Below are 71,073 nucleotides of genomic sequence, written 5' to 3'. Positions count from 1 at the left end.
CCTGCATGTGGAACTGACATTTTGATTCTACTCCTATAGAACAGAAAATCTTGGAGCTTCTTGCTCTGCTGTTACCTCAGTGTAAGCCCACAAGTATCAACGAAGTGAGCCGGCAAAGGGAGAAAAATGGCCAGTACATTGCTATTGTAGGTGCCAATATTTTTTAATTACGAAAAAGGCAGTGGAGAATGCTTCTAGAAATAAATTTCCATAATTCCCATAAATTAATTATCTGCTGTTTTGATGAACTTCCTCTAAAATAAAAAATGAAGTATATTAATTGGATAAAAACATTTACTACATGTTCAGAAGTCACAAACATTTAACTACTCCCATTTGACTTTCAGATACACAAATCTTCCAGTAATACATTTAAAAATGTATGTGAATAAAAGATCAAATCGTGTGAGCAATAGTGGCAAATCTATAAACCCCTAACTCAGTGAGCGCAAAGCCTGTGACATGTACCTTTAAGGTCATTAATGCATTCAACAACCAACCTGTTATAGGAGTAGGCAAACTATTACATTTCTGTTCTTTAAAAATGCAAAAGAATATTTTATATTTGTATATAGAAAAGTTTCTATTAATATTTAAACATACGTCAAAATTTTACATTTACAAGTTCAAATAATAAAAAATGCATTAGTAGCTTGAAAAATTTAGGATTATATGAATTATCTTTATATTTAAACTGGATTCTCATTCATTTTAACCTTTAGGCAACAACATATTATATTTGAAACCAACAATTGTGTTTAGAAATCTTATGAGAACATCTCTTTTTGCATTTACTTGCATCTTTTGCAGCTATTTCATATTAACACTTTAGCAACCTTAACAGCAAAGAGGAGAAATAAACAGCTATTTTATATTAAAACATGTCTGCTTTTGCAAAATATTTACAGAAAAGATGCTCAGTCCCGCCACCCTGCAGAGTCAGCAAGTCATCATCACATGCCATTTGCTGCAGCCAGACACATAAAACAAACTTCGTTCTTGCAAAAGAGCTTGTTCTTTCTGGGTTACAGCACTATAAATCTCCACCAGTTCTTACTGCCAAGCAGCCTCCTGACGGCCGCGGCAGCGCGGCTCCTCCCCGGGAGCGGTGGGAACGCGCTGCGGAGCGGTGGTCGGTGTGATCAGTGTGTGCCATGCCTCCCCAGGAGCACTTCAACTGCACAGGCTGAGGAGAAGTTACTGCAGCCAGCCCTCTCTGCACAGAGATGACCGAGCACTTCGCAATCCACCGCCAGCAGCCTTCAGAATCACCCTTGTGCTGTGCAGCCCTAGGAGAGTTCTTAGAGCCCAGGAAAACTGCGGAACCAGCCCACTGCTTTAAGTCATCCAATATTTAGCCAACTTGTTCTTTCTTTTCACCTATGCATCACATGCAGTGGTAGATAGTGTGCATTAAATACAGCTTGTCCACTGAGGCTCAGCCTTGGGCGAGCAAGTCTTCTTTCAATCCTCAGTACTGAGATGTGTGTACTACGATGTATTCTACACTCAAACTACCATTGCAGGATCAAAGCAACATAATTGCAATCTCAAAACTGCAGATAGCCCAATACTAGTTTAATAAAAAAAAAAAGATATTTCAAGTAAATTTATAAGAGAAGCAGGTCATTACAACACAAGTGCACAAGTGTACCAAGTTGTGGGGGAGGGAGGGGAGAACTTGCACATCACAGGTCACAAAACAGAAAGAATAATCTTAATTTTTTGAAGATTTTTTAAACATGTCCTTTCTATTTAGTATATTAATACATGCTGTCACACACCATGAAATGCATCTGAACACAGAAAATATCTTCATCACATTACAGCTGTAAATTGAAAAATCTGAATTACTAACAAATACTTTCTTAAATTAGCATACAATCAGGTCCTGATATCCATCACTGCCTGCAAAGGGTGATTGCACGGGACTAACAAAATGATCACTTGCTTTTAAATTTACAGGGGGCTCAAGGAAGTTTCACGTGCGTATTACCTCAGAAACAATGTGCTACTTATTCTTCCCAGCAGAGATATTTTACATGGCATTCTGGGATCAAAATGCAATTTCAACAATAATACATTTTCTGACATTCTCCAAGGAAAAATTACTAGTTTCTTCCCTCTAAAAGGATTTAGATGGAATAACATCTGTGTTGAGATTATTGTGAATATGTTAAACTGACAGCAAGTCTCTAAGGGGCACTGCTCATTAATGTTCTGTGCATAAAATTAAAACTTGAAATATATTTTTCAATCCATTTGAATCATTTAAGCAATTCTCATGCAAAGAAACTATTGAGCTGCAATAACATATTTGCAGAGCAGAATATGAAAGCTATTAAATTGTCCTAGACCCCCTGCCTTTCACACAAAAAGAAAAAAAGGCAATTCTTCTGACTTGAAACATGCACTGTACTGAGTCACACACAGAAAAAAAAAAGCATGAAGAATTTGGTTTCAGTTTGCATAATGCAACAAATTTAAAATTATGTTTTCTTGCTTCATCTTTAATTCATGTTATAGCTAGGTACTCCAAAATGCATCAAGGAGAGCGCTCTGGTAAGTGTTGCACTTAGGCATTTACAAGAATTCTTTTCCCATATATCTCATATAAAACTTCATTTTGAGCCCTAAGCAAGGAATCTTCTCAGGAAAAAAAATAAAAAAGAAAAAAGAAGAGAGAGAAAAAGTGTTATTGATAAGCACCCAAATTCATTTAAGATTGCTCAAGCCTTCGACGCACATAAATACAAACAAAGTTATAGCTGTAATCACCATTTTATGACAAGAAAACAGTGAATCACAGGGAGACAGAGCCCACCACACTCCCTGTTCCAAAGCCGTTGGATCACTACAGCCGCAGGAGGATCCTGACGCGCTGCTGTTCCACAGCTGTGCGAGGAGGACAGGGCGGCAGAAGCCTCTCCCAAGCACTTCCATGCTGCTACTCTGCGAGTTCTGCCAAAGTGAAACAGCCCCTCCACGACCAAGACCTTTCTTAAATCAAACAAGCAACTCGTTTGTCCTGCCAAATCACAGTATTATGTTCTGAGGTCCCCTAAAACACCTCTCTTTGCAGGCACTTACAGGAATAAAACATCAATCACTTTTTTTACCTCATGCAGTGCCTTTCAAGGAAGACTCTCAGCTCTCCTTTCTCTACACATTTCCAGCCTGAGTGACATAGACCTCTTAGTAAAGAGATTAAGCATACAGCTTTAGTTGCCATAACTTTATTTGCCATTTTATACTGAATGATTTAAAATAATAATTCATGTTTCTGGCCTAAGAACTAACAAAACATAAAAACCTCTCAAAAATCCTTTTACATCAGAAAAAATATTAATAGGTGTATTTTGTTGTTTTGTTTTTCTTTGTTTCTGATGGAAGGCATCCACAGGAAGACTCTTATTTCTCCTGGTAAGAGCAGTCAGTGCATTATTTTATCACCTCTGTGATAAAATTTTATCACCTCTGTGATAAAATAATGCTGGGATTACAGATATGATCCGGGTCTGACCTTGTAACTGAAGCTGAGATTACAAAATAGAGTACCATAAAATATAGAGTACTTTACATAGGTATCTTTAGTACGATTTATCTCAGAGATGCTGACCTAACTCTATTCAAGTATGTCTTCAATGATCTAGTATTTACTTCAACATTTTGTCATGTACTGACAAGTGTCGTGTGCAGCTACAATATAAATACCAGGCTTTTGTCCAAAGATCTTTGGATCCCAGTGTACCTGCGCTCCTAAACTGGCCAGCGGCTCTTTAATTTTTCTGTAAAATCCTTTCATGTCTTTTCTAATTCCAAAAGTGCTGTAACACTGTCCTGTACTCATAAAGACCTAGTAAGAGGGAAAATTAAGTATTCATTTACTACATCCTCTCACCTGAAATATAATTCAATTAAATGCCAAGAGTGAGTTCGTCTTGACAAACATTAATACAGCTTGAATCCTAGCACACTGTAAACTGTGAGTTTGATCATTTTCATTAACAAAAATTTTTTTGAAGAAAACATCAAAAGCTCTAATAAGAAAGCTTCTTATAAGATAAATAGGAGTAAGCAGCAAGACTTAATTAAATAAGACAGATGAGTAAGCATTTATGGGAGTGACTGGAGACTCAGCTGAATTAATTGGTAGCCTAATTATCAATTAGGCTTAGAGAATCAAGAAATGGCATGTAAGCAAATATTGTTATATTTGTTGGTAGTTTAATCATTTTAGAGACCCAGCAGAGCCATATTAATTGCTATTTTAGGTCCACAGAAGGATGTTTATATTTTCCTCTTATTCAAATAGAAGTTCTTTGTACTTTTAAAACAACTACTAAAGGTGTTTACAGTCTTCCCATGCTCGAATATTTAGGGTCTTTCAATCCTTTGTCCCAGAGAAAAAAAAAGTAAATAAAATAGTAGCAATTAAGCATTCAAACAGGTGGCCTATAATTGCTCGAGTCAGGTCAAAACCTTTCTGCATTTAATTTATAATATGGGTAATAATTGCCAAGTAGTGTGAAAGAGTCACATTAAATATTTACGGTGTGTTTGTACAAACCAGTTTCCAGACAAAAAGAAGGAAGCCAGGGAACTATTTAAATCCATAAATAGAAAGAGCCAGTTGGCTATGTTCGCTGTTGAAAAGTTTTTATAAGGCAACTGCAAGAAAGTAAGAGTACCAAAAATTGATAGAGAGCCACAAACATTAGTATATTGGAACACAGTGAATTTTATACAAGCTGTAAATATTTGGGGGAGGAGGGTGAATAATCTCACATATGACCCTTAAACGGTGCTCAAGGGTTACCATCTTAAAACTTCTGATATTAGCGTGTAGCTTGTGAAAAAATCACTTGTACTAGCAAAGGAGGTTGGAAAGACACCATTTTGTCACCAGATCTGCATATTTTCCTGTACAGTTACTGAAAGTCAGAGATTTTGGGTGTATATTTAAACGATCTAGGAATGGGAGGCAGCAAATTAAAAAACCAAAAATAAAACAAACATCTATCACAGCACACACCAATTGCTCCATTTCCTTAGCACTGAATTTAAAACCAAGATAGTTCTTATCAGGACCATCAACTTTCCTTCATCTTCATTAAAAAATAGAATTTAAAATACTCTGTTTTTCACCACCGACAAAATTCCTTGTCCAGGTGTAAAAGAGAGCGTTAGCAGCTGAGCGTCTGGAAAGGTCTCAGCAGCAGCTGCTTCCCTTGTAAAGAGTCCGAATAATCAATAAAATCTTGAGTTTAGAAAAGCACCACTTCCACTGAAAGGAAAGACTAATTCCCCAAGCAAGAGCTCAGCTTTCTACTAGGTTCATTCAAGCCTACTCGTCTACTAAATAGCTTTTGTTTATTAATTAAAAAAAAAAAAACTTTAAAATGCTTTGAAAACAACCAGAAAAAAAATGGGATCCTTTAGCTTTTCACCTGGGAAACACCGGCTATTACATGACTCCAGGCGGGTTTCTCCTCAGCGCTGGGAGGCGCAGGACGGCGGTGTGGAGGCTCCTGCGCCTCGAGCCTCTATTTTTTCTCCTTTTTTCTTTTTTCTCCCTCTTTTCTCCGCGCCGTGGGGGCGGGGGGCACGCGGCCGTTGCGCGCTCGCGCCGGCCCTTCCCGCCCTTTCTGCGGCGCCTGCGCGCGGCGCCTCCCGGCAGCGCCGCCATCCGCGGGGGCGGCCATGGCGCACGCGCGCGGCGGCGCCGCCCCGCCCTGCAACTTCGTGGCGCAGGACAACATCTGGTAACGGCGCGGGGCGAAGGGGCGCGCGTGGGGCCCGGGCTGCCCACGCAGCGCAGCCGCCTCCCAGGGGCGCCAGAGGGGCCTGTCAGTTTTAGCTGACACAATCCAGGAGCGGGCGAGGAGGGAGCTGGGGCTACCCAAGCACCTGACACTTGTCCCTACCCCAAACCCTGTGGGGAAGGGGGAAAGGGCAGGGACAAGGTCCCCTCATCAGACCCGAGACAGCCAGGGAAGAGGACGGGGGGTGCCAGCAGTTACAGGAAAACGCTGTGGGGCTTTTGCTGCCTGAATCTTCTAAAAGGTGGCATAGCAACCGCCAGATCCTCCACGCACCCTTTCCTAACATAAGCATAATCCGGGAGGAAGTTTGAAACCCACTGGAAATATTTTCTCCTTACCTCCACGTCAGCCACCACCTTGCTGGTTTGAGGTAGAGGTCTAAAGCTCCCTCCTCAAGGCCTTTGCTTTGTTGACAAGTGTTGCTGGGCTTCGTTTTAGAAAGCTTTGTTTACTTTCCTTTCAAACATATCTCTTCGCTTCAGGAAAAAATACATTGCACGGGAGCTAGAAGCTGCAAAGAGATGGTCTCAGAATTGGGGATTTTTATCAACACCTCTCGAAGAGGTAAAACAGATTAGCATAGAGCAACACCTGAAACTTACTTAGACGGTTTACCCCGAATAATTAAATATAACTTCTGATTAAGCTATGTTTTATATCCTCGTCTGTACGCAAAAAGCGTGAAAGCGTAGAGGAGTACTGAGCTTGCTTTAGTAAGTCAGGTTCCTACTTAACAAATGCAGGACTTTCATGATGGCCTCAAAGTTCTAGTTTTCCTCAGAAAAAAATATAGCAAGTAGTAATTTATATGCTGTGCATATTCTGATATATTTCTCTTGATAAACATGACTTCCACTACTGCTAACAAGAACTAGATGCACATTGACAGGAAAATATTTCCCCTTTGTCTATCCATATGGTAGTTTAAAAATGAAGGGGAAAAGGTTCCAGCTAATTAAATTTTCAGTGGGGAAACTTACAGCAAACTAAAATATTTGAAAAGAGATGTCTGTTCTCAGTGCTTAGATAGTAGAATATAGTAGCAAATAATACTACATTTGAAATAATGATTTTTTTGTTGGATCAGCAGAGTCCCGACATAAATTATAAATAAGGTCTTGATCTACTTTGGTAATTTTGAACCACTCCCCCAAGCATCCAAGTTAGTACCTTTCAATCCTTGTACCTTCTAGAATTTCCATTCCGTTGTTGATAACATGGTCAGTTAAGTATATCAGTCTTTGCACTGTGCAAATAGAGCTACAGTTGGAAAGTATGACAGATTCTAAGCAGTGATTATATAGGAGAATGTATTTAGCATGTATTAATCTTTGGTTTGGGGTCATATAAATATATTTACAATCCTTTATAGGATGGATGATCTAATTGAAAGAGGTGGAATCACACTTTTAGCCTTTCAGCTAAAATTCATAATCAAATAAATTTCTAAAATCCAGAAGTAAATTACCTTGATTTCCAAATCACTACAGTAAGTTATCCTATTCTATATGGTAAGAGCAGAGTGTTTATCAGATAAAGCAATGAAGGGAATGGTATAGATATCAGACATTCAGATATATTTTTAAGGACAAAGTGTTCATTTTTTAATGTAGATATTCTGGTTTTAGTTGATTGAAGATGAGAAGAAAGAAAAAACTAAGCCCAAGATAGAGCTTCCAGCACATCTGCAGATTCGACCCGTGACACCTGTGGAAAAATATATTAAGGTTATAAAATCAGATTTTAAAAAATGCAATACAGTGGAATCTCTTAAGCAACCACCCAAACTCTAAAAATCAGTTGTTAATTAGATGTGGGCCTTTGAAGCATTGCTTGGGTTTCAAATGCAATTTACTTTGACCTTTAGTTAAAGGGGTTCATTTAGACAAGAAATTGCCTTTTGGGTATGGTTTTTAGTTCACAGAGCTTCCACCATACACAATAGTCTTTCTGTAAAGCACTTCCTCTCTACACTCCTGTGACATCCACTAACACCAAGTCAGCTGTACAGCTTAGCATACAGGAGTGTTCACAGTGTATGACTGCTGACAATCCCTCCTTCAAATATGTGCAAACACATCTTGCTTCAAGGCCCAGAATAAACTGATCTAGCAAATAGTGCTTTTAAAAAAAAAACAAACCAACAACAACAAAAGATTTTTCTGGCTTTAAAGCAGTCATTTTTGTTGTAATTTAAGTCCTCTGTAGTGGCGCAAATTAGATAGGCCAGGAAAAACTGGTTCTAATGAGCTCATTTATAATGGTTTGATATTATGGCATGTGATTTATATTCATAGTCAAAAAGTTTTACACACACAACTGGAACGAGCATGAAATGTAACACATGGTTTGATTTTTTTAAGTGTCCACCCTCAGAATCACCACTGAATGGCCACTGTACAATAAAGGCAGTTAAATCACTGACATAAAGAGGAACCTATTCATAAAGGCAAAAGCAGGATGTGGTTGCTATCAGAAAGGAAGGTTAGCCCACTTTGAGATGACCCAGGAAACAAGAGAATGGAAATTCCTGTTCGGTGAACTTTCCTTCAAAGGATTTCAGGGGTGGGGAAATAAGATGAGGTAATAAAAGCTTTCACTGAGATTAAATTGAAACAAACACTAGAGTCTGTGACAAGCATAGGAGAAGAGTGAAATGGCAGCACTTCTCCCACTAACGCCACTTGCTCTTGAGTTCTGTCACAAGCCTCAAATTTTAGTCAGTCACGCTGACCTCTGTTTCGGCACAATCCGGTTCCAAAGGACACAGCCAAGCACCAGCTGCTACAGCAGCAGGGGCAGCCTGGAGCATCCTGGAACAGAGCTCCCAGTTTCCATTTGGCCTTAGAATCTTTTCTTTTCACCAAGGAGAACACTCCTTGGTGAAGGGTTACAGATTCAGATTGAAATTTCTTAAATCATTATTCTGAAGGTTGTGCCTTTATCTACATTTACCTTCATGGTAACCGTCATCATAATGTGTTCTTCTGTCTCTGTTAGATTTATAATTACTTCTTCGTTGTCCCTTCCGCCAGATTACAAATGGGATATGATTTCCTTCATTATTCTGCTCAGTGGGTGGCACTTTTGGCCATAAAAATTATCTTTTCAGAAGAACTGCTCCACCTAAATATCATAAACATTTTTTAATCTTGGCCAAAGAACAAAGCGCAGCAGCTCTGGCAGGAGAACTGAAACATTGTTCTCTTGCTGTGTATTTCTCTACTGAGCAAGTCCCCAGATGCTGAAGTGATACAACGTGCCCACTGGAGATGATCCCGCCAAAGCAAGCACAGCAGTCAGCACACACAGGCTGCTGGCTTCTGTTTTGTTTCTTTTTTAGCTAGATTAGTTGCAGATTAACTTTGTGCTTACCCATCTACTAAAGCAGAAAGAAAGTGGAATGGATACCTAGTCCTTGATGCAAAAGCCATCTTGGACTATAATATCTGCAGCATTTGGCCTCAGAACTATTATTCCGTAGCTGTGTTACTACCAAATACATTGCAGCAAGTAGAAAATGCTTTGGTTCAAAGAAGTTATTTAGAATAAAAAAAATTATTATTCTGTAAGGAAAGAAGTCAAAACTAAAGCTTAGATTCTTCTCCTAATAAAGCAGCTGAAGAAATGTATTAACAAAATTATAGATGAGCATCCATAACCCAGATGTATTGAACATCTTAGCAACCTGCAAAAATGCTAATTTCTCTCTTATTTTTCTTTGCAATAAGAAGCAAAACTAAATATACTAACTTATACTACCAAATAGTAACAGTTTGTGTTAAATTTAAAACCACTATATTTAACACTGGAGCCTGAAGGAGAGTGTTGCACGACAGAATTATCACCAGCAACTTCTTAATCACTAAATCCTACATATTACTTTTATTCTAGGTTCATCCATCTCCTCCAGTACCTAAAACGACGCAGGGGTTTATTGGCTGGAGATCAGCTGTTCCTGAACTGGAACTTGAACATGGATATCAAATCCAAAGCTGCAAGGGCCGCTTTTTCAAGGACCTGAAGTGGCCATGTGAGCCCTCTGATTAATTTTAAGAAATAACAATTAGACATATAGATACATTTGTGTTCCTAAATAAATTAGCATACTAGAGTGAACTGTTGAATGTAAACATTTATGCCTTAAACACAATTAATATAAAAATCTACAATCATTTTGGTGACGTGTGAGTATCTTAATGTTTCATTTTACTTATTACTGTTTAAATCAACAGTAGTCAAGGTGCAAATATTTCTTTGCATTTACTTAAATGTAAAAATGAATAAACTTATTTTAAAAAAATCAACAGAACAAATATTACACTTAGTAGCATTAGCAGGTGGATGATTTTGAAGTATTTAGTGAGAATATTTAAAAACATGTTTTACAATAAAAGCACATTTTTGTAATTATTTTTCCCATGCAAACTTCCACTAAGGCTCAGTTTCACATCAACTTACTTAAACCAACACACCGACTGCCATGTTCCTGATAATGGCACCTTGCTGCTAATTTCCACTTCAGCACTTACCAGCATGGACTATGTTTTGTAGAATTAGTTTTCAGTCGGATCAATAGTCTGAACATGTCACTGTCCATCTACTCAAGTGCCAGGGCCTGCAAAAGAGACAGAATGTACAAGCACGGGGAGGAGATGGAGAGGGACAGAGGAGGAAGAGTAGCAGAAATAACAAATTAGCTACCACGAAACTGCATCCTTACATTTCAAAATAAGCTTTTTGCATTAGAAAAAAATCAACAAAGAAGTTACCTATTTTCCCTACAGTCTATGCACAGCAATTTGAAAAAACACACAGGTTTTTTCACAACTCACTCACAAGATGAGTGATAATTATTAAATATATTGTCTTTTACATTGTGCGTGCTTTACAGGTACTTTATATAATTACACAGATGTGTAATGGGGTAGATCCCAATGGAGATGCTCGATCATTATAAATAAAGCACACATGCTGTTCAGCAAAATGCTGAGAAGTCACTTTCAAAATCAGCTTTGGTATCAGAACGTTTTTTTGATTGTTCAGTTAAGTCATCAGCATGCAAGGTTTAACGCATGTTTCTATATGAAAAAATATGATACAAGGGATTTAGATTGCTAGAAATATATCAGACATGTTTATACCCACCAGAAATAGTGAAATACTGGGAAAGAGGCTGTTGAAGTCCTTACAAGTGGATTGAAAAAAAAAAAAAAAAAAAAAAAACCAAAACCTTAAGTTCCCCTACTAAAGTATTTTCGTGCAACTTCTAAATCCGTCTTCCTTCATACATCATTTAATAAATATTTTACATAAATATAGAATGCATATTATCAAATCACTTCTAATGGCAAACTCATTTCACAAAAAAATGGGTAAAAATCAATAAAAGACACCAACAATGCCCATAGCTTGAGTAACCTTCCAAGAATCTTTCAGACTTATCAAGCTATCCACTTTTTGACTGAGGGATTTGTCACATGGCATTTGTATTTAGCAATTTGAGGAATCTCACCCTATTTATCAGACATATCATCACTGCATTACATAGCTTTCTGCAATAATGGAGAGGCTTAAAATTAAATATTTTTCATCACTCTAAAAATGAAGTCCCTAATAGCAGCTTTAATGTTGCTACAAGATCTTTGTCGTGTTCTGGAACTATCGGTATCTGCCTCCTGAGTCAGCAATAAATCCCTAGCTTTCATAGCAGTAGGTTGGCTGCTCGTGTTTGTTCTTTCTTTCTTCCCAAGAAATGACTCACAGTGATCAACATCCCACTTTTTTTAAAAAAAGAAAATCCAGTTCCAAAAGCCCACAAAATAATATTTTACTTTTTCCATATTCTTTACAAATAACAGAGAAGTGACTCATATCCTTTGGAAAGATTACTCAAGAATGAGAATACATAGCAGAAGTAATTTCAGACACATTACTGAAAAACAAAACAAAAGAAAAAACAGAATAAAGAATATCATGGAATCAGACTCTGGAAATTTAAACTCAATGACAATTTAGCTGCTAGCTAACTAGAACATGTTTAAACTGTTCATTCAACAAAGAAGATAATTGAAAGAACAGTATTTCAAATCAGGGTGTATTCTTGTTATTGCTGTGTTTATAGCTTGCTATTTTATCACAAGTTTGGACTTGTCTAAGCTGACTTGTTTCGACTCTTGTCCAATTTAAGCAGATACAGTAAAGACCTATCTGCAATTTAGTACCAACAAAATTACAAGAATCAAGAACTACTGTAGAAAGGTTAAATGAAAAGCAAAGCTTCAAAATCACTGGGTGTTTTTGTTCGTTTTGATTTATTGATTTTTAAAAGTGTTATACAACAGAACCAAAACTGGCACGTAATATCCAGGAGATATTTGTATGAAGTAAAATTCTAATCCTTCAGTCATGGTTTCATCTTGAAAAATCAAAACAATTTCTTTGTCTGCCACCTACAGTTAGACACTTCTGAAGCTTATGCCCAGCGTCTGGAAATTAATTTTGCATCAACAATAAAGGTTCTTCTTATTATTACTCTTTCCATCATATAAGATACATTTACTTCAACAGAAACTTTGATATAGCCTAATTTGGGATGTGGGAGGCATACCGTCCAAAACTTGAACTGCTTCCTCTAGCATAACTCCATTTATTGTTTGTTTTCAAGAACATGTGAAACTATAAACCTACTTTCTTTCCCCAAACTTTTTACCTTTTATATCTCAAAAATTTGTGTAGCTGGTGTGAATTTGCAACTGCCAGCCTGCCCAATCAACTGCCCCAACTGAATACAAAAGGAAAACGCAGAATTATTAAATTGCTTTGTACTGTTTCAAACTTGACATTTAATTTGTGGAAATTAACCTATTTATTGGAGCCAAGTTGGGCCCATAAATGTCACTGCACACTGCAAAATATCACACCGTCTCCACGGTCAGGACAGCGTTAGTGAACTCGGTGCCTTCCCCGGGGAAACGTATCCAAACAAAACAAAATCACCTCAGAAATGCAGTGAAAGTCAAGACAATTGAAATTCTATAGGCATCTATAGGCAGCCCTTATGCGTGTGAATCAGAACAGAACTAGATATTTTTAAACATAAAGCTATGCTGTTTCTTTTTAACCAAAATTTGAAAATAAGAGTGTATTTGTGTTCTGTGCTTCAATCTAATTTTTATTGGGTATGATTTTTCATAAAAGGTCTAAGGTCACATTAGACCATCCATCCACAGCTAAGGGTTTTTCTGATGACTGAAGTCATCCTGCCTTTCGACTGTTGTTTGCAGATAAACTAGTTCTTTGGTAACAGGCTCACCTTCCAACCTGAGCTATGGGTGAAGCTTCCACAATTTCTTAAGCAAAAATCTCCCTGTGTTTGATACACATTCTCCACAGCAAAACAGGAAAACGTATCAATCATCCATCTTTTGCCACAGGGGGTTTATGCCTTTATATACTTTTCTGGGAATGTGATGAAATAGTAGTAGAAGCTTAAATGACAATAGGGGTTATGTCGAACAACTAAGACATCAGATGTATCTTGCTCACAAGCACTTGCATGATTTATAAACAGCAGAATTAGGTGGCAAAAACCTGTTCTATTTTCCTTCACATTGTGTTCTTCCTGTGCTGTCAGAACTGACATAGAACTGGCACTTGCTATTTGTAATTTCGCTAATACAAGATGTTTTATAGGGGGCTCAGACTTGAAAGACTGTCATTTAAAACACATTTTGTGCCAGAAAATAAAGATTTTGGATTAGATCGTACTGAAATGGTGATTTTGACTAAGTAGCCCTATGAAAAGTGCAGTGACCACGTAAGTGTTGCACATTGAGAGAAGCAAAATGAAAAGCAACCACTGCATGTGCGTAGCAGATTGATTTAACTACTGTGAAAAGTGGCCACTTAGAGAACAAATCTCACCACTAATCTACAGGAGACATTTCTATGAAGTTACGCGTTGTGACCGTCCTGACAGATACCCACTGGAGTCCTAACAAATAGGGAAAAAAAAAAAAAAAAAACACCACCCTGTGCAAAAGTTCCTCTCTCCTCTTTCTGCTTTTGGCTGTTCTGCCTGGTCTGAAGCAACTTTCACACCGAGATCACTCGTCATGCAGGACACAGGAGATAAGTCACTAAAGGAAAAAACAATCCTACGGCTCCCCACTCATCCACATCATCCCCCTGGTTAGTGCAGGTTCCTATTTTTGTTTTTGTTTTCATCGATGTTCTACAAAGCACCAACGCAACAAACACCCATCTAACATAGTCACCAGCAACCCGACAACAAATCTGTACTCCTGGGTGACTCCATCCAAGCCATTTGCTGCGCTGGGTTCCTAGATGTGTTGTGTTTAGCTCCCCTTGAAACTGTAAGTGTCCGTGCACCAAGGCAGATAAGGGCCACTAACAGACTGTTACTGCCCTCCCAACTCCTATGGCTTTCACATCCCTCAAATTGTTATTTGACTAGTTGAAAGCACATCAAACCCTTTCACAGGACCACAGTGTGATAAACTGGACTTCACTAGAAAATGATCCTGTTGTGCTTTGAAATGGATCAGGTCACCGCTGAGCGGAACATCAGCCCGTCAGTCTTCTCCATTGTACCTGGGAAAGAGCAGCAGAAAAGCAGTATCACGAAATAAATTAAAACTAAACTGGAAAGCTCACTAAAACAATGCACATTGCTAAGATCTGATTCATGTTACACCAGTGAAACAGCACAGAAAAGGATCATTATTTCAGTCAAAAGAAATGGAAATAGTGTTGACCGTAAAGTTGCAATCTGCTCACACAGGGCACACACAGACTTGCTTGGTAAGAGAGCAAGAGAGATTAAAAGAATGTGTTTTTTTTTCCCCAGTGTCTCCATGGTGAATTTATTTCCATAAAGGTTTCCAACTGGAAATGCTCTGGTATAGCCTGAGCAGCACCACAGTGCAGCTTTGCCTATCAGTGCAGAAAGGCCGCAGTGCTGCCCTATATGAAGTGGGACACACTTAACACTCCGAGCGCTGGGTTTTACTGACTGGGACTGAGCATGAAAAGCCCGGAACAATCCCAAGATCACGGAAAGCCACTGGACACAGTCTTGCAGAGATGCCGGTAGAGGAATTTGCGACCTGTATTTTAAAATACCTGCCTTTTCCTCTGCACCATCCACAAACTGCCCTGGCTTACGGAGCGCCACCACGCAGCGCTGCAGCTTACGGCCAGCCACGCCAGCAGACAGGAGGCAGTTTACCAGATGTTCAGAAAAGGACAATCAGATGGGATCGGACATAAAAGTAAACACAGCAGGTTAATTTAAATTCCTAATCACTTAAACAAATGCAGCTGTATTTACCATAATGTGCAAACTCTGACTGGATATGTGGGGCAGCACATCCTTTAGAACACCCTCTTTTGAGAAGGATGCAAAAGCAGGTTGGCAAAAAGCCTTGCTATGTCTGATCCCAATGGAAGATTTTTCCAGACTTTGATTCCTTAATTATTCTTGAATTAGTACCTTGATCTCAAAAGTAACATTACAGAGTCCTATTGAGCCTCCTACAAGTACAAAAAATTCACTGTGTCTAGCAACAGCACAGTAAATTATAGCTCAAATGCTGGTTGTTACTTCTTGGTGCATTTTCTTTAGATCTGAAAAATCTGAACCTAGAATAAGCATACCCCCTACTCTGTGGAAATGCATAATAGAGGTGGTTCCGTTTTATGGAAAAGATGTCCCAGGTGCATTATAGAATAATGCATTAAAATACCTTTATTTTGGAGAGTATCTCCAAGGATAATTACCTGTCATACCTTTTAAGTTTGTTACCCTGACTTGTGTCAGTAACAAAAAAGCTCAAGATTCTAAGGATAGCAGAAAAAAAAAGATAATTAGATTTCACTCAAAAGTGGGCTTAACCTCCCCCCCTTCAGTCAATATTAGTATATTAAGTTCTCCATTTCTTGGTAACAAGCTCAGAAAATTAAGTCCAAGTTCTTGCATCATTTTCCCATGATTTAAACATGTTAAATTAACAACGAACAAAACATTTCAGCTCAAATCAACAGCAAGCAAAACATTTCAACACAGAAGAGTTTCACAAATGCCACTGTCACAATTCCATTCCAAATGGATGTGAAATTTAGAATGCTAGCTCTGTTTTAGAAAATAACATGAAACAGGTATAAGTTGATAGTGTCACAGACAGAAATTAAAAAATAATAATAATAATAATAAAATAAAATAAAATAAAAAATACTTGGTTACTTGGAGTTCCTTCCAGTCCAACCTTCCTATGGCTAATACAGAAAAGAGCACGCTGGGTTACCCCACATTTCCTACGCACTCTCAATACAGCAGCTACGAAGCAGAATCTGAAGCCATGGGGCCCAGCTCTTTGAATACCTGGACGCCAATTCAAACTTCAGGCCAGGCACAAGGAAGAATCAAGTCTAACCAGCGGAAGTTGCTAAACCTTGCTTTGAATTCCCTTCAACGCAAAGGGCCTTAAAAGTCTAAAACAAAGATTTTCTATAACTCTGTGGATGGAATTCAGTGACTAATGCTGAGCTGAGCTCAGTGGTCATTGCATGAATATTGTAAGAACGAAGAAAGATACAATTTTCCGGTTTGTATTTATTTTAACCATTTTGGAATAGAGAGAAGAAAGGGATCGCATCTGCGCCTCTAGAGTGCAGGGAATGAGGGTGCCTTGTCTTTTGGATTGCGAGCCACCTCACCAGACCTGTAGTCCCAGCTCCACCTTTTATTAATCATGGGATAACTTTGTGCAGCCTGTTTCAGGTCAGGTGCAACCACAGTTATAGCTGTCCTGATATCAGGCTGAAGTTTAGAGGTGATGAGTCAGTACAAGCTGTCGGCATTAATTTAAACCCTGCCTTTTGGTCCTACAATTTGTATGTTAGGCCAAGTCTGACTCATCTTTGAATTTGGCCCTTTTCTTCATATTTTTCCCTCACACTTCATCTACTTCAAGAAAGAAGCTGTGATTGAAATAGCAGAGATTCTTCAAAGCACAAAAATAGATACAACCATGAAAAAAAAACAGAACAGATAGAATTCCCCATCTTCCTCCCAATCCTATTCTGTTACATAGCATCACTGACACCAGCTTAACTGGATGGAATTAACTGGAGGATCAGGCCTTGCTGATACCGGGTTCAGACTAAACATATGTGAACAGGACTTTTATTAAGAAGCGCTTTCAACAGCTCATAAAAACAGCATTTGTTTAGAGCTGCGACGCAGCCAGCGCAGAGGCGAGCGCGCTCTCCTGGCCTCCCTGGTGCAGGCTCCTTGCTCAGCCCGTCGCCCTGGAGGTGCTGCCAGACCATGAGCAGCGGGGCCGCCCCGCGCAGGCCGCGGCCCCGGCCCCGCTCGCGCACTGCCGTCTCCCACCTCTCCCAACGTCTCCCACCTCTCCCAACGTCTCCCACCTCTCCCAACGTCTCCCACCTCTCCCAACGCCGCCTCCAGGCTGCCTGCGACACCCCGAGCCCCGGCGCGCGCCGCCCCGCTGCGGGCGCCCCCTCCTCCCTCAAGTGAGAGACGGGTAGTGCCGTTATTCCTCACAGCGAGCAGGATGAACCCGGCTGCGCTCCTGAGCCTGCTCCGCTTGCCGACACGCGTCAGACACAACATTCTCGTCTGAAAACTGGAGCAAAAACAAAACCAAAACAAGGACCCAAAAAAAAGGAAAACACCCCAGTGAGCTACAGCCCCTGTCTGGAGAAATCAGGCAGCGCCGATTCCGTGTTGCCAGAGCACAGCCTCGTCCTTCGTGTGAGGGAACGCCGCAGAGGTCGGCTCGCGCTCCCCTGCACGCGCCGGCTCCACTGAGCACACATCTGCTTCAGGAACAAAAGCCACGCGTTTACAGACTCTTAGGAGAAGCAAAGATATTGGCCACTCTTCACGTGGCAGCAGTGGCCTCCAGTGTTTTCCTTCCTGGCTGTAGCCGTGGACAGCACAGGGTGTTGGTTATCCACAGCAACACATCCTCAGGACAACAAAACACCTACTATTTTGGAGCACCGCGCAGAGGCAGAGGCGGCACTCGGGGAGCAGGCGGCTGCGCCCTTCACATCTCCGAGTCACTCCTACGTGGATGAGGAGCGACCCATTTCACCAGCTCCCGCCACAGCCCGCAGCAAAATAGGTTGCTTTCACTGAGTGCTTGTCCTCCTAGTTCCTGAAGGTTGGAGGCTGCTGAGCAAATAAGCATTATAATGGAATTGCCAGTAGAAATGGACAGTTCAAGATGAACTCCTTCACCTTGGGTCAGTCCTATTTAACTTGAACAAGAACCATCTTCTTCATCCTCAGATCACAATTCAAATGTCCCTTACATATTTCCTAACCAATTTGTGTGGTATTTTACATTTAAAGGATTCAAGGAGGAGAAAGAAGAGTTCCCTAAATCAGCTGTTCAATCTCCTTTCCTTTGCGTTCCTGGGTCACTGCTGATCAGTCACTAACTGTCAATAGTGATAAGCTGGCTCTGCTTCCTTCGTTGCCTGCTGGGGAGGCTGACTGTCTCTCCACGGGTGTCTATCGCCTCACTGCCTCTGCTGCGCTCAACAGTCTGCTGGGGCTTTGCTGAACACAAAAGGCACCAAATAATATAAGTATTACTTGGAGAGTATTTTATATTCATATGTATTCGGATGCATTTCTACAGTTGTTTTGCAGCCAGGCAACACATATGCAGAACTAATAGTCATGGATGTAATGCAAGCATCATATGAGAATCTTCAAACCTAGTCAGTCAAATCTCTTGCTATGTTAAGGGCTTATTAAAGATTGTCATTTTGTCATCTTCATTTTTTAAAAGGAAAAATTAGGTAAATATGCACTGTTGCTTCATATACCTACTGAGTAGCCCCAGACCACGTGACAAGCAGTTTACAGAGTCTGTCATATAGTTCAGGTTCAAAGAGGTTGTGCATCTGGTCTCATTAAAATCCAACAGCTTTTGGACACCTGACGTAAAATACATCAGACCTATTATCTGGCAGAGCTGAAATCGACTGTGAACTTCCCCCAGTCTTTCCTTCTAAGAAACAGTTCTGAATTTAGACTTCAACTGACCTGCAGATCTTCTAAGAGTTACCAGTTCAGGCAGGACCATGACTGTCCAAAAGTGGGAAGATTTACAGACAGGCGTAATCACAAATGCTCCTTAAATTAAGTCTAGATATCAGCTGGTCCAGAGTCTGCTAGTAAGAGAGTGCGGAGCAGATGATGGCAATTTAGAAAAGGCCTACTAACAAGCAAAATAAATAGTTAAAAAAGAAGTTCTAATTGGATGAGATGTCATAAAATATTAAAAGCTCATAAGGCTGTAATTCCATCTCAGGTCTCTTATGACACTAACAAAACAAGCAAGCTTCACTTTCTCTCCTGATGACAACTATGGTCTTCTCCAAATAATTACAGCTTTATTACACATAATTGGGCTGTATACAGTTTCATCAACTGCCTTCCATTGTCCTTTCTAATTATGCAGACACCTACCTGTCATATATTAGAATATATGTCATGCCCCAAAAACTGCACACCACACATATGCACATTTCCTAACCAAAGAGAATGAAAAATATCAGCATCTTTGAGAATTTACCTCCCCAAGTCCTACTCTGGATTTGTAGGTGTTTGCCTAAATTGAGAAACTATCTCCAAATTCTGTCTGAATTTCTCAGTTGCACAGGCACTAATTACCTGTAATCCTTAGATTATCAACACTTTTAAATGGTTTCAATTTCCTAAGGAAATGGGGCCAACTTCACCAAATTCTTCAGGGATTTAACATCCCATTGATGATGATGATAGCAGCATCACAGTAACTCGATTAGTTGCTTGATTCTGGCTTAGAGAGACTAAGGTCAGTGATGTTTGATAGTTACCCAGATTAATTTTAAATTTCTTTGGCCATGATTCAGGACTGCAGTCCAATTTAGGTCCTCTAAGTGATACCCTACAGGATCCTTGCTCAGGTTAAAGCTGCAGCAGGTGCTCAGGTAGTGACGTCTTATCCTCAGACTCTGAAGTCAGTTACCTGACACTAGTCAGTGTAGGTAAACCCTTCCTGGGAAGGCAGGAAGACAGCACATCCAAGCTGGGTCTCCTGAACCCACAGTTACTCTCACCCTGCCTCTCAGCAGCATCAGTGCAGAACAAAACCAGGCAAAAAACTCCAAATGCTTTCCTCAGCAAATCTCAATTTACCATGCAGCAGGATTTATTCTCACCTGCACATCAGATTTGCAAGGGGTCAAAATACCTCATGGTGCAAAGGGATTTACACGCAGCATAAAGAGAATGCGATGCCTGCAACTGTCTGACTCCTCTCAGACAGTGAAGAGACTTGACAGGCCGCTGTAAGGGATGGTTTGTTTGTGGCATTGATTTATTAATTTGTTACATACTAAGCACTAATCGGGCATGTGCAGGCAATACAGAAGGTCACACAAACAGCCACCTGGCTTATTAACCTGGTGTTATCACTTGCTATCACTTCTCCAGGGCTTAAAGAGAAGCTCCTGGTGTTTAAAACACCAAACGGCTAAAAGATGCCACCCCAGCTCAAGGAAGGAGATGCTTCACAAACTAAATGGCAACATCAGTTTGCAGTCCTTGGGTTGAGCCCAACCTTGAATACACCCTTAACTAGCTAAGGAAAAGCTTGGCACACGTACCTAGAGTCAGAATTTGGCTGATCAAACATGTGCAGAACACATTTGGCTCATTACACATGTGCATCTCAAATCTACATTGAGCACCAAGGGAATAGAAAGATAATCTGACAATAAAGACACTGGAATTGGACTTCAAAGGTCAGGATGCAATTCCAAAGACTCCCAGGGTGACTTTGGCCACAACAGTCAGCCTCTCCTGCCTTGGTTACCATCTGTAAAAAGCTAAATAACCACACCTCATTTTCTCTTTAATCTCTCTCTTTAATTTAGACTCAAGAGTTCTTTGTAGTAGCTTCTCTTCCTCAAAACGTGGCCAGCAGCCAGTACACAATGTCTTGCTAGGACATTTTGGTGCAAACTTATCAAAAAAAAAAAGTAACTTATAAAATATTCACTGCTGAGATAAGATGACCAGCACTTCACAGAGTGCCAAATAAACAGCTGCAATCTGTGGGAAGGTTATTTCTCTTTGCCATAAATGCCATCTCTTTTTCAAGAGACAAGGTGTTCTCTTTCACAGGACATGGAACTCCGTATCTGCAGACAAGCTGCCCTCAAAACAGTATATTTTTTATACTCCCAGTAGTTTGTGACACTTGATAGAAGTTGTCACATCTTAGTGACAAATATCAGTACTAGTCTGCTTGATTAACATAATTTGTTTCTTCATTGGATATATTATTCCAGATGAGCTGCTTTTCATCCCTATTTTCTGAGAGGAAAAATATGCATTCTGACATGCAATGCTAACGTGCCCTCTGCAATGGCCTCTCATCTCTAGAACTTCTCATTCTCACCGGCCGCTCTCCCACTGCAGGAAATGAGCTCCAGCAGTAGCCACTGGTCTCACACACTGGACACCCGCCAAGGCTTTTGGGGTGTTTAGCACGGACAAAAGGTCTATTCCTATGACACACACATTTAAATTTAGCACTAAACTGGTGGGAAAAAGAGAGAAAAATATGTAAAGTGTCACTTTCTGACAGGCAGAAAATTAGAATTCCTTCCCTTGAGAACTAAATGGACTTTTCTGCTTCCAGTCGCTAACTATGACAAGGTTAACATTTTTCAGTTTAATGACTAAGGACATTAAGTGTGCATGCGAATAAGGAATAAAATTACTAAAGGGTATTAACTAAGCATGTGACAACAGCCCAAACTGACAACAGAACTCCAAGGATGCTGAAAAGAAGAAAAGAAGCCCAGAAGAGAAAACAAGTACTTTCAAAACCACTGAGTGTGCTCCTTAGTCTGAAATAATAAAAGTCAACGTGCTGGACTACCAGGCAGCTCACCTGCAGTTCACGTTTCCTGTAACGTCAAACGTTAGATTCTTCTCTGTTCAAACAGCGAGCGGACACCCATCTCACAGGCCTTGAAGAATTTCCGCTCGGTCAAACCTGCATGAAAGGATCTCGTAGTGTTTTGACATGGGTCTACAAGGCCTGACTGTCCTTCTGACTCGCACTGAGGCTTCTCTGTTCCCTTCTTCTTCCCCTTTGTTTTACTTGGTTGGCTTCCAAAACGAGGTGCGACTGCCTTTGGAGACCCTCGTGGGGCATGATCGTATTGAAGCCGGTTTTCATTCCCCAGGCAATTCCCAGGTCAGCAATGCTGAGCAGAAGTGCGGCAGGAGAGCTGCCGTCCGCATCCCGCGCCGCCCCGGCGCTGCCGCCCGCATCCCGCGCCGCTCCCGCTCCGATGGGCCTCTCTGGTTGCTTTTGTTCCCTGACCTCATTAGCTCAACACTTCTCTATAATAAACCACATAAGCCACTTGGCAGCCTGCAATCGTGATACAGCCGAACCATTTTGAAGGAGTTTGTTTTGCTCCTCTGTCCCCTTCAGCTTGCGCAGCCTTTACGTTGTCAGCACATTTAAGTCACTCTGAAATCATCTCCTGCCCAAGGTCACTATGCTGAATTTCTATTTTTTTTTCCCCACGCAGTACAGCAATCCTTTAACTCCCATCTGATTTATTTATCCTGCTTATTATCAGAGACCAGTTCAGTCAATCCAGGCTGGTATTCAAACACACTCACTCATTTGAATTATGCATACAAACACTTATCAAGAGATATAAGACGACTCATTCCTCTAACATATAGCCCAGCTTGCAAGTAAGGAAGCTCACAATGATGAATTTTTACACCTTGACTTTTGCTTGACCTCAAGAATTGTTTGGTTACAGAAAACCAATGGAATTGAAATAGCATCACAAATTCCATGGAAGAGGTTTGGACAAGGAGTCTCTGCCTTTCTTATCCCAAGCCAGTATGATCATATTTTAAGGCTGCCTTTCTGAGTTGACACTTCCTTTATTAGCTTGTGAGCACACAGGAATTCTAGCAAAACACTGTCAAACCACAGCAGTCATGTCAGGCAAATCTTGCAAACGAACAGTGTATGGAGAACTGGAACTTCAAGGAAAACCAAAAGCTCTAACCTCAACTGCAGCCTAGGTTAGGCATTAAACCAACCTAAACGGGATGCTGGAAGCCTACTAGAAAGTGTATAGCTTTTGGCTACCCTTTGCAAACCACCGTTCCTTCTAAATGTCAATGGTCAACATGATCATCAGACAGGGTTTGCAACACGGTCCTCTTTAAACACAGTTGGTGGTTACAACCCAAAGAACACAGCAAATACAAAAACTGAAGGCAGAGAAAGCCTGTGTACACAGGATACGCTATAGACTGAGCTGGACTGCGCACACTGCTCTGGAGCTTTTAGGGATTTGAGGTACAGAGATTGATGAGAAAAACTCAGTGAGATGCAAGAAGCTTAGGGAAAATGAATCCACACTGTGCTATACAACAACGATGCATATCTGTTTAGTTAAACTTTATACTAACAGAAGTCTATCATAACAAGTAAAATATAAAATGAGACATCAGATGCCCAATGTCCTGAATTAAAGCGTCTCTAAGACCAGAAAGCAGATCTCTGCACAGCTGCCTGTTCACCACTAATTACATTTCCCAGTTGACATTCAGTTCTTTGCATTCTTCTGTTCTTTACCCTCCTCATTATTCTCCCGTACCAGCTCCCTTGCATAGCTCCTTTGAAACTGTGTTTTAGAAGCAATTATGCTCTTCTAATCACACTTCTGAGAGTGTTTTTTTCTCCTTGTCCTTATCAATACCAAGTCCTCGGTCACACCAGAACTGCACTGATTCACACCATTTGGAGACCTGACCTGGCATGTCAGGAATTCAGCTGCAGCCTCCTAGAACTGTTCTTGACTTGGGCAGTGCTGAGCTTTACCCCTGCATCTTCCCTGGCATACAGCTACATGCCTCTCAGGAGGCTCTCTGAGATTTTAATATTTCAGCATTTATCCACAGAGAGTATTTTGGCTTCTCCATCAATATATTTCTTCTTGGTAACTCCCAGTTTGAATGCTGATTATGTTTTGCATAAAATTAACTAAATTGCAGTCATTCTATTTCATTGGTACTTTTTGTCTGCTTCCTCTATGAACAATATCGGGGAGATTGCAAGCTGACTACAATTCTCTTTCTGAAGCAAGAGGAAAACAACATCTAAGAGCCCAATCAGCACGAGCTTCCTGATGTCTGTTGGGTTTTTTAAAACATTTTGTACTCTGGCATTTAACAATTTCTGTTCATTTGATTCACTTTAAGAAATACTGTAACAAAGAATTTCTACAGCGTTCTGTACTACTGTTGGCTATTGATAAATATGGAACAGGTACAACAAGCTTGCTATTTTTACTGTTTAAAAATTCACCAAGTTAACAAGTTATTTGTGTAATGTCAAAGTAATCACAGTGTTTTTTTGATGTTGATTTTCAATATTCAAGTTCCACAGAGGTCTGTTGTAGCCTGTATTTTAGTAACAATACTAGATCTAAACGATGGCATTGCATTTCCAGGAGCAGTGATACCACACGTGAACACTCAGAAACTCTGCTCAGCTTCTGCTGGAGTGCAGAAGCACCCGTAAACACACAGTTAAGGAATTTCCATCAATAAACGGCACCTTTTGAAAGAAAGAATCTCTCTGCCCTCACAAAAGAAGCTTAACCTGTAACATCATGCCAAGAACTTTCAGGGCTGCAAACCGGGAGCACAGGGAGACGTCTGCCATAGCCCAAAGTAGTGCCCAGCCCTTGGCCCAGCAGGTCAGACACATCATGCACTTCAGGGCCTTGGCACATGGAACAGCAAGAAGTCTGAAAATTAACTCAGCAACAGCTACCCCTTTGCAGACGCACCTCATCATCACTGTGTCCTCATGGCATCTCACACCCAGCAACAGTGCCAAGGCTTTCTCCCCTGCAGCACCCAGAAAGAGGAGCTCTGAAAAGCCCGAACACAAGTGAGCTTGCATGGAACCACACATGAAATTAGAATTATTTCTAGAGGAAGGGGAAGTGTTTGGGGAACATCTTACCAACGTTTGAAATTATCAAAGGCAACAGTTCAGAGACATCCAGGGCGCATTCATTGTAAATAGTTTTCCCTCCATGATATTTATGACTTTAATGAGTAATAATGTCCTCTTGCATGATTCTTTCTACTGGACTATACCCTACTCTCCTAGGCCTTTCTGGAAGTCGAGCTTTCCCCTGGGCAGTTTATGTGTTTTTTCTAGTATGGATTCACCTTTCTTAAAGATGAATAAACAGAAATGCACATGGTGTTCATGAGCCACTCTCACACAGACGTTAATTCTCTTGAAACTTGGCTCGACCCAAAACAATTCTACATTGGTATTTAGGCCTTTCCCAGCTGCAACTCATTGGTGACTTCTGCCTGTTCTTTCCAAAGGACGATCCTCCAGCACAAACACTGGCTATCTGAGCCTAACTACATGACCATATACTGCTTAATTTCCTACCATTTCTGGCATCTTTATCCTGAGGTCGCTCAATTCTTTTCGTATGACATTCGCCATTCTTTCCTAGAGCTAAGCAGTATGCTGCATAATTTTTAGGAGCAATTACAAATCCTCTCCCCATTACTAGAAGCTTGAGTAAAGATTAGACAGTCTAGACAGATAACAACAAGAAATAATAAAGGATTTCTGAAGACTTTTCTGTATAATCCTACTTGAAACGTTCAACTGCTCAGCAAAATGCCAGAAGCACCATTTTATATACCCTGTTTGCTGATGGCTTTGATATAATTTGTGGTCTTGTCATTCTTGTAAGCGGTTATTTAACAACTAGATGTTTCAAACACAAAGAATTAATAAGCAGAGCAACATAACTAATCTGTTCAAGTGAATTTTCTATTTAAGTTATACCAAGAAAGCGTTCCCTCAAACGTTAGGAATTTCTGGGATCACTATTCAGATTGATGTCAGCTTGCATAAGCATTTCTGCTTGTCCTCCCACGTGCCAGTAACAGCCTTCAGAATTGGTACTTACCATAGCCTAAAACTCTGGAGCTTGCTTTAATGCTTGATTAAAATTCTGTAAGGCATACTTATGATTTTAGTTTTGCCTTAGACTTCAAGTACAAATAGCAGACCAGAAAGCCCTAAGGCAAGTATCTTTGAAACTCTGGGCACAGTCTGACACACAATTGAATGAGAGAAGATCTGTATGAAGCAAAGCATAAAGATTTTTCATACATTAATGATGAAGAGCACGAAGCGGAGGTGATGGAGCATCCCTCCTGGCACGCCAAGTCTCTCCCGGCCGGAGCCCAGCGTTGCGTGTGGGAAGCAGGATGCCCGGTCCCTGAGTGCCCTCTGCTGGGAAAAAAAAAGTCAAAGAAAAGTAAAGGGACATACTGGAAGCAAAGAGGTAAAACCACCGCTCCAAACACTTAACCACTTACAAAATAAAAGATGTGGAAAAGGGATTATTTCCCCTCGTTTCCTCAGCTTCCATGCCTGGTTCACCCATGCTGCCTGCAGGCCCATGGCAGGGGTGTCCGGGGAAGGGGCAGCTGTAAAGTCCTGCTCTATTCCGCATGGATCCAAGCCCCCAGCCTCGACGGGCAGGCAGGGTTGGGGGATGCAGCTGCGGTCTGGAAGCACATTAGGTTAGTGCCCCAGCCTGTTTCACAAACACCAATACTCGACTGAGGGACGGACTTGCAGCAAGGTGAAAATCGCTGCTGATCTCAACACGGGCCTGGGCGCTGAGGCCAAAACTCGCTACGTACCTCGATGCTGACGCAGCAGTCCTGGTACCAGCTCAAGAAAACCCTTTGACTCAAGCAATCAAGAACAACTCGTGTTAGTTATTTGTAGTCTCCTGGCTACACCAGGGGCTTTGCAGGCAAGAAGGCAGCGGCCCAAGCTCTCTGAAGAGCTTCATTCCCACCGAGAACCACCTCTTCTGTGGCCAACAAAGCTCAGTGCTGAGCTCTTTGAAAAAAACAAACACACAAACACCACCTCTCTTCAAGCAAGATGATGGAAACGGCTAGTGAGTTGCACATTTCAAGTCTCCATTATGCTCTCAGGATACAGAGCAGAAGCTCCCTTTTCTCCTGCTGACCAGAGAGGCATAGAGAGATCAAAGTACTACTTTTATTTCTAAAGCATCTAAGGAAGCTGAGACACCAACAAAGCAGATGGGCAGCAAGTCCTTTCACCCTGCCACTGACTTCATGAACCTCCCAAAGCTTAGATGCTTAAAAATTTGCAGACAGTAAGAAAACTGTCTTTGATCTTGACTTTGGGCAACTGCACTTAGCCATGCTTACACGCACATAAGCTTTGCTTACACCCTCCCATGGCCGAAAACTCTCCTGCTTATAAAACAGGCCTTAACTGATCTGCCAGAGGCAATAAAGCCGGTCAGGGGCAGAACTGGATTAAAGATCTAGAGTTTTCCAGTCCCCTGCAACACCCATTAAGTTACACGGACTTGGCCTACTGCCAACTACGAGGATATTACCCTAGCAAGGAGCATTCCAAAGAGCTCAGACAAGCATTCCCACTACAAACTATATTAAATAAATGGCCAATCTGGCTACAGAACAATTTTTAAAATACTTAAGCTACAATTTAAGAGCGTGTTCGAGAGCTGCGCTATCAAGTTAGCTGTCATTTTGGCTGCAACATCATCAGCGTGTGAGTTTATTTCACATCTGAACCCTACAAATCCCACCCAGTGACCTAGATTTGCAGCAGGGGTCTCTCGGAAAATTACTGACTGCCCACTGAAACTTGCCAGAGCTAAGTTAGCCCATATGTATTTCAGGAGATGGGATCATATGTCCTCTGCAAGGCTGGTTTCGGAGCCGGTGGGTGACAAGGCCTCGGCGGGTGACAAGGCGCCGGGCGCTTTCTTGGTCCACTCGGAGCGGAACATGGCCCGTTCGCTCTGCTTCTGCCCCGCCAGGCGGGCCAGGCTCACTGCAGTCTGGCCCTCGTGGTCCGGCTCAAAAGCTCGTGCCCCGCAGCCCAGCAGCAGCTCCACGCAGGCGCAGCGGCCCGCGAACGCGGCCAGGTGCAGGGCTGTCCTTCCCAGCGGGGTTCTCGAGCGCACGTCCGCACCTGCGGAAAGCGCACGGAGCCCAGGGTGAGCGCGGCGCACGACACGGAGCAATGCCACCCGCGGGCCAGAATGTATTTCACTCTTCTTCTGAAGGCAATTTGCTTTAGTCACAAGCTAGTCGCTGGAATTAACAAATCTACCTACTGAATAAACATTCCTGCCTTCAGGCCAATATGGTTAATGTGCAACAACTTGATATTCTTTGTTATATTCAGGGGAGCACTGCCTGCTTTGCCCTGGCTGAGCATCACCGTTGCTTCTGCACCGAGACCTGTCACTAAAGGAGGGCATTTTTGTCTCTCAAATAAGGACACTCTAACAGAGCCAGGTTCAAGAATCTGGATGGAAGAAAACATTGTTGGATAAGATGTTTTTCTTCCTCAACAATCGCTTTTTAATCATTGAAAAGGAGAACAAATTCCAAACACTTCAGGACATTGAAGTGACCTGAACTGACCCGAAAGACATGTTTGAGGAAAACAAGGTTTACTTAGTTGCAAAGCAACTAATAAAACCCCAAAGGCCAGAGTCCTGAAATTAGCGCTTGCAACTCTCAATGCACCTCAGTGACGGATACAGTATTGCACAGGACTGATGCGATATTAATCTCTTCCAGGTCCTAAAAATCCAGCAATAAATGAGATTCAAAGAATAGAAATCAGAAACAGAAATGCTGCTTGCAGTATGAATTTCCTACATTAACACTGAAAGTCAGCAATGGCAGCAGGTTTTATTGTTTTCAAGGCTACATCAGGACCGATAAAGACTTGAAAATCCCACCTAAACACACCTATGCAAAACAATTTTGGTAAAATTCTAAGATCTTGGTAAGCAGGAAGGAGTTCAGCACACTTTTTTCTGGCTGTAACTAGCTGTGAATATTACCTTTCCTCAGGAGAAAGTCAGCAGTTCCGACACAGCCCCTGTGGCTGGCAACTAACAGTGCCACAGAAGCCCGGTGCGCTACCCATTCCTTCCTCTGCTCCGGCCCCAGGAATTCTGCATATGGAGTCAGGCCTTCCAAGTCCTCCGTAACTCCCAGATGGGCGAGCTGCAAAATAAACAGAAACATTTCAATTTCTTTCTGAAGGAGGCTTGATTCTTTCTTGGTATCAACAAAGATTCCTATCTGTACTTACAGGATGCTTGTGCACTTCACAAATCACTCCAAGACCAGCCAAATAGTATCTGTTTATCTCCTATTCTTCTGTCCCATCTGGATTCTCTACTATCTAATGATTATTTCTTACAGCCATCCCTTGGGCTCTCATTTCCTATATAGTCACTAAGCTCTGAAAAATTTACAGAAACTTCATCTCTTTGTAATCCTTATCATTCTCTTAGATCAGCTGGAAAGGGACCTGGTTACAAGTTTTTTGGGAAGAGGGCCAAGACAAACAGCATGACCATGTAAGTCCAGTTTCCTCATTAGCTGGGATATTCAAGAGAGACTTTGGGATTTAATTCCAGCCAGTATAAAACTCATAAGCATTTGCTGCCTCAGGGAACATTTCACTGAACCCCGGAAGGAGCTTCCTTGGTCAAACACACCCACAATCCACGCATCAGTTCTCAAGGGCTGCTGAGAGGCCTCCCAGGAACAATCTTCAGGTGCCTCATGGTCCTGGTCACCACAAGAAATCAGTTCCAGATTGGACTACATCTTCCACAATACATCACAGCTTCCAGTTTCTTCATCTAGTAAGCGAGAGCCCATAGAACAGCTACAGAATTATTTCTTCAAAAAGCTATTTTTCCATTGAAAATCAATGGTGTCACAGGTTTTACCGCAGTGTTTTCATGGCAGTACATCTTCCATTTCAAACAACGCTGTTGTCTTTGTGGCACGTCCTTTTTCTGCTCAGCACAGAGCAGGAAGATTTTTAATGCACAGAGAAATTAAACCATGGAAAAAAACCAAAACAGAACACTTTTGCCCGACAGCAAAACACAAGAACAGCTGCTTGCCAATGAACCGCAACGCTACGCAACAGTTAACGCTAGGAAGCGAGGAACCCTGCCGTACCCATTTGCGACGGCTGGGGAAACGTGGAAGGACAGAACGCAATTAGCCAGGCTGGAACTTGGCCAGGCCAACAGAGAAAGTGGTTCTTTCTTTAATAAAAGGTGCCAAAGATATTTCACGACCACATCTCTTCAGTCCTGAAGGTTTGCAGTACAAACCAGGTACACGAGTACCTCGTGTTTCTGCTGAGGCAACATTTCAGTGCTGAGTCAAGAAAGCAGCATGCCCTCTATGGAAGCACAGGAACTATCTGCTCCTCAAAAATGAAAGCTTCCTCATTAATCCAAGCTGACAGGATCATGAACTCAAGATAGTCTGCCAGCTCACACCAGGCAAAGTGAGGAAGGGGGGAACGTCTCCTGCTCGCTGCGTGAGGCACTCTCACAGGTTTCGAAGGAGTACAGACCCCCAACCTTACTTCGGAATCAGTGGAGGGCAGACCAAGAAACAGCTCCTACCCAATTCACATAGCATCAGTCAAGTTGCTTAGTCTAACACATGAGAATAGCAGAAAAAAAGGCTTTTAAGAGATTAAATATATCTTTTGCTCAGAAAATATTTTGGGAAAGCAAACCAGCAGCTAACTGGAACAAGAAAATCCATTATTTTTTTTCCATGAACTAAGATAAGCAGTGACAAGAAAAGCAATTTAAAGACTTCCCTGCTACTTGCTCTGCGAAGACTTGTTTGGTAAAAGCACTTAGACCTTCAAGAACATTTGTCAGCTTCAGCATTTCTACATACAGCACCCCCGTTCACAGAAGAAACGGGGTCAACCTGCACAGTGTCTCCTCTTGCAGCAGCCGCCACCAGCCGCCCCCAGCCATCCTGTCGCCACACGCGCATCGTGATGGTTCCACCAGGGACAATGTCGTTGTCCTTAAACGTAGAATCATCTGGCAGATCGACTGTGGGGAGTGACAAAGTAGAAGAGAAGGAAGTCAATTTTCACCTCAGGGAAGATGACCAGCTTAAAAAAGACAATGAGTGAATTCTTTTAGATACAACCTTGTTGTCCAGTTTTGCTATCTAATGCCCTAAAGAGGCTTTGATCAAAGTTTGCTAAAGCTACAAAAACACAGACCTGCTCCCAGCCTGGAAAAGGTCACATATAGAGCTCATAGGATATGACTGAAGCCCACAGAAAGCTACAGTTGACATGTTAAGCATCAGGACTGCAGGAGAAAATACGTAAATGTATCTGCACATAAGTTATCTTGATTTTAAAAGTAAACCATCAATTCCGATTTGTTATAGAGACACAGAGATTGCAAATAGCAGGAAGTGGTTACTTGGTTTTAAGTAGCACACCTAAACAAGTTTAAAGGAAAGACTTTTCTTGCTACCTGCAAACTGTGAAGCGTTCCCACAGACGCTCAGTTGCTCTCACAGTAAACAACACTCCTCCACAGAGTTCTACCTCCAAAAAAACCAACAAGAACTTTACTAAAGCTGTGCTAGGTTGCCAGGAATTAACACTGGCTGCTGAACAAACGAGGCAGGAATTCAGAGGTCAGCACTTGCAATTTCCTAAGAGGGTCCCAATGAGTAGATTTTAACCTCTAAGCAGCAGGAAGCAAAGTTAACTGCTAAGCCGAGTTGAATTCCAGGTACATTATGGTAAAAAGAGGAAAGCAGAATTCTGAACTTCATCCAGGCAGGTGCCTTGTTGGCCCCCAGAGGCAGGTACTGACATACTGAGAATCATCTGTGAGAATCCCACACAGGTTACAGGTTCCTACCTTCATCCAGGTACTGAAGTCGCTGGAAATTAAGGGGTATTGCAGTCAGCAATTCCAAATGAGGCTTAAGCTTCTTCAAAGTCAAGTCATTGTGGCACTGGGGCACTGAAAAGATCTCATTAGTTTCAGCTAGACAGAGCTGGACACTGAAAGTCCTTGGGGGAACAAAAGTCATAGCAATGACTCCACTCCTGACTACAAGTCTGTGTATCTTTCCTCTCAAGAGTTTGATACCATTTGAAGGCATCTAGATCTTGCAGAAATTCCTCCCTTCCCTAGAAATTCCTTAAATCATCAAGATTTCTTATGTCATTAAGGATAGATTTGCTTGTTTATTGCTAGCACATTATGATATTCAAGCAGAATAAAGTGACATCATAGTTGTTTGGTGTGACATAGTGGCCTGTAGGAACTTACCTGCATACAGAGGGGAGATGAGAGGTTTTTGTTGTTTTTCCTGCCCATCTTTTGATTTTCACTAGGATGACAAAAAAGATAGGCAGTCTAGGAAGAGAAATTACTTATAAACACCTTCCTTCAACAACACTGTGCTGCCCCTGTTTTCTTTGTTCAGATTTAGATCTCAAACCTAAGGGCATATGGATGTTTGTTTCCAATTTATTGCACAAGGGTCCTATGTCCTATTTGAAACGTCTGGATAGGTGTAGTGGGGCAAGAGGGGGAAGGAAAACAAAAGAGCATTTTCTGTCCTTATCTTTGCATCAGCTAAAATCCTGCAGAGAAAAAAGAAAGATGATTAAATTCCTTCGCAGTAGTCGGGAGAGGTTCTAGAGTACACATTGGAGCTGCCCGTGAGCATCTGAAACACAACCAGGAGGGTGACTGCAGAACAGAATATACAGGGAGGCTTCTGAAGGGCAGCAAAGCCAACCCAGCTGTCATTGATTTTTTTTCTTTTCCCAAGGAGCCAGCAGCTATCTAGAATTCTTTAACATAAGAAGCCCAAAAGCGACTCAAATTTAAGATGAGTCCTAACATCCTTCCAGGTTGACGTATGAACGAAGGTTTAGGATAGGGATTTGAAAGCAGTTTCACCCAGCACACATGACTTCTCTCCATTTACGATACACCTTGCTAGAGTCCTAGTTCCAACAGAAGAATTCTAGTTTCAAAGCCCTTCTGGCAAACTTGCTTTAAGGAAAAGGTGCAGAAAGATCCACATCAAATCCCTGGGTATCTATGAGATCTTTATTTTACAGTATGAAGGATTCCACACTGAATGCTGGTTTAGGAGATGACAGAGTGTTTATGCTTGGGAGACATTTCCTTAACCAAAAATGCATTCATGTCCTGCTTATGACAAAAGTCACTTACAAGTTAATTTCATAAAACAGTCACAGGATTTATTGAGATAAATACAAATAAAAAGTTACATAGATTCTCTATTCTGACAAATGAGTGGCACTTCCAGAGTGCCCCCACTTATTTGGGCTCTAAACAACACTGTGTACAGACAAAATTGTCACTAGGCAGCATCCTGTCGGACGCCAAGTGTGTATCTTGCATAACATACCAGTGAGCTTGAAGTCTAAGCAACATGACTGGCATGCTTTGGATCACAAGTGCCTGATAATTACCTAAAGCATCCAAGCAATATTGCACCACTAACATTATTTTCATGTTCCTTAGTCGGAAGTGTTTTAAAGTGGTATTCTTCCTGCCTTTGTGTGCGAGTGGACCAACTACCTAGTTCTGCTCCATCCGGCTTTTTAAAATATATATTTTTTGCATAATTCAAAGAACCCAGAGAATTGTATGTGAATACATAGCTTTACTCTTCATTGCATACATTTGTCTAGTACAAGTTGTAAAGTGCAGTCTTTAGTCATGCTGAAATCATATTTCTATTATAAAATTAAAACCAAAAGGCAAACCTTGCAAAGGGACCTACACACTACCTACAAATAAAAGAGCTATGTTTTAATCTCCTATTAATGCATGCAACTACAAATTTAACACCTTTTGTATTTATTTTTTCAAAGCTCTGCTGAAACCATATCATTTAAAACAGACATGAATTTCTAGAGCTAGAGAGGTACCCAAAATATTTTAAAAAACAAGATCTTTGTTCAGCCTTTTAGTTAAAGCTCATAGCTAGTGGCTTACTGTTAACACGTGTTTCAATTGAAAACTTTAACGAAAACTACCCACACTTTCTAACACACGTGGATGCTTGTGTTTTTGAGTGAATTATTGCAAGAGAAGGTAATTATTTCAGATTACTTGACAAATAGGAACTAGATTGGGTTAGTGTTCCAAGTATCTAATTTATATACAGTACATTTAAAACATTTGTTTATATATACATACTTAAAAAAATTTTGATCAGTACTGAGAAATTTAATGAGCTGTCAATAAAAAACAAAAGTAAACCCTTGTCAGAACAGTCTTAGAAAACTTGAACTGCTAGAAAATACCATTATAATGCCAGCATTAGAAAAGAGATATTAGAAATAGAAAAAAAAATTTGCTAAGAAATTGCAATCATAAAAAGTTAGTATTGAAGAGGGATTTGTTTTAAATTATATAAACAATGCATAATGTTGCAGAATTCACAGAGTTTATACTGTTTACTGTAATAGCAGTGATAGCAATGATATATAACATGTTATGGTCTTACAAGAAAACATTTAGTACAAGTACTGTACATTATAATACAAAACTAGCTAGACTTACACAAAACTGAAGCCCCAAGAATAAAAATTAAGAAAAAAAAGTATAGCCCAGCTGAGGAACCTACCCGCTGTATTGCGGACAATCCAGATAAAAAAAGGTAGTCCCTGTTTTCCATCAAAAGCTTTCACCCAGTTCAACTAATTAGCATAGTAGTGAAATAAGGGTAAAGGAATATTTCCACTGATCTACCTAGGATAGTTCTTTGTGTGAACATGGTAATTTATTACATGAGACCATTCTTTAGTAAGTAAGCATTCATTTTTGGACAGGTCCTAAATAAGCTGCAGATTTGGGACACAGAGGACTGGATTCACCCAAAAGTATCAGCTTTATCAGTATCAGCAATTCTGAAAAATTGTTTACAAGCTAGCAGGTTTTATTAGAACTCTATTAACACAAATGGCAAATACTTGTGTGAGTTTATCTTTTAAATATCTATACACATAGACTTTTGTATATACACAGGAGCACACACACATCAATAAACACTTGCCATTTGGAGCATTACAGAATTTAGAGATCCCAAATAAAATCCCCTTACCTCTTGCTTAGGAATGAAAGAGCAGGTTCTCGGGGATTTGAACGCTGGACCAGCTAAAAGGTGTGTGTGGTTTTTTTTTTTTTCCCCTCCCAATCAGGTGTGCATGAAAGACGCGTGCAAAACTTAAGCACTCTGTAAAATTCTGTAATATTCTTCTGAAGATATATCACATTATTCCAGGAAATTTGAATTCCTTATCTGAAGTGAACTTAACTAGGGTAGAAAGAGTAAGTTTCAGTTTGGGAAATGAACAGTCTATATACAACTATAAGCTCTTGCAGTAACAAAAACTGTGTTAACAACTGTAAGACTATGCTTAGAAGTAACAAAGTAATATAAAAGTCATAATATACAAAGAATGTTGAGCTCTGTGCTTTAAAAAAATATCACAATAAGTAAAAATGAGCCATGCCCTAATTTCAAAAAATTAATCACTGTATAAAATGAAATGATTTTTGAGCTTTTTCACTGATATGGGAATAGATTCTTCATCTTTTTTGTTAAAATTTAAGAGCTATTCACATATATACACTTTTTTCAGTTAAAATAAAATGCAATACTTTAAACAACACAGAAGCCACCAGAGAAATGAAAAAGAAAAATCCTTATTTAAATCGGCTATTGAAGTTTTAAAACTAAGAAATCACAGAAACCATTCCAAGCTTATAGCAGACTGCTCTACTACTGGAACTGCTTGTATTTTTTAACTACAGAATATAAACTCTGATTACACTGAAACGCTGAACACGTATAAGAATTTATGTACAATACAGACCTGCAGGCTGACATCAGTTATTACCCACATTTACAAGGACAAAGAAAACCAAAAACTAACAGGAGAACACTGCTAATGCATAGCATGCCCAGCTGTAGATGAGAAGTGGTCATCAAATGAGGATCACTGCATTTTGGAACAGGCTGTTTCCAGCTCAAGTAGATGAGAAAAGATTATTTTCTTATTTCTCCACATTATTCATACTAAGTGTGAACATGAGGCAAACAACCATTTTGATGTTCATGGTCTTTAGAACACATTAGTTTTGTTTTTCAATCGAAGTATTGTCCATATTATTCTGCTTTAGTTTTATGGTGGCAAAAAAAGACACGTCTTGGTCTCTGTCAGACTGCAAAGCAAGAATCGTCTCTTCTGCTGCTTCTAGATGAGGATTGCCAACACTTTTAAAATAAGCTAGAATAAGAGAAAAGACAATTGTAAGCAAAACCAAAAGAACCGGTAAAAAAATTTCTTAAATTATAGGATGAATAAAGTGCAGGAATACAGAAGCTGCCAAAATCATCTGAAGTAGCACATCCAATTCAGAGACTCCTTAGAGAAACTATGCGAAGCTGCGGAAGCTGACAGAAATAAAACATGCTTCTTAACTACTTTTACTTAGACCCCACCCCCGGTATTAGTCGGTATTTCTAAAAGAGATTATTTTTGCAGAGCCCTACATGAAAACATATTAGGAAAAGCAAACAAGGTCAGGAAGCTGCTATTGTACAATGTTTTTACAGAAGACTCTGCATACTTGACTCTTAAGAGAGACAGAAAAAGAATTCTTTATTCATCTCCATTCGTATAACAGATGATCACCTGGGTTTAACTTTTGTTTTTAAGAAATCATAACACAGTCACCAGCACATGAAGTTACATTCTTTACTAGTAAAGAATTAGTAGAACATGACAACTTAAAACATTTCTGAAAATGGTAAAACAAGAATTACCACACAGAAAACTATTACATTAGTCAAAAAGGTTCAGAATCTATCAAAGAAATCTAACATAATTTTTAAATTTCTTAAAAAAGATATATTTGCTCACAGACACCTTGCAGACACTTAAATAAACTGTCATTATAAACAAGTATGCCTCTGCCCTCTAGTGGATAAAGTGTTACATTTGTCAAATTAATAAGTTTCAGCTCCTTTAGTGACACAATGACCAATATTCTAAGAAGGAAAAGTCACTGTAGATTTCCTAACTAAAAAAGCATGCCACCTTATGCATTCCTAAATCTGAACTGAAATGCAGTAACCCAGATTGTAGGGTACAGTTTGTTTTCAGTGTAAGTGAAGACAGCAATCACTTTATAATTTGAGTTAGCCAATTTGTAAAGAACTGCACTGGCAGAGGAAGGACACAATTCACGAGACATTAATTCTTCCAGGGGAAATTAATAACCACACCTTTCTCCAGCAGCGTCTGCCTTAGAGCCTTGGCGAGCAGAACCCTTACATTTGGCACAGGATCTGAAGCAAGACTTAAAAGACTGGGGAGTAAATGCTCAACAAATTGGTCGACAGGCATACATTCTTCTTGTACTACTGCCTGCAGGATAAATGCAGAACATGAGAAAGCAAGATTTATATTACCAGTACACTTCTTGTCAATCATTTTTGCTATTCTTAATTTGGCCTATCTGTGAAAAAGTCAATGTTTCATTATGAAAAGAATACTGTATGTTGGCAAAATTAAGTATAACCTTTATGAAATTGAAGTACTGTCATGAATATGTGTCTTACCATTCTAAAATACCTATGAAGATGATGCAACAAGGACAGACAGCTATTCTTTAAACTATATTCTAGGAAACTGTTTGCTTTTCTGTCATGATCCCTTTACCTTCTGACATTCAACTCCCACCCCCTTGCTCTCCATCTTTACTGGAATCAGCCTTTTGGTTTGCAGCTAAGTAAACAGTTCTCAGCATCTGACCACCATTGGTAGTTCAAAGTGATCTTACAAACCCTCATCCTGTCATGTCAAAGCAGATATTAGAAAATTCATTTCAACTTGGGACTCAATTCTTTCCGGTGCTGCTAGGATGCCAGAAAGGGCAAGAATCAATTGGCTGTTCCAGTAGAAGACAGGGCCCAGAACAGGAACTTGGGAGCTTTGAACTGGACAGCCACAGGCTACTGCTGAGACCAATTCCACTATTGCCTTTTTATCAATCCCAGAACAACAAAGCAGCTTCTTTGGGATACAAAATTCAGTTCTACCTGCACTGCTGAAAAGCTTCACACTGGCTCCAAAACAAACATACATAGAAGAGAACATTCCAACCTGACAAATGAAGGCGAAAGCTTGTCTTCCAACCCACTTGGAGCAGTGACGGAAGCGCACTACAAGCTCATTAATGAAATTTAATCCCAGTGCATTTGCATTGTTTGCATAAAACTTCTGTAGGATTGCCACAACCTGTGGGGCAAAGGGAAGGAAATCAGAGGTGAAATTTAAATTGTAGCACAAGCAATTAGAAAGATCTAAGAGTTCACAAAGGCTAGTAACTTCTGACTAGAGACAGACATCAGCTGAGGCTAAACCAATTCCTTACAAGAATCATTTTCCTGTTTCCACAGCAACCAAACTAGATTCCCTACCAGTCTGAAGGAGATCCACCGAACTTCTGACACTTTATCAGAGCAGAGAGTTAGTGCGATGTGTCTTAAGTAGTCATACACATCATTGGGATTGTAGAGTTCTAATATCAGGATCAGCTGCCTGAAACAGAAAAAGGAATTAGCTCTGGTAAGTGCAACTCTAACCCCTTCTCTGATTATACCACCTTGCAAGATGGAGGGAAGGTTTATTTGCATTTTTTAAGACTATCGTGGTTATTGCACAGCACTCAGGCAGTTTGTTCTATTTACTTTCTAAGGTGTGCACGTGTAGAGGGGCACATATTTTAATCCATCAAGTAGTGTAAGGTGTAAGACATCAAAATTACAAACCAAAGTACAATGATAAATTCCTCTGCAATTTCAAGCCAATACTCCAAATTCTTGCAACATAAAGATGACAAAAAATATACTGCAGTGAAGAGATCTACATTTCAGGAAACGATTTAGACATGGGAAAGTGCACAGAACTCATTCTAGCCATGCCAGCACTACTACTAACGGCAGCCACACACAAACCAAGCCTCTGAAGTTACACCCAGCTCTCCACTAGAGGTCAGGAAACTTCTATACAAAACTGCTGTAACTCAGCTACATTTAGTCTGTTGTATCAGGTAACGAGGAGATTAAATCTACAATAACCCAAACAAAGCACCAAGACAACTATTAAAGTCAGATTCCAGCTGCAAAATAAGTCATAAAAACAAAATAACCCCCACACACACACACTACCATGCACACACACACAAAAAAAAAAAACACACCACACAGAGGAAAACGGCTTTTCTATTATATGTTCTATGTAAGTTCCCTTATTAATGACTGCATGCATAAATTTTATTGATTTCACAAGATGGCCAGAACTGAAATCTAAGTTATCACCCAGTAGCTCTCAGAAAGCATCTACTATATCTTTGTATTTTTTAAGTTACTTGTATAGGTAACCTTGACAACTTGCAAGAAAAGCACTCATCTGCTCTTAAGTTCAGTTCCTTAATCAAGACTGGCTGTCATCTTTGGACTCAAAGATAATGGTGTGCTAAATTCGGGGCACAATTAGCTATCTCCAAGTCAGTAACCTGGATCAAAATCAAAAATTCACAAGCTCACTTACTCTGCCAGCTCATAACGAAACCGCCAGTTCCTGCTGTTATCAGTCACCACAAACTCTTGAAGTTGGTAAAGATATTCTCGTCTTTTGTCCGCATGAAGTAGCTGAAGGAAAACCATTACTAGCATAAAACTAACAGAATTCAAAACTCAATTCTCTAGCGTATTCTTCCATTCACACCAATTTACAATTTCCCACCAGAAGGTGGGTGAGCATTTGCAAGTTACTAAAGGTGGTGTACACCAACAGAGTGTCTGCACACAAAGACTGACATCTAAAACAAGTATTTTTGCGATCACTTCTGCAAGGATATTGAGGCTTCCCGAACACTTCTGCAAGGCCTTGAAAAGGCCCCATCTTTGAGCATAAGACTGCGCAACGAAAAATTAAAAGATCTGTGTTTATTTTGCAGCAGTTCAAAGATGTGCCCTTTCTTCTTCTATCCCAAACAAATTGTTCCTGGCCAACCTGCTAGCTTGACTGCACAAAATACTATTTCTTCTGTAACACTTAAGAACATGCACAAAGGGTTTCAGTTTTTATATTTTCATGAGATATAAGACAGCATAGAAGTGCTGGCTCATATCCCACAGCCTTAAAAAGGCTATTACACATACAGACAGAGTAGCTGCATCTCACAAAACTGAGCATTCGTAATTGAATATTGATACCTACACATTTCACACACAAAAAAAAAACCTGACATTTTCTCCTGATTTAAGTTTGTAATATTGAAAATACAAATTAGGTTTTCCTACCTTTAGAAAGTCATAGAGATGTTTAAGAACACCAATGCGCACTTCATCCAGATCTTTCAAAAACCCATTGAAAATGGGCACCAGGTCGGCAGCTGTTAACTGATCACCCAGGATAACAGCCAGCTCATGGATGGAGAAAGCTAGTGTTCGACGGACCTTCCACTGCAAGCAGTTTAAGAGGGCAATTAGATTAGGCAAAATAAAGAAGCTTCTGAACTACACCTATGTGAGGGATTGAGAGATCAGAAGAAACAGGACTAATTAAACAGCAGTAGAAAACGTTTATCATATTTATGAATTTTAAGTCTTGAATTCTAAGTGTACATTTTATCACTTATTAGAAATTCTCAAGTATTTGCTATTATTTATCACTTCAATGCACAGCCAAACTAACAAGCAAACTATTCAAAACTGTGATTTATCGTTTGAGTAAAACGATACCTGCACATCTGAGGCCAAAGTCTCGTATGTATCTTTCAGACAGTGCCAGTTCTGCCTGCCCAATGTCAAGGCCACCCCAGGAAGACTGTACGCACAGTGCTTGGCTATTTCAGTGTCAACAGTCTGGGCTCGAGCAGGGTCAGTCATTGACAAGTACTGGTCTAATAAAGGTTGAGGTATAATATCCTGCAGATAGAGACAGTAGATCAATAACATATTTTTCCCTTGAGTTAATTTAGGATCAGAAAGTAAAGACATCTGTTGGGCTAGAGTAATCTCTTGCTGCCCACCAGCTGCCAGCAGAATAGAAAACAGTGTCCAAAGACCACATCTTGTGGGCTATCTTTACAAACTACTGTGCCCCCTTCTTAGTGATTTGTCCTCCCATTAGGATAGGGCAGCCAATAAAAGCAGTAAATATTTTATTAACGCATCAAAATTTCATGTTCATTGAAGAGGGACAACACATCCAGGAACAAAATAGCAGTCAGCTCCCACCTCTGCTGCACAGATTGCCTGTGCTTTAGTGTCGAAAACACCAAAGGCAGTAGGTAGGCTCACTTACTAAAAACAGATTTTCTCCTAGCTTTTCCACTTAAAACAGGGTTCTCTCCACCTACAGCATCGCTTCAAACTCTGTGACTGATCAATTGCAAAGGCTGTTACTGTACTAAACATAAGAGGACACCACTAAAGAGGCTATATGTAACTTTAATCACCTGTAATTTTGACTTGTCATCTTCAAATGGTGGATTATTTTCTTGCTCTTTCTTTAAGAAAACACTAGATTCTCTGTGCTGTTCCTCTGAGTCCTGTAACAGGATTTCGTTAATAGTAAATGAAACGAATTAGACCTACCAACATTTAGGATATTTCAAAGCATCATAGTACAAAACAAAGCAATTCAGATACAGAATGGTCAAAGTTTTGTTCAATGTCTTCATGCAAGTCCAAAAAGTCAAAATAGCTGCATGCTAAGACAAATGCAACAAGACCATATTGGCAAAAAGGCTAATGGTAATGGTGTTATATTTAAACAAGCAATCTAATTTAATGTAGGAAACCCAACATCCATTCAGATTTTGGATGGTTACTTTTATTACAAAGAATTTTTATTCCTAGCATTAGTTTAATTAGTTAAACAAGGCATCTGAGCAGTTGTTCCAGTGAAGTCAACAGCATAGCAGAAGCTTTATTTATTTTGGAATACGTTGCTGGAAACTCCAAGATTATCAAGTTATTAGGACCCCCAAATTATTCATATTTGAATAGTAGCAAAGAAAAGCTTAGAGAATAGTAAGATTTTAAAGATGAAAACCATATGTGGTTGAAAAGATAACTCAGCATTACACATTTTTGTTTACGGAGTTTTTAGTTTACATATAGGTCTCTGATTTTTAGACAAAAAGAGTTTTATGATTCCCTCTTAGCTCCAGCAGCATTAAATACTTGCAAACATTTCTTTTAGATTCTATCTGTACTTTATAATCGCAAAATAGTAACAAGGAAGCAGGTAGGCGTCACCACCTGATTCAATCTCCTTTCTGGAGATAAGAGACCAATTTTAGATTTGTCACAGGAAGAGGCAAGAAACTGCCTTTTGTTTTTATAAATTATTCTCTCATGTGAAAACCCTACAGGGCTACTAAAAAATTTTAATTATCTCTGCACAAACAAAAATAATCTCTCTCAATAACCGATTTTATTAAACTACCAGCATATGACAGCTATGACATCGTAAAGTTCAAGGGCTTTAGACCAGAAGGGTGTGCATTATGTTGAGGAATCTATGAACGTATACACTACTAGAACTGGTAAGAATTCACCTACGTCATGGAGCACAACGTGTACTTACTGTGCTTTTCAGTATCCTAGTGGCAGACTGCTCACTGCCGTCATCCAGGGATGCACTGGACACGGGAGTGTTATCTTCTACATAGCTGCAAGCAGCATCTGAAATAGTTGCTTCATCTGAAATAGCCGTTTCATTCTGAAGCTTGCCCCTGCTCTCTTTTTTTTTCGTCTCATAGTCACTGATGGAATCAAACTGAGCAGCTCTGAGAGCAGCAGACAACACTTGGACCTGAGCTGTATAAAACAAAAGGAAACTACTTAGTTTTCTTCCAGCACTTTGAAACATTAAGCTTACAATTACCGAGGGGGAAAGTGTGGGTCCCTAAAATTCACAGTATTTAAAATTACCATATTCAAAAAAATCGAAGGTGCTTTGAGCAATTTCTAGAAAGCCCCAAACAACCGATTTCCCTTTTGCAGTTGGATCCAATCCTATTTCTTATGCTAGCAGAAGCTAAGGTATACTTGCTGCAGAGACGGTTTAAGTCTTAGGAAGAAGGTATAAGTTCCCATAGCTGAGCCTGTGGCAAAATTATTTATTACTCAAAGTGGTCTCATCACCTTATGAATACCAGGACAATTAGAACAGTCAAGGGTTTTGTAAAGGTTGTGGAAAAAAAACTGCTTGGAGGAAACACAGTTTTATTGCGAGAGTCTCACCTTGAACATCTGGATCATCCATGTGTTCCTGTAAGCTTTCTAAAACTTTTTTTATTTCACTACTGGCAACACAGTTATTACACTGCACAGAGCAGCTGTCTTTGTGCTTCTCAGACTTGAACTGAAGCAACTCCAGATCTTGGCTTATATCAGGCAGAGGAAGGCGCCAGTACAAGAAATTATTAAACACGTCCTCAGCAGACTGCAGCCTCGAGTTCATTCCTGGAAAACCGCTGTCCTTAGTGACCTCCCTGACACCAGCAGCAGCACTGTCGCCCTGAGACAGTCCGGTCAGGCTTTCTCCAGGATTAGTACAACAATCTGAACTTGCTTCCCACGTGTCTTTGCTTAGGTTCTTAACCGAGAGCCCTGCATTAACTTCAGCTGAAGTCTCCTCAGTCGACGACTCTTGTTTGATTTCCATTGGTTGTTCTGAACTGGTAACAGATACACAGTTATCCAATACAATTTAAAGCAACCTAAATCAGCACTTTTCAGTGAAATACTTCTCACAGCCACAACTACAGCAGTTTATTTGCCATGATGGATGCTTACATTTAGCACTATGTTTTACTTCACTACTTTTCCCTTTGCCCTCCTCCTGTGCGGGCATCAAAAAAGTCCATTACATTTCAATAATGAGGCTACCCCCAGACGCATGTGCAATCTCACCCTTTAAATCTTTCCTAGAACCATGACTTTTAAGGTCTTTAGTCCTGAACAGCAACGAAAATAATCTCTTAATAACAACCTCTTTCTTTTCCCTGCCCCAAACTTCCTACCTTTCCTATGATTTACCTGGAAGATGCTACATTTGTACTAGAGGACATAAACTTTATATTGTTGGTTGCTTGACAGGAATTGGAAGCCACATCTTGCGGTGAGGGTCGGATACTCAGCGTACCATCTTCTCGAATGTAAAGACCAGCACTTGAAGGGTTTGCAAAGGTAGAAATGAAGGGGCCAAGGGACTGAAAAGCAGCCTGACGAACCTGGACAAGTGTAAGGACAGAACACTCAGAATTCATGCAACTACCACAGGGTTAAAGTTGAAAAATAAAATTTGGTTCAAAAATATTTTTAATTGGAAAACCTTCATTTAATACTTAAGCAAGGATGTGAGGCTATTAAGTGTATAACTACAAACACAGTAAAGAAATTTTTGAAAGCTAAAAAAAAAAGAAATGTCTTTTAGAAAGAAAAAGAATTTTGAAAGAGGTCACTTCATACTTTAAATGGTATCTTTGACAACTGCAACCTATTCTGAAGAGCTTTTAAGGGGTAAACTTTTAGAAATGTCATGTTCAGATAGGAATTTAACAACTAACGACATTTTACATTGAAGTAACAGAAGAAAGGGGAAAAAACTGAGATCATTGATCTTATTTAGAGTTTTGGCCAAGCAAACCCAGTTCGGAGAATATTTACAGCACACTTTTGACTTGCTCATTATTTGTGTTCGACTTGTGTTCAAAGATGCATCGGTTATGAAGTGATTTACTTACCCATCTGCAAGTGTCACTAATGAGACTGATAAAGAGTGGGGACAGTTTGCTCCTGCGAACTTCTGGGGATGTGGTATAAGACACTGCCATAAAACATTCAGCACAAGCTTTCCTCATTCCCCAAACACTATCCGAGCAAAGTTCAAAGAACTTTGGAATCTGCCAAAAATAAGCCAAACCAAGACTAATTAAAAGAAATACTGCAGCAACTTCACATCAAGGTATCTGTTTGGAAACTGGAGACAAGGAGAGCTTCAGGGAAGAAAAAAAAAAAAAAGTGAGAAATTAGAGAAATAGAGACAGAGAAATTGAAGAAACTTGAAAAAATCCATCTTCTACTTGTTTTATTACAAATTTATGTATAATTATACCTATTTAAAAGAATAGGAAGAATTATTAATGGTCTGTTTTTTTATCACATAGTTCAAAGGAAGAGCTAATAATTTAAGAATTTTCATATGGATTGTCAATTACACTAAGATAGAAATAGAGGGAAGCATTTTGCAGGAAAAAAAAACATCTATTTCTGTTCACTCTTGCATTTTTGCAGTCAAAGCTTTCACCAAATGCACTTCAAAAAATAAAATACACACATATGTGCACTGATGGCGAAGACAACAACAAAACTCTCATAATTAAGCCTTTTGAGCTGACAAATGCAACTCTCATAAGTGGGTTTTGATTTTTACATACCAGAAGTCTCTCTGTGGCTTCTTGCCCAACTGCATTACAAATGTCACCAAAATTAGCTGCACAAATCTAACAAAAAGATTAAAAACAAAACAGTCATGAATAAGATCCTCGCCCTTTCAAGTACTTAAAAAAAAAAAAAAAAAAAAAGCTAAAGTCACCATTTATTATTTATCCCATGTAACAATTGCACATTTGACTATTCAAATTTCACTTGTGTAACTGTACCCTGTAATATTAACTCCTTTCCTGAACAACATTCATTTGAACAAGTTTCCATAAGCCACATGCCTTTGAAATCAATAGTACGATGGGCATCTGCATTGTGAAAAGTCTCATCTACCGCAGCAATCGTTAAAGGGAATAATAAGCCCACTTGAAGTTAAAATGACACTGAGCAGCAGCTGCCAGAAATGAAGCACAATAAAATACGATACGAGGGTCAGGACTTAGGTGTACTAACAGAACTATCTTTACTATGGCTGAGGCTGGCTCAAGCCCTTTGCTGAGGGAAAGTTTAATCAAGGTTTTAAGACAGCGCCATTTACAGCACTTTACAAATGCTATAATCTAGGCAGAGAGAATATTCTTTCAAAATAGAATACTGCCAAAACCTGCAAACAATTATGCTAGGACTATGTTTATATATCATTTAGCTAACACCTTTTAATTCTACATGCTTATTATAAGAAAGGTATGATGCAGCTCAAATTCCTATAACCACGTCTAACATTATGGAACAAGCTGAAGCTCTGCATAGCTTTTAAGTATACTGAACTATTTCAAGACTTGTTGTACTAGCAATTTCATTCTCAGTAATGATTTGAAGTGCATAACATACTTCTGAGATTTCTACTTTCATGAATGCAAGGCTTAAAATACAAGTAAATAACAGGAAAATAGTATGTTTGAAATATCTGGTATTTTTGAATTTAATTTGAATTTAATTCTGAATGTTTTTGAAATAAGAAGGTATAGAAATGCTATTGTTTTAACTATAGGGTGTAAACAAACGTAGCTTAAAGAAAACGTTATGCAAAACCATTCAATGGTGCAAGATCAAGCTAACTACTAAAATGCCATTCACCAAGGACTGCTATTTATCCTTTACTGAACAAAGAAATTATAACCCTGTCAGTGAATTAAATAAAATTATTGAAGTAAGCATTTGATCAGTAGCATACAAACTCATTTTATCTATTTCAAGGTCGAAAACACCATGCCAACCTTTCGGACTTGGAACAGTTTCCCATCACTGCACAGTTCACAGAAACGAGGAAGCAGCATGTGTTCAACAGTGGTTCTGCTCAGCATAGAAGCCATTTTACAGATGATCTGGAATCAAGAAGGGAATGTGTATAAGTTGTTTACCGCAAAAACATTTTTTCTTAAAAATATAGTCTGATATTCCTCCTAAATGTTCCTTCAGGAAGGAAGAAAACATCTACCATTGCTCAAAAATAAGTGTTTTTGCATTATTCATGATTTCATATACTTATTCATATGAAGCGGAACTGTAGTTTTTGTACTGTATTTATTGTTCTGTGCCACTGTATCTGAGCATAACATTTCTGTATGTAATTTAACTGGATAAACAAAACCATAAATACACTTTTATTATAAACGGATTTTCAAGTTGCTTTGCAATGAGGCATACACTGATATTTTTACACAAAGACAAGAAGAATTCCACTGCTGTAATCAGCACACAAAACTATAATATTTACATATATGAGAAATCTCTGGTGCGCAAGTAAATGCTTTGCCTTCCAGAGACTGATCAGAGGCTTAAAAACAAGAACATTCCCAGTTCCTTAAAAGATCAGTCTAAAAAGACAGCATAATACAGTAAGTTTGCCAACAGGAGAGAAAAAAGGAGAGCAAGACAAACTAGTTGCTTGGATTAGCTAGTGCATGCAAGTTCTAAGAATTAGCATCTCGTTGTAAATAAGGAAAGTTAGTAACACATTAACTTCCATTTGAGGAAGTGCCGGCTTCAACTACCACCACAAACTATGTTTCTGTTCTGGGAAATTAAGTACATTAGACTGTTTTCTTTCAACTCCTACTTTACAGAATAACTCTACCAACCTACATTTGCAACTGTAAAGAGGATGGAGCTCCCACACACTTTTCTGTTCAACTGCTCCGCCTGCAGCACCAGCAGCTACGTGCTTACACAGGTGCTGTCAAATTAACACGACTCATCTTTATTTTTATTTTTCCGAAACAAAAAGTTGAAAATTTCTACCTACATCAAATAAGCTTTGTCTCTGGAAACATTTATCTTTGTAATAGCATATTAAATAAGAAGAAAGATGCTATTCGATTCTTTCTGCAAATTGTCGAACTTCTAGAAGACATCTGGTACTCAGATGTCACCCTGGAAAACTCAACTCCCACAGAAAAGGAAAATCTAGCTGATGAAACTGTTTTACAGGCCAAGTGCCAGATATCCACGCAGAAATGTAATTACAAAGCTCCGCTTTTTGTGGGGGTCATCTGATTTCTTTAAAGTGAACAGAGAGAACTGTTTCCAACGACTAGGACTGTACTCATCCTTCATGCATTCTTGCAACATTAACGTGAAACCTGGAAAAGCACATGGGGGAACCTGATCTTAAAAAATATTACAACCAAGCTAGCAACAAGTATAGAAAGTAGTATAGTAAGTTCTAAGTTCAGCAACAAACAAAATTCCCAGTGCTGAGCAAACAAAGTAAGATTTTTATTTTGTTTGTATTTAGTAAAATACCACACAAAGTCATTATAAATATATACTCTAAAGTACCTTAATTAATAGCACACTAGAATACACATAGAATATACTAAAGTCAATGAATTACATTCAAAACTAATGATAGGACAGATCAGCAAGCATTGAGATGGGAATTAAAAAATTGACAGAAAAAAATCCGTTTTCCACACCCTTGCACTGACCAACTACATAAACACATTTCCTAAAAAGCTATGGAATTTGAAGATATAAGCTTTCTTCCGGTTTTACTTACATTCACAGCTTCCACCTTGTACTCATCATCACTGTCAGGAGCAGAGAGGTCCAACAGAATTGGACACACCTTATTTTCTATGTCACTCTGAGCAACAAGATCTTGTTCTAGCAGTACAAGTAGTGCTTCTTGACCTGCCTTTCTAACCTATTAATTTCAATGAAAGAGGAAAAAAAAAAAAAAAAAAAAGTCCATCACTAAAACAAAATTAACTGATGTGAGAACCACAAAAGACATGCTTTCATCAAGCACACAGCTATGAGTTTCTTTAAAAAAAGTAGAAAAAAAATCAATATAAGGCATTACTAATAAAGATTACATTTTCACGTCATTGCTAGATGTCCTTTAACCAAATTCAGAAGAGTAGCCAACAGATGAAGTATAGGATATTCCTACAACAGACTGTGACAATGAGCTGCTGGGCAGATCTTTTCAGTTTCCCATTCTCTCCAAATGAAACGAGAGAAAAATTAATCAGACTTCCTTGACAAAGTGTGTTAAAATCACCACAAGAGTGAGGCATCAATTAGCCAAAAAAAAAAAAAAAAAAAAAAAAATTATTTCTTTCTCATACCTCAAGTTTATTGAGTCACAGTGAATTTTCCAAATATTCACGTAGTCTGCTGTTTCCTACCTGATTGTTAACATCTGTGAGGTATCTCACTACTATCGGCATAAGATATTCAAAAAATGCTGTTGGGAATTTTGGTCGACTTTCCTGTAGAAAAATGGCAATGGGAGGTATTTGTTCCATCAGCTCTGTACGCACAGTTGGTTCTAATAATAAAAAGAAAGTCAGAACTGAATCAGTAAATCCAAAGTTACAATCATGTGCTCTTAAAAAAGGCAAAAACAACAAAAAAATCTCTCACACTTAAAATGCTTTCATGATAGTGAAAAATGAAATGATTCAAAATGTAAGGAAATAAAAAAAAAAAAAGTGAATAAAATAGAATAGCCTCATATACAACATCATAGACCAGAGATTTGGCATCAGAGTTCTAACGAACTGGTTAAAGTGAGAGCATATGCATATGTTACAAGTGAAACTGGAATTAAAAGCAAAACATATTTTTACTCCATTACATCTGGTAATTCAAGGCTTCTTGTAATTCAAGACTTACAAGAATAAAAATTTAACACTTATGTGCCCTCTTTTAAGTTATCAATGACTTCCAGAGTGTCACAGGCCAGGTGTCCCTATTAAATTAAAATCACTGCATTAATCAGCCATTTCCATGCTTGGATACAAGATAAGTGAATTTTCAAAGAAGAATAAGGTAAATGAATTGCCAAATTCAAGTAATCTTTACAGGAGCCTGCAGCAACCAGCTGCCAAATGAAGTTCAAGTTGGAAATTAAATTTCTTTCATCATGAAAGAGCTTTTCAAATAAGACATCTAAATACTAAGTTAAATACTCAATAAATATTCCTTGTCTTCTCAAAATCTAAAATCACTGCTTTCTCTATATATAGTGTACATGTAAAATGAGTTACAAAAATTAAAAACGAGTTACAAAAATTAAGAAATTTTCAAACCTGCATCTTCAGAGAGCCTGACCACTATCTCCATTACAGTCAGGAAATCTTCCTCATTATTACTGAAATCTCGGAAGACGTCCAAGAGACCTCTAGCAATAATTTGCCTGTGGAGGAATAATATATTATATGCCTGCTAACAACATAGAGATGGGAGGAGACTAGAAACTAATCAAATGTAAATGGCCATCCTAAGAGAAGACAATCTCTTCTCTGAACACTCAGACATACTAGCTGCAGTTTTTCTGCAACCCAGCAAAAGAAAGGTGGCAGAGTTCAAAGATCCTATTCAAATGACCAAGAAATAAAACTAGTGTTTTCTGATATATTTAAACAGAAATAACATTAAGCAAATATTCAGGAGTGTAACACAAGAACTAGTAATATCATAAAATTCAGTCTTGTGAGATTAGCATCAAGTATAACTATTACACCCTCACCTGTTAAATATGTTATCACTGAAGGCATACTTTTCCAGACGAGCCAATGGAGTCAAATTATCCTGCCCAGGAATGTCCAAAAATGCTGTTATCCTCATGCTATCGCAGTCTGGTCCATAATCTTCAAACCCAACTTGAAAAATAAAAAGAGCAACAAAAACAAAGAAATAAAACAAAGTCAGCAAGACAAGTTACAGGGGGAGAAAAAAAAAAAAAAAAAAAAAAACTTCCAAAGTAAAAGCATCTCTTCTTAGACTTATTCTGCAAAGCAAATATATCTGTACATCACCAGGAACTTCTTACAGAAATCTTAATTTGCATCTAGTGAACTCAAGAACAATACTTGTATATGCATCAATCCTTGAAATGTAATCCATCTCAACTGTCCTAATATCCTTGACTTTTAACATATTTTACTTCACAATTTGAGCAGACTAATCACATACACTGCAAGTTAAATGGGCTCAACTGACAAAGTTTCATGCTTACAAGCTGAGACACAAATCCTTATGAAAAAAAAAAAAAAACAGTCCTATTTAAAAGAATTAGAAACAGTAACGGATAATCCAAAACTATATTGCTTTAAAGCAGCAAAATATTGGGTGTGTTTCAAAGTTATCAAGGCACATTTTCCTTACTGCAGTTACTGAGATCCATGCATCTAAATCAGATTTGTTGCTTTGAGAAAGACCTTAACTTCACCTCCCCTTCGAACATATTTCAAAGCTTTCTACTGCATACCTATCAAAAACAGACTTTCTCATGCAAATCTACTATCTTCCAAATCTTTTATTTATTTGTAACTGGAATTTTCTAACAAAAAATTACCAACTATTGAAGTTTGCCCATCCAGTCTTATAAAAATCTAATCCAGTAGCATTCACTTGATTATAGGTTACGGACAGAAAGGTTTCAGACAGAGCAAGAAGGAAAACGAACAGCCTAACTTTGCTGTTGGGCCAAATAATTTTTATGCTCTTTCCTTAAAACAGAAATATAAAGATAGCCAAATAACACTAATCTTTCATACACATTCCCTTATTTCAGCAGTGAATACAAGAACACAGAAAAAGCAGAAGCCTAAAGAAATAGATGCACTGAAGTAGCTGTTATTCCTACTCTAAATTAACAGCTTTCCCACCAAATATCCCTAGAAATATCCAAACTTTGCTCACGTAAACAACACAGCCACTCTAATCATAGTACTTGTACAGCTTCTTATGCCCAAAAAGAAGTCTCTTGCAAGCCACCATGTGTCCTAAGAATGAACCACTGAATAAAATAAACCAGTTTTGGACATAGCAAGACATGATATTAAGTATTTAAATCAGTTAAGGAAGAGCATAGTTGAGAAGAAGTGAGAGTAAAATGAAAAGTCAAATATACTGCATTTTAAACTAAGACTATGAGAATATAATGTAGGTACCCTTGGTTATGTCCCTTAAACGGAGATCTCCTATCTTCAAGGAGAGGACATTGAGCAATACTTCTATTAAATAAATAAATATCTGACTAAATACTCTCAAGCTATGCTGGTATCAATTTTCAGCTGTCTTCCTACAGAAGAAAAAAAAAAGTGATTTCAGGTGTAAGTGCGTTCCAAGTAGTTTTTGCTTTCCATCTTCCTCAAATGGGTCAGATCTTTGGAGGATCACCTTGTTTTTCAAACTGACAAGAGTTATCCCTTGCTTTACGAGGGGATATTTATCACAACAGGTATACAAATCCTTCCAGTTTCCTCAATATAAAAGAAAGGGAAAGCAGCTGGGACAAATTATATGTTTGAAGCTGAAGTTTGAGGAAACACATTTTCAGCACCAGGCACAAAGACCAAAACATTCTCAACAGAAGTGCAGCTGATCTTGGAAAGAAATAGCTCATCTCAGAAAGAAATTAGCTTAATATATTTGAGGCAAAGTGCTATACCTGGGTCTTTGAGGTGGGGGAGCAGCAAACTAGTGTCTCTTGAAGTCACAGTGTTTCCTAGGAAGGCACTGTAATTAACAGACTCGTGAAACAATTCTGAATTCTGTAATTCTTTCAGACTGTAATCTGAAACATAAAAGGTACTTACAAAATTCAGAACACACTGCTGTACTAGAAAATAAATTACAGAAAAAAAAATCTTAATGTATCTAATATTCTTCCACAGGTGAGTCAAACTCTGAGAGCTTTTCCTTCTGATGATGTCAAATACACAAGATCCATCTATATATTAGAAGATCCAAGGCAACCTCCACAGCTCACCTTGAATCTAATATGCCTTAGTTTGACCTAGACTCAAAAGCTGCTTAGAGCCGACAAGGAACACTTATGGTGCCACAGAATTTAACCAACTAGGCAATTCAGTATCATTATCTAGTATCGCTTCATCACTAACCAGCCCATAATGCACAATTTCATGAATCCAAGGGCATTTTCTCTCACAGCTTTAAGATAAATATATGTACATATAAAAATATATTTCCTTTACTCAATGAAAGGAATTTCTACTGCCTTACAAAAACATACTTTTTTTTTTACCTGTACTCAAAGAATTTACATAGATTTTTATTATTGCTTTCTCCTAATTCAAAACACTCCTCCATACAATTTGTTTAGTGAAATTGACTGCAACTCAGGATGCTTTCCTCGGTGAGGATAACATTATTTCACCAAATTATTTCGTTCAGAAAGTAAACATGCAGTTCTAGTGATTGATTTCACTAACAGTTTTTTAAAACTCAAGTACAATACCTCAGTCTAGATGAGGATTTGTAGTTCTACTAGAACAAGAAGAGACATCTTTCAAGGCCATATTTTTAAGTGCACCTTCAAGTTAAGGAACATAACAAAATTTTCTGATTTTCAAACGTAAATGAACTGTCAATAGTGCTTTAAAATAGATGCTTCACTTTGTGCACAGGCCCATCCTGAAACTGATTCATTCCTGTACACAAATTTTAAGTGAGACACAAAAAATATATTAATCAATGCTTCAAATTCAAGCACAGCAAGAAATGCTTTGTCTGAAGATTTTTAACTTCATCCACAAAGATAAAAACTTTTAATCAACTCACCAGACAAATTCTACACTGATGGTCTCAACAGAATACCCAAAGACTGAGCACTTACCAGAGAATGGCCAAGGGCTGAACACTAAAGGGAGAACAAACTAACCTCTTAACTTCTAATGATCGCTCCCAATTCAAGGCCAAAGACACACAGCAGAGGGCTATAGAAAAGTATGCATGTATTGCTGCTGCTTGTTCTTAAATCAGCAAACAAAACTCAAATCACGGGTATCTTTCTTTATTGCAGGGAGAGGAAAACAAAAGTCAGGAGGAAACAATTCAGAAAGAACCAACAATTCAAATAGCTAAGTATTCCTTAGCGTTGTGAAGGCTTTTAAAAGATGAAATTATGGAATAGAGGAACACACAAATTTTCAACACCCAAGTAAGAGACTGCAACAGCAACTATTGCAACTTTTCTACTACTAAAGGAACTCAGAAGTGAGAAAGATGCCTTGACCTCTTCAAAAACACCTTTGAATAAGCACATTTAAATGTATAAGCAAGCTTCCTCCTCATTTAAAAACCTGTGTTCAAAACATGCACACATTTTGGTATCAAAAAACCTGTGTTCAAAACATGCACACATTTTGGTATCAAAAGTGTTCACAAGAACCTGTTCCGTTTACTGCAGGAAGCCATAACCTTTAAGTGGCTCTCTCAAACAACTTCTTACACAGTGTTTTCAAACCCATACCTACTAAATACATTTCTTTCAAATATTATCCTCTATGTTCTTCCTATTACAACTTATTTAGACTTAAGAATTTTCTAATAGGCAACTATGTTTAGGAGGGGAAAAAATCTTTTAATTTTATCCATTCTTTAAGACACAAACTGTTACAACTAAATCTATCTACAAGACATCTCCCTGTTAAAAACATTTTGTGATGCACAAAAACACAAACACAAGAGCAGCAAAAACCTACCACAAATCTTGCACACAATTAATCTCGCCATTTACACATTTTCACCTCAATCAAAAAAGATCCAAGTTATTTTCCAAAGTTAACGAAAATGCAAATGACACAAGCCTTTCTGCTACCTAGCAGTAAAATGCAGAAGCCTCAAGGACAGAAAGCAACAATTAGCAGCAATTACGAGCATTCCAATGGAGGATTTTCCTGCGGGTGCAGGAGGATGTCCCTGCATGTCACAGTCCTGCTCTTCCTCCGGATTGCCTCCTTCCTACATTTGCTTCCTTACGATAGATTCGGGGGAAGAAAAACATCCTTCCGTGACACGTTTTCACATACTACTAAACGCGAACATTTGCAGCGCGAACAAACCAGCAAGAATCACAGGAAACCAACGCCAGCAGCAGCTCTCCTCTCTGCAGAGAAGGGCCAAGCCAGCGCTCAGAGCGCCCGGGACACCGCAACGCGCATCTCAACAGGGGCGGCCAGAGACTCAACCGCCCGCCCTGGAGCGAGGCGAGCGGCTCCCCGGCCCGCCTGGTTCAACTGCCCGCTCTGGGGCGAGGCGAGCGGCTCCCCGGCCCCCCTGGTTCAACTGCCCGCTCTGGAGCGAGGCGAGCGGCTCCCCGGCCCGCCTGGTTCAACTGCCCGCCCTGGAGCGAGGCGAGCGGCTCCCCGGCCCCCCTGGTTCAACTGCCCGCTCTGGAGCGAGGCGAGCGGCTCCCCGGCCCGCCTGGGTTCAACTGCCCGCTCTGGAGCGAGGCGAGCGGCTCCCCGGCCCGCTACGAGGCGCCGGGGGATCCCAGTCTGGAGCCCGGAGCCCCGCGGGGCCGGGGCCGGGGCCGCGGCCGCCCGGGAAAGAGACACTCGCTTTGACTCCTCGCTGCCGAGGCGCCACCGGGTCCTGTTGGATTAATCAAAAAAAAAAAAAAAAAAAAAAAGCCTCGGGAGCTCCGTGAGCGCTTTTAAGCCTCATCCACTAACTCCCGAAGACGCCCACGCCAGCGAAGGGGTTAATGCGCCACAACAAAGCGGGCCGGGGCGCATCGCCCTCCCGCGAGGCTCCTCACGGCCCTTTGTGCGAGGCTATTTCCACAGCGCTCGGGAAGCGGGAACACGGGGCTGCCCCGAGCGCTGCCCCTTGGCCCTGCCAGCGCCCGCCGGCCCCGCACAAGGGCGGCCCCAGCCCCGGAGCCTCGCGGGGCTCTGCCCGGCGGCGGGCGCTGACAGCAGCGGAGCGGAGCGGAGCAGGGCGAGCGGCCGCCGCGCCGCGCGAGCCCGAGCGCCCTAATCCGCGCCGCAGCACGAGAAACAAAATAAAGGCGCGGCGGTGGGAACGGGGCGAGGAAAGGAGCCTGGGGTGGGAGGGCGGGAGGGGAAGGGACCTAAGGAAGAGACAGGGAAAAAAAAAAAAAAAGACAGTTACTCACAATCATCTAAGTCATCCTGCAAATCCACAAAATACAAAGGGATCCCTACAAACAGAAAACAAAAGAGACACCGCGGCGTTGGCTTCGCGGCGGGGAGGGCGGCCGCAGCCCCGCGCTGGCGGCCGCCGCCGGGCTGAGCCCGCCGCCCCCCCGTCCGCGCCCGCCGCCGCTGGCCCCACTTACCGGCCATCTTGGAATGGACATGGGCGAGGACGGGGCGGGGGGGAGGAGCCGCGGGCGCTTCCCGAGCCCGGCTCAGCGAAACGCGGCCGCTCTCAGCAGCACCCGCTGCCCCGAGAGGAGGGAAGGGGCGGGCGGGAGGAGCCGCCCCGCCACGGCCGCCGGCTGCTCGGCGCGGGGGCAGCGCGGCCGCGGCGGCTGCGCGGGGCGGGCGGGCGCAGCTGGGTGACGCCGGCGCGCCGCCCAAGATGGCGCGCGGCCTGCGGAGCCCCGGGAGGGAGGAGGACTCGTAACCAGGCAGCGGAGGGGCGCGCTGAGGCGGGGGCCGCCGCGCCGGGGCTGCCTGCGCGCCCGGGGGCTCTGGCACGCGCGCTGCCTGGGCAGGGCTATGGTTTTTCCGGGCCGCGCCTGAGGCTTTCGCTGAGGGCGGCAGCCTCTCCCGGCCATGGCTCTGAGGGAGCTGAAAGTTTGTCTGCTGGGGGTGAGTGCCTCGCGCGCGGGCGGGCGCCGCGGGACGGGGCAAGGGGGCGGCCGAGCCGCTGCCCGCGGCATCGCTCCGAGGCGGCCGCCGCCCCTGGCAGGTCCGCCGAGCGCGGCCCGGCCCCGGCCCGGCCCGGCCCGAGCGGCCTCCCCGCGCGGCCGGAGGCCTCCTGGCCACCCCCCTGCGTGGGGAGAACTGTCCTGTGTGGGAGACCAGAGGGCAGGAGACCTGGGGCGCCCCTGGGCGCTTCCCTGCGCCCTGCCTGAGGCGCCGGGATCCCCAGTGCGCTGGGCACCCCTTTTGCCCCACCCGATTTGATTTCAGAGGCTTTAACAGCGGGTTATTTTTTTTTATTTTTTAGGCTCTAAAAATGCTCTGGGGACAGTGGGTAGTGGGAAAGAAAAGGACGCTTCGAGCAAACTAGAGTGGTTTAAAAAATCCAGAGAGCAAAAATGTGCTCTGGCTTGATTTGTGCTGATAACTTTGGAGAACCTCTCTTTTAATTGGTCTGGCTTTTTTTTTTTTTTTTTTTTTTTCCCTCCCTGTCTATTATCTAAATCCTGCATTTTTTAGAGCATGACAAGCAGGGTTGTTCCTGTCCCTAATGGACACGCTGCCCTTTGGGGGGGTAAATGACAGGTTTCTGTGTTTCCTAATGGTGAGGAAGTATTTGGGATAGGTGCTGTTTACCCTGCGCTCGGCCTCCATGCGGAGCCGCCAGTGATGCCGGACAGGGAGAAGCAGCACCTCGAAATGCTGGTCCCTGAGCTCCAGACCCAGGAGCTGCATCTGCATTTCTTTCCATAAGGCTTGTGCTGTTATTGGGAGCTGGAAACTGTAAATCACAGAATCGAGATAATGCGTTTCTGTGTAGCTTTTTCTTGAGAGGGAAATAACTTGAAAAGGTAAACACTGCTGTCCCTGCACTTGTTGTGGCGCTCACCTTTCAAAAGGGGCAGGGCAACACATGAAACGAAACAGAACTTTACATCCAGTGAAGCATTTGGCAATTCTTTTTCTTTAAAACTGTTAATAAATCTGGAGACACCAAGTGAAAAGTTGATCTTCAAATATGTTAACTAAATTGCCATTTAAAAAGTCTAGGTGCTATGAGGAATTTTTTCGGTGCTGATGGTATATGGTATTTCACTCTTAAGTTTGCCTCCTCTCTCTTGCATTTACTTTTTTACCCCCAAGTTGGTGGTACGTATATGTATATGACTTGGCATTAGATTTCTCTTGAACTGATAGAAATCTTAGTTTTTACGCTCCATTTTTCCTCTGCCATTTGTTCCCCCGTAGAGTCGTGTTTGACGCATCCTTCAGGTGTGTCAGAGAAGAAACTTCAGGCCTTTCATTAAGCAGGGTGGGACAGCATTAGTCAGAATTTGAAATGAGCGTGTCATGCTTGCACAATTTTAGACAGTCAATTGGCTTGCAGGAATGATGTACCATCTTCAGTTACTGTTTATTTTACTGAGCGTGGTAGAAGGTCTTTCCCTGTTGAAACAGCTTTTGTTCAGATATACTTTGGAGCTTTGCAAAAAAAGCACTTGAATAAATTCATGTGACGTTGTATGAGCACAATCTTTTTAAACCTTCTTTACAACCATTTGGTTTAATTTCTCAGACTTTTTTTTTCTCCTTCCATATTCATCTAAATTTAATGAGATATTTCTGATTTCTTGGGTATTATCTACAGGAACATGTTACCTGTGTGGAGCATAACAGAAGATATGATGACAAAAAGAATTTTTATTAGTAGCTTATAGTAACTATCATCTCTTTCAACTGTTACTGTTCTTTCTCAGGACACTGGTGTGGGCAAGTCAAGCATTGTGTGGAGATTTGTAGAAGACAGCTTTGATCCCAACATCAATCCAACAATAGGGTAAGAAACAGACTAAAGTAAATTTGAATTATTGTAATTACTCAGTCCAAATTATATGAACGTACATCTGCGCCTACTGATAAGAACACATGAGCTTTCTCAGTGTGTGAGTGCAAAATGTGGCAATGAAGACACTGTGGTCTTAGCATGTGAGAAACCGTAGGAAACCTAGGAGTATGTTCTGTGCTTCTGCAGCTTCCATTTTCATGTGTAAGATCTTGACCCATTTTATCTTGCTAATTTTATCCAACAAAATCCTATTAGGACTCCAGGGTTATGAATAAATTCTATTTCTGTTAAGGGAACTGTGCTTTTTTTATGCGCTATTTAGTTTCAGAGTGTATTTGTTGTGAGATTGCTATCCTTCTTATATTCAAATTCAAAAGGAAGGAGTAAGAAATCTTGGTTTTCAAAGGTGGCTAATATGCTAATTTAGTTTGTGGTTCTCTTGATTAGTTTTAACATCTATAGGTAATATACATTCTGTTGAGTAACTAATGAAATTGTTAATGCAATTATGCTCATATCTAAGGATATGTGAAGGATGTGTCTCAAAGGGGCAATATTCAATTTTAAAATGTATTGAATGGGCAAGGAACAGTCCTTTGCTGTCCTTGTTTGCTGCAGGTTGCTTTGCACAGAAAGAGGCAGTTCTTTACTCATGGGAGAGCAAGGCTTCATGTCATCTTGAGAGCTTGGTATCAAAGTAACTTCCTGTCTCAGGTGCTTTTTCACTGAAGAAATCCTGCTGATAAAGATCAGTGGTGTCTCATCCTTTCCTCTTAAAAATGTGATGTTCTTGACATGCTTGACATGTCTGCCTCTCTCCCTCTTTCTGCCCCTCTTTTTTTTAAAAAAAAAAAAAAAAAACCTTGTGGTATACATGCTGCTACTGAATTGCAAGATATCCTGTAGGACTCCCCTTATTTTAAATACAGATAGTTGTTTTGTGCTCCTGAAATCTGGGAGAGGAGGAGCAGACTGGAGCCTAGGAATAGAATTTTAATTTTGGTTTGTCTCCTGGAAATGCAGGAGTCCCTGCAGTTCACTGTGTAATGGCAGGCGAGACCTGTACAGAGCAGACACAACAAACATGTTGTTGATTGTTGATTTTTGTGACCTCTTAACACCTAAAAAATAAATAGGAATCTTCCTTTCTTTACTCCCCCAAAGTGAAATTAACAGTGTTTCTCTAAATGCGAGTACAGAGATTTAGAAAAAGTTGATAGAAGGGAAAAGGCTTTTTTTATGTGATCTTTCCTTCAAAATGTTTCCTGTTTACATTTAGATGAATTGCTGTGGTTATTCTTCCATTTAGGAAGAAAGGTGTGAAGATGACTAGCCACCTGTTATTTTGTGAACATACAATCTTTATTTTCATCAAAAGCTAAAGAAGAATAAATACTGAATTTGCATTTTTGAACCTTCTTATCTCATAGTTTAATTTCAGCCTCCAGATAGGGCCCTTTGCCTTATATTAATTTCTGTTTCTGCTTATCACAATCTTGATTTTATTTGTAGGAAAGCATTTCACTTTTTTTAAAAAATAAACCTTATTAAAAGTTTATGATAACAATACTCTAACAACACACTTATATTTTTTTCCAGAGCCTCATTTATGACCAAAACTGTACAGTATCAAAATGAGTTGCATAAATTCCTAATTTGGGATACAGCTGGACAGGAGAGGGTAAGTTGACTCAATTACTCTGTGAAATCATTTTAGTTATGAATTATCTAATGATGCTAGAAGCTATATCAAGAAATCTATTTTGAATAATAGTTTTTTTTTTTTTCCTGTACCTGGACTTTGAGCTCTGCAATATACACAGTTCTAAGGGGAGACAACAAAAGCTTAATTAGTCTCATGATTTTAAACTAAAATTTAAAAGGAAAGTTTCTCTTGCTAATTTTCTTGCTTATGGCTGCTAGCAACACTGAAGGAAACTAAGGATTTTATCAACTGCTTGTTGTATTCTTGCAGTTCAGGTTCTTAGTTACTGGCAACTCTTGATTACTCGTGGTAACTTTATTCAGAATGTGGGTAAACTGTGACAAGAACAGATGCCTGAGCTGTGCTTGTGAAAAGTCAATTGAATCGTGTTGGGTGGTTACTTTAGGGCACCAACGGGCGAGCAGAGGTGTGCTATTTTCAGGACTACTTGGAGAAATAATATGCCTCTCTTACTGTTGAAGAGCACAAGCTTAAGAAAACATCTTTTAAAAACTATGCCTGTTCAGTCACTTGACCTTTTAGAGTCATGGACTTACTAGCTTCATAGCTTGATAACAGCATTTATGGCTCTAGTGTCACTTGAATATATCTATATTGCGTTTTTAGAGCTGAGGATTTTGCATGATGCGTTTCCTGTCAGCAGCACCGTATAAAGCCAGTTGTCAGTGATGTGTCCTGTAGCGTGCAAGTTGTCACAAGTGTCACAATCCATCCGTTACCAGCAGTCAGTCAGCACTTGCCCATCACTTAGCACTAGTCACAGTTGATCTCTGTACCTGCCTTGTGCTGGAATATGTGGCAAAGTATTCTGGATTCGGAACCCTTTCCAAAATCAGTTGTTGCATTTATTGCATCTGTGCTGATTTGGAGTACCAAAAATACTCACATTTTTCTCAGCACTAAAATTTCTCTGCAGAGCTGTGATAGGTAGTGAATGAAGCTTCCAATTCTAGTATTATTTTGAGTAGCTTTTGCTATTTCACACTTAAAAAGCCCATCAGCAAATAGTGCTATGTTATACTGGGCAATCTTCTGTTATTTGAAACAGCTTTAGAAATGTCTGTCTAGCTTTACTCTGAAGATGGAATGCACCAATTCACATGAATATGGTATTCTCCATATACACCTGCCTTAATGGTTCTTCATTTCTTTTTCACTGACTAAAGGTCAGTGAAAATCATTTTTAGTGATTCGGATTTTTGACCTTCTTACCTAACAATTGAGAGAATATGTCAGAATAATTATAGTACAGCTTGTTAAAAACCTGTTGAAATGCAAATCAAAGGCTGGAGGGCAGAAGACAGCAAAAAGGAAAATTCACTGTTTCTTGGAACATCTGTTTTGTTAATGTATTTTATCTGCTGGCTATTCTTAGATGGAAAAAAGTATCTAAGTGTTAGCAGGCAAGAAATGAGAGTAATACAAAATCATCAAGTGGAAATTGTTTTTTTTTTTTTTTTTTTTTTTTTTTTTTTTTTTTTTCTCAATGCAAATAGTCAAATAATCAAAAAGCCAGATTGCAACCAATCCAAGTGGTGGTTTTTCAAATATGTTTTCCTTTATGTTTTAGTACTTATGGGGAGAACAGGGATTACACCCCAACATGAACTGAATGCAAGCCTGTGTTTCCCTTTCCCCCTATTATATATCTTTTATGTTCTGAACTTAGTGTTCAAAATCCTGTTCTCAAAACAGAATTTGAGAGCCAAGTGTAAAAGGTCTGGAATTCTGCTTTATAGTAAGATTTTTAGGATTTATAATATTGCTTTCAGCTGAACTGTATTAGGCAAAAGGAAATGGGTGTTTTATTAGAACCAAATAAGTTTTTACGAAAAAGTAAGTTCTATTCATGAATTTTAACCTGAGTAGTAAGATGCATGAAAGGTCTGAAACGTATGCTTACATCAAAAAAGCACATGCAACTTGCTTTGTGCCTCCACTGACATTTCTGATTGCTACATTAGTTGTCTGGTCCTTTTTAAATTACGAGAACATCACACTGAATTTCTAAGAACGTTTGATTAATAATTCTGGTTTTTAGTTTTCCTGGATTCATGCAAAGATAGATGCCTCCTTCGTACACTGGATGCTTGCTACTAACCAAATATACCTGCTGTAGATTCAAATCTGAAGATTGCAATAACTTTAAGTCTTTGAATACCCAAAGTGTTCCTTAAAGCTTTAATTTGCAGCAGGTCACATGAGTGTAGGTTTTGCAGTTTTTAGCTTTGAGCATGATTCTAATTCTTGAGTTTGGAGAAAAACTCAAAATTCCTAAAACTGATAGTTAGATTAAAATTAAGCCAGCATACCTAACATATAAATTCTAAATTAGCATCACTTATCCATTTTTCAGGAGGGCTATAGTTTGACAATGACCTGTGGACATTTCAGATAAGTGGTAATATATGCTAGTTTTATGTTTCTCTTTGTCCCAAAACAAAAAGTGATTTGCCTTTGAAAAGCAGTATTTTCCTGGAAGTTTGCATATCCTACTGCATAGCCTGTCTGTAACTGTAAAATATGCCTTCCACTAATGTGAATATTAAAGCTAGTTTCATTTAATATTAATAAGTAAATCATGGAAGTCAGTGAAAGGGCAGAATCCTAATACACAGTTTCTTTCTTCCAGTTCCGTGCTTTAGCCCCAATGTACTACAGAGGATCAGCTGCAGCCATTATAGTTTATGACATCACGAAAGAGGTACAAAAACGGGTTTTGACCCAGCTATAAACATTGTGATTTACGTGTCTGCTGGACCAGGCCTTACTCCTTCTGCTTTTTGCCTTACCAGGAAACTTTCTCAACGTTAAAGAACTGGGTGAAAGAACTTCGACAACATGGACCTCCAAACATTGTTGTAGCTATTGCAGGAAATAAGTGCGATCTTAATGACGTAAGGTAAGGAATTACTGACAGTTCAATGCAAGTTTCACTTAAGGGAATAAGCTTATAGTGCTAAACGTGTTTAGATGTCAGAAGGAACGAGTATTTGTCAAAAACTGAATTACTATAAAATTACTTGGAAGACAAATCTAAGATATGCAATATTAGTTCCTTGCTCTTCAATCAGAGGCATATTTGTCACTGATCCAAAGACTCTGCCTTTGCACTTCTTGATAACTTAAGTCCCTTGTTACTGAAAGCGGCATATACAGTCTAGAAATTGCATATAACGTGATATAGAGTATACTTCACTGTTCTAACCTGTTGGCCTCTCTTCTTTTTCTTGTTTTTTAAGGAAATATGCCAAGTGTTATCAACTTGCCTATCTGGAGGGGCCAAATATATATATATATATTTTATTTCATGTCTCTGTTGTATGTGCAGGTTGAATATGTTTATACTTTCATACTGCTGCAAAGTAAATGATATTAATCTGTTAAATTGCAAGATAGTTGATTTTGGAAGTAACTTTAGGAAACTCACAGTATTAGATTAAAAATGGAAGCAAGTCGTGAGTGTCTTTCACCAGATTTAACTCACTACTTGTGTGTATGAGGAATAAAGCAACTCGCAAATGACTGATTGCAGACATGAGCTCTCAAGAAGCAAACTTTGCTGTAATGTTTTCAGATGGATTAAGGCCTTGTTTAGTTTGTTATGATTGTGTTTCAATGATGCCCCTTCCTGAGGGTGGGGGGACAGCCCAGCAATAATGTCATAGAATAAAGGATAAGCATCAACCTAAGGATGAGAGGGCAGTGTGAAGCCAAACAGGTAATACAGAATTGTCATTTAATGAACCACTTAAGGCTAGTTATCACTTAAAACTTGGATAATGGTTCTTTCTGTATTTATGTTTTCTTCTTTATGTTTTCTCAGAGAAGTCATGGAAAAAGATGCTAAAGACTATGCAGATTCTATCCATGCAATATTTGTAGAGACAAGTGCGAAAAATGCAATAAACATTAATGAACTCTTTATAGAAATTAGTAAGTATTCAAGCAGTGGATGTTTTCTACATGTTTTCTACTGAAAGAATTTCGAGCAGGAGTGTTTTTACTATGCTTTTTGTGCTATTTAGGCACAAAAGAATATTACTATAAGCAATTATGCTTATAATTACTATAATATTATAAGCAGTTTTAAAGAATATCATAAGCAGTTTTGAATTCAAAATTGTAAAATGGACACTCTTTTTTCTTCCTCATCTTATGACCTCTAAAGGTTTCTTTAAGGAATTTTAAGCTCCCTGTGTTGCCACTAGATAAATAGCAAGAAGGGCACTGATGGTGAAGCCAGTGTCATCTTACTATATCTGTTATTGACTGTTTCAATTAGTACTTTCAAGGTTACAGAAGGGTGAGGAAAGGAAACTGGGGAAGATTCAACCTTATACATTTGAGAAAAAGAATTTATTTCTCACTCTCAGTGTTTGTACTTGGTTTAGAAAAGGCATTTTTTGAGAGCATAACTCAAAAAAGTGCAAGGTTATTCTCTGGGAAATGTCGGTTTGTTTTATTTTTTTTGTTTGTGTTTTTTTTCCCCACTAGATTTTGCGTTGTCATCTTTATTTCCCTTGTTTTTCAAGTAAATCACAAATCTTTTCTGCCTCATTCATAGGGCTGAGGGAAAAAAATCTTGTTTTGAATGAATCAAAAGCAGGCAGTATTCCAAAGTAAATTCCAGACAATATTATTTGTAGGGTATATTGTAGGCAGCAGTACCAGTATGTAGATATGTCAACATGATTCTAAAAACAAGAAAAACAGTAACCCATGTGTGTATGTATATACATATGCACTGCATCTGTTTAACTTCAAATAGCTCTGCAAATGTTTGACTGAAAGGAAAAATAGGCTCCTTGTGAACAGCTGAATTTGTTGAAGCTGATGTAAAAAGTATATGCTGTAGATTAGCTTCTTAATATATGGATTTAACAGTTGCTCTAAACAACTCTAAAACTGATTCTGATTCAACTGAAAAAAAAATCCCTTAAAGCCTTATATCCTTTTCTGAAAGGAACAGTCAACTTGAGACTGATCAGAAAACCAAAGCAGCCCTCCTTACAGGTTCGTACCAACCCTCATGAAGGGGGTATGCTGTGAAAATACTGAATGAGATTACAACTCTGGAGAGATTCTAGGTGGTATAGCATCCTGTGGAGTCTGTTTCCTGGGGGCTTCTGTGGCTCCCTTGAAAGCTCCCTTGGAAACGTCCCTATTAAAGACATAGTACAGACTGTTAGCAGCTATTTTATTACGCAGGAATGTCGTTAATGACTTATCAAATACAAATTTTTGCATGCAAAACAGATATTGAATGCCTAAATTTTCCATGCATAATGCATTCTATAAATGTTTTTTTTACCTCCTTGCAGGTCGTAGAATTCCATCAACTGACACCAACCCCCCACTTAGTGGTAAGGGCTTCAAGCTTAGAAGACAGCCATCGGTGACAAAACGCAGCTGCTGTTGACTGATTCCTTAGAAAATCAGACTTGTTTATACAGTAGGTGGTCTTGGAAGTTAATAGTTCATGTTGGGTTTATATTATCAGTCTTAGATCTTTATCTGCTGGTGTTCTTACACCCAAGGTCCCACAAAAAAGGACCAGTTCATCTGACATCTGTATGCTCGCAGAAGAGACTGCAATCATAATGTCAGCCTGTTTACTTACAAAATGTGTAGTAGTATCTCTTGTATTCAAAGGGAATCCATCATCACTTTTTTGGCCTTGCTTGAAAGGAAGGTGACTATATGGATGGTAGAAATGAAATGTTTAATAGTTTTGTAATCAAGATTCTATGTTTTTTGTAAAAAGGGATATGAGCACTTTTGTCGGACTTGGGGGTGGGAGGAATCTGTTGAAATTTGAGTCAGTCGGATGGCATTTCTTCCTTTTCTTCAGTGAGCCTTATTTTAAATGTAACTGTAGCTAATCCAAAGTATAATGGGACAGTTGACTTGCGGTGGCTACGAAATAAGCAACTGAAGACATGATGAGCAAATCAGTCCATCCAGTCCCCAAATCCCATTTGCACTTTTTATTTAAAGATATTATGTGGGGCAGGGGGAACACAACAGCTTTTAAACAGAAAAGCAACAGCTTTTAAACCATGGACAATCTTTTTCACATGCTGACTAATCACTTTAAGGCAAACTGATCTGCTTACAGGCATCCTTCTGTTTCTACAAGCTTTTTTCAATATTAAGATGTTGCTAGAAGATAACCTAGCTGTAGTTCTGACTAAGTTAAGTGGTTACTGACTGAAAACAGATACTGTCAATAATTCTGGTAAGGTTTAAAACGTTTGGGGGAAAGCTTTGAACTGCTTGGCATGTGTAAAGTGTTCATGTTATATTTATGAGACCAATGTTTAAAATATAAATAATGTAAAAACAGTGAAATAATGCAGTTATTCCTTCCTTCCATTCCACACCCATGGATAAACTCCTGAAGATCCCCTTTTTTCCTTTTTTTTTTTTTTCTTTTTTTCCCTCGACTATTATTAGGTCTTGCCTCTGTCAGTAACTTTGCCAAGAAGCAAGCTGAAATTCATTCTTTAGCTCACATCTGAAAGAAGCTACTGTTAGTGCAGTGTGTGAGCTCTGTGTTCATCAGCAAGTATTCATCTGTGCTGCGCCCAGTCTTTCCTTGTTTGGGTGAAAAATTACAAATAGGAACTAAACAGAAGTCGTATGGTAATGTAGATCATTACCTGTTGACTCCTGGGCTTTTTCATCTGTGAGAAGCTCTTTTAGCAAATCAGCTTTTAGTTTATATTGTCCTGCTTTTAGTATGCTTTCAATTAAACTACAGATTGGCCATGCCCTACTATGCTGTTTTATTTATTTATTTTTTCCTACCAGCAGTAGTGAGGAATTTCATCCTTTCAAAAAAAGAGTTTACTAATCTCAATTATATACTAAAAAATACTCTCTCGCTTTAGTATCAAAATGAACTCGTGTTGTTGATGCTTATTCTGTGTGCTTTGGCTTTCATCTTAAGTATTTTTTTTCTAAAGGAAGTGTCAAAGAATGAAAGACCTTCTACTTCAGCCTAGTTTGTATTATTCAAAATTCTTGTAGAGCTATTCTGGAGAAAAACAGTTAAACCATTATGGTGAGAGATTTTGAATAGATCAGCACATTTTAATTGGAATTTGGTGGCTGTATTTCTCATTATTCCCTTTACTTACAGCTACATAGTCAAATATGCCCTTTCTTTGCCACAGTTGTACAGGCTTCATAGGTACAGAATGCCTAAGAAGTATATCTTCATCAAACAAGTTGTTTGAAGCTCCTCTGAAAACAAAAAGCATCTCATAATACAGACAGGTTTCCGTTCAATGTTCAGCCTTTTGTTCAGCCTATTCAAATAAATTATGAACAGAAAATTCTGGTACTCTTACAAAAAATTATAGAATTATACTTAATAAACCAAATGAGCTTGGTCATACATGGTCATCTACTTACTAAACTAGGTTTCAAACATTTTTGATTCCAGCTTAAAGGAGATCTCAGATATTGTACACTTGAGACACTTGTGTTGTAAAGCAGAATTTCTTTCTACATGATGAAAGATTATTTTGGAGTGGTGATTTGTGTGCACTTGGCAGCACCAGATCATACCATGATCACTTCATAATCCTGTGTCATCACTGCAGGTCTCGCTCCTTTGTAACTTCCAAGTTGCTTCGTTTTGTTGGGAAGTTTCTAAATAGATTCTGTCGTTGCAGTTGATTCTCTACCACTACTAAGACCTTGTGGCCACTTATCTTCAGTTGCTGCATTCTGTTGTGTTTTTCTCCAGCAAGCCATTGGTTTTAGCACTGCTTGAGAAGACTATTCTGCACCCAAAAACTAGGTCCATTAGTGTCTTAATGATGTTATAGAAAATAGTGTGTTAATAGTTTGTTAGTAAAATATCTGGAGATTTTCTTGAACTTGGAAGTATTATAGTAAGAGAAGTAAAGTCTGGTATCGGAAATATTTTTCATGCAGTTTAGCAGAATTGGGAATTACAAACTCTGTCTTTAAATTATCATTGTCTACTAGCAGGGGGTATGAGTGATTTTTAAATCTGCTTTCCAGTGAGAGAATAATTGGTTTAATAGCACTCAATCTTTATTGACTTGAGAAGAAACCTTTGATGCTGAGCTAGCCTTAGAGCTAGGCAAGTTCTGAGATGAAGGTCTCTTAGCAAATCATGGTTGAGGTTGGAAGGGAGCTCTGGAGCTCTCGGCCAGGGTCATCTGGAGCCAAGTGTCCAGGATAGAGGCAGGACAGCTCCGGAGCTTCTCCAAGGAAGGAGATTCCACAACCAACCTGGGCATCCTGTTTCAGTGCTCGTTTTATTTTTTTTTTTCTAAACTATCCTAAATTGTTTGATTATACACTAGAAACACATTTTTAAAATGCTAAAAAGGTAGCATTGTGTCTGGATAATTTGGCCATTTGCTTACATAACTAAATAGTGACTCGTTTTGTTCTGAATTTGGATGGAATGTCTGTATTGTTCATACCTCTTTGCACTTGTCTTAAATTGCAGCAGTTAATGAAAACATGGCAATGACCAGTGTTTCAAATTGTTCAAGCTAGTGTTTAACAAATAATTGAGGCTTTTAAGAACATGTCCATTTAAAATAGTAGACTGTTGATAAAGGGTTTTTTCCCACACAAGATAATGGTTTATTGATCACTTGGCCATAACTGAAAGCTGAAATGTAGACTTCCTGGATGAGACATGCATGCTGTTCAGACTTTCGTTTTTGTCAGAGAAAAAGATTTCTTCTGTGTTAATTAATTCTGTATTAATTAGGCCATCCACTTAAATGTTGCACTAGGACTGCTGGAATTGATCATATTTTGTCCCAAAATAGCTTCTGTATTAGGAGATTGATTAGTCCTTGAGTATTCAGAGTGCTGATTATCAACGATTACAGCTACTCTTTAGTAACAGCTTTCTCCTGAGAAGCTGTTGAAAAAACTCAGGACTTATATTTTATTCCAGTATAACTTTTCTTGCTTAATGAATATAGTTCATTCTAGAGACTAGATTTTTGTACATTCTTAAAGGGAATTAATTGCTGCAAATCCTATTAAAAAGGAGAAGTGTCACACATTACAATGGTAACAAGGTACACTTTGTTTTATTGCTCCAGAGCATATTTATAACTAACAAAATATGACAGTTTTGGCTTGTAAACAAGACTGCCTTGCTCCCACAGAAGTTACGGATTTGTACACAGGCATCATTTGACAAATATTTAGTTCTTAGGCTTTGGAGTTGCTTAAGCATGCCCTTCAAGGTTTGGAGAGTATTTTCATCTGACCTTCTAAATTACAGGAGTATTAGCTGACTTGTCAGGTTCTTGATCTGGGTGGTATGTAGCTTTGTAGCATATTTTGTATACGTACTGAAAATTGGAACACTAAGTGTCTAAATAGGTAAGATCTGCAAGCTTAAATTTAACAAAAGGCAGAAGCATTTAGTGGCCAAATTAATGAAAACCACCATAGGTGCTTTGAAAACTTCTGAGAGAATTCTCACAGCTTTACTGTTGCCAAGAAGGTAGCAACTCCTTTTATATTATTAAGTCAATGCTGAAAGACAACGCAATCAAATCAAGGCACTTTAAATCCCCACTGACACCAGTGAACTCCTTCCTTTTAAGTGCTACAGGATCAGTCAGTTAATAGTATAGAAGGGCACTGGAGGCAGATTTGAATCTGTTGATGAAAGATGAGCATATGCAATAGCATAATGTTATCACCCTGCTCAAGAAAGAATATTTACATGTTTAGGAGAAGAGTAACAGGAAAAGACATGTGCCTGCTCACTGTTCTGGAAGTCTAATCCTTTAACTTATCGAAGAGAGGTGGAATTCATTAGGAGTTGTCTTCCTACATAGGTGGTTAAAGATTCATTTTAATTTAGAAAAAAAAAAGATGTTGAGTATCTTGTACAGTTAAATATGCCCAAACTGTTCCTTTAACATTTTGCTTTGCCTTAACGTTTGAAGCATTTTCAGTGATGTTTGAATGATTTCCCTCCTTGTGAAACTGCTCTTGGTGTTGATTAAGGATGGGATGGTCTATTTGTGGTGTGCTGCATCAGCAATCTGCAAAGACTATCTTGGGAAGTGCTGATCTACAGGACAGAAGCCGTCCAACTGGAGGGCTGGCCACTACGTGGTAGCCTCATTTGCGACAAGCAATAACTAAAGGGGAGACGGGGAGCAAACGTAGGTGTCAGACATGGGAAGAACCTGGGTTATTCACCGATTTCAACTTCTATACTGCCCTATCATTTTCTTTAAAAAACAAACACCCTCAAGTATCTCTTGAACACTTGAAACAGCTAGAAAGATGGTCATCTGCTCGTGGCAATGAGGGTACACTTTATTTTTTGCAGGAAGTAGTTTTAGAGCAGAGTGAGAGTCAGGTCCCTACACCACGAGAATTGTGTGCCTGAAATGAAATTACTAAAAGATCACTACAGAATTCTCAAAACAGATGCACTTATGTTCAGGTCATCCCTAGTAATGTTAGGCACCAGGTGATTGATATATAGAAATAAGATGTTGGGCTTTGTTTTTAAAATTAAAGCCAGTTGCTCCCTTTCAGAGGATTGTCTTGTCATATGGCTCCAACCTGTAAGAAGAAACAAGCTTGAAACCACATCTTTGTTTCTCACGTATGAATTTGGCTGTTAACATATATTTCTCTGTATATATTTTTAGGCCTTCTGATAACTATGTCTGTTTTAAACAAACAAAAAAATCCCTCTTGATCCTCTAGAGGCCATGGCAATTTGAATATGAGCTCTTTCTTGGTCAGTCAGAGTAGAAAATGCTTGACTTAGTAATGCTTGTTTAAACTTCCCAAACTTCATACGGAAAGGGTCACAGATAAATATTTCAAGGGATATAAGAATCCTTTCTGGACTCCAAACTACATTTCTGAGATAACAAACCAATTCTAGAGGC

General features: G+C 39.6%; 4 protein-coding genes across 7 annotated transcripts; 2 read left to right on the top strand and 2 right to left on the bottom strand.

The window, feature by feature from the left end:
• Window positions 1–5,703: 5,703 nt before the first annotated feature.
• Window positions 5,704–9,948, top strand: CIMIP1 (ciliary microtubule inner protein 1). The gene is made up of 4 exons (XM_088527792.1): window positions 5,704–5,765; window positions 6,308–6,389; window positions 7,454–7,552; window positions 9,720–9,948. The coding sequence occupies exons 1-4, from the start codon at window positions 5,704–5,706 to the stop codon at window positions 9,873–9,875; spliced, it is 399 nt and encodes a 132-aa protein (XP_088383918.1). The 3' UTR covers window positions 9,876–9,948.
• Window positions 9,949–27,740: 17,792 nt separating this feature from the next.
• Window positions 27,741–31,971, bottom strand: ANKRD60 (ankyrin repeat domain 60). Its single transcript, XM_088528559.1, has 4 exons — window positions 31,797–31,971; window positions 30,832–30,962; window positions 28,914–29,079; window positions 27,741–28,027 (listed from the first exon to the last, which is right to left on the bottom strand). The coding sequence occupies exons 1-4, from the start codon at window positions 31,969–31,971 to the stop codon at window positions 27,741–27,743; spliced, it is 759 nt and encodes a 252-aa protein (XP_088384685.1).
• A 3,756-nt stretch (window positions 31,972–35,727) lies between these two features.
• LOC104575624 (serine/threonine-protein phosphatase 4 regulatory subunit 1) lies at window positions 35,728–56,127 on the bottom strand. Of its 2 annotated transcripts, XM_088528095.1 has the most exons (20): window positions 56,033–56,074; window positions 55,850–55,894; window positions 50,450–50,582; window positions 50,010–50,116; window positions 49,104–49,246; window positions 48,470–48,616; window positions 46,686–46,793; window positions 45,462–45,527; window positions 44,769–44,927; window positions 44,062–44,255; window positions 43,264–43,700; window positions 42,605–42,837; window positions 41,469–41,561; window positions 40,750–40,935; window positions 40,309–40,470; window positions 39,554–39,654; window positions 38,422–38,542; window positions 38,105–38,239; window positions 37,225–37,366; window positions 35,728–36,223 (listed from the first exon to the last, which is right to left on the bottom strand). In XM_088528095.1, the coding sequence occupies exons 1-20, from the start codon at window positions 56,037–56,039 to the stop codon at window positions 36,069–36,071; spliced, it is 2,874 nt and encodes a 957-aa protein (XP_088384221.1). In that variant the 5' UTR covers window positions 56,040–56,074; the 3' UTR covers window positions 35,728–36,068. The 2 variants fall into 2 exon arrangements, with proteins under 2 accessions (XP_088384221.1, XP_088384232.1); XM_088528106.1 differs by lacking the exon at window positions 55,850–55,894 and having other exon boundaries at window positions 56,033–56,127.
• A 137-nt stretch (window positions 56,128–56,264) lies between these two features.
• On the top strand, window positions 56,265–70,770 carry RAB22A (RAB22A, member RAS oncogene family). Of its 3 annotated transcripts, none has more exons than XM_088528076.1 (8): window positions 56,265–56,510; window positions 58,322–58,401; window positions 60,010–60,091; window positions 62,769–62,840; window positions 62,932–63,038; window positions 63,963–64,072; window positions 65,461–65,591; window positions 70,712–70,770. In XM_088528076.1, the coding sequence occupies exons 1-7, from the start codon at window positions 56,475–56,477 to the stop codon at window positions 65,556–65,558; spliced, it is 585 nt and encodes a 194-aa protein (XP_088384202.1). In that variant the 5' UTR covers window positions 56,265–56,474; the 3' UTR covers window positions 65,559–65,591; window positions 70,712–70,770. The 3 variants fall into 3 exon arrangements, with proteins under 3 accessions (XP_088384202.1, XP_088384210.1, XP_088384199.1); XM_088528084.1 differs by lacking the exon at window positions 70,712–70,770 and adding an exon at window positions 66,596–66,802; XM_088528073.1 differs by lacking the exon at window positions 70,712–70,770 and having other exon boundaries at window positions 65,461–66,519.
• The last annotated feature ends 303 nt before the right edge of the window (window positions 70,771–71,073 follow it).

This window comes from Tinamus guttatus, unplaced genomic scaffold (assembly GCF_059628265.1).
Source record: "Tinamus guttatus ecotype Peru unplaced genomic scaffold, ASM5962826v1 Tinamus_guttatus_pri_ptg000027l, whole genome shotgun sequence".
In the NCBI taxonomy this organism is placed as follows: Eukaryota; Metazoa; Chordata; class Aves; order Tinamiformes; family Tinamidae; genus Tinamus; species Tinamus guttatus.
Note: the sequence above shows the minus strand (reverse complement) of the source record. Positions and strands in the feature narration are given on the sequence as shown.

Bases quoted from the DNA above. Each gene is read 5' to 3' on its own strand.
- CIMIP1 (XM_088527792.1), top strand. From the start codon at position 5,704: ATGGCGCACGCGCGCGGCGGCGCCGCCCCGCCCTGCAACTTCGTGGCG. The intron at 6,390-7,453 runs GTAAAACAGATT...TTCTGGTTTTAG, and splicing joins TATCAACACCTCTCGAAGAG to TTGATTGAAGATGAGAAGAA. The intron at 7,553-9,719 runs GTTATAAAATCA...CTTTTATTCTAG, and splicing joins CTGTGGAAAAATATATTAAG to GTTCATCCATCTCCTCCAGT.
- RAB22A (XM_088528076.1), top strand. From the start codon at position 56,475: ATGGCTCTGAGGGAGCTGAAAGTTTGTCTGCTGGGG. The intron at 58,402-60,009 runs GTAAGAAACAGA...ATTTTTTTCCAG, and splicing joins AACATCAATCCAACAATAGG to AGCCTCATTTATGACCAAAA. The intron at 60,092-62,768 runs GTAAGTTGACTC...TCTTTCTTCCAG, and splicing joins ATACAGCTGGACAGGAGAGG to TTCCGTGCTTTAGCCCCAAT.
- LOC104575624 (XM_088528095.1), bottom strand. The intron at 50,117-50,449 runs GTGAGGGTGTAA...ATTCCTCCACAG, and splicing joins AGTGATAACATATTTAACAG to GCAAATTATTGCTAGAGGTC. The intron at 44,928-45,461 runs GTATGTAAAAAT...TATTTTTGGCAG, and splicing joins AAGCCACAGAGAGACTTCTG to ATTCCAAAGTTCTTTGAACT.
- ANKRD60 (XM_088528559.1), bottom strand. From the start codon at position 31,971: ATGACTTTTGTTCCCCCAAGGACTTTCAGTGTCCAGCTCTGTCTAGCT. The intron at 29,080-30,831 runs GTTGACCCCGTT...TTTATTTTGCAG, and splicing joins CAAGAGGAGACACTGTGCAG to CTCGCCCATCTGGGAGTTAC. The intron at 28,028-28,913 runs GTAATATTCACA...CGCTTTCCGCAG, and splicing joins TGACTTTCTCCTGAGGAAAG to GTGCGGACGTGCGCTCGAGA.